Genomic DNA, 72089 nt, shown 5'->3' with positions numbered 1-72089 from the left:
GATTTTTAGTGCATGGACTATTTTCACTGAGTGAAGCAATTAATTTTTTATCCTCTGGTTCTCAGCTCTGAAATGGATAATTTGGTTTGTTGCTGAACTCCATTCCAAACAGGTGAGATAGTATTGTATTACATTTTCAAAGACCTGCAATAGAAAGGCCATAAAATAGCACTTCTACCACCAGAGTCCTCACTGAAAATATTTATTACTTCAACTGTCAGTAAAAGTCAGGACCTTTTGGGGGGATCTGACAATTTGAAAGTACGGCTCTGAGAAAATATGTCTGATGATTTTCTTGTTCTTGTGAGTTGTCAAACTAGCGGGTGGTGTTGTTAGTTGCTCTCTTGGTCAGTAATTTTTTTTCTATCCCTCCTCTAATCTTAAGTATCAGCTTTTAGAAAAAAGAGATGAACAAAATATGGAGGATTCCTAAGGTTTTGGAATAGATTAATTTCCTCTTCTCAATTTTCCATTTTCAAAATAAATCTGACCTTGTTTTTTTATTTTTATTTTTTTTTTAAAGATTTTATTTATTTATTTGACAGACAGAGATCCCAAGTAGGCAGAGAGGCAGGCAGAGAGAAAAGGGGAAGCAGGCTCCTTGCAGAGCAGAGTGCCCGATGAGGGACTTGATGCAGGGCTCGATCCCAGGACCCTGAGATCACGACCTGAGCTGAAGGCAGAGGCTTAGCCCACTGAGTCACTCAAGCACCCCTGTTTTTTTTTTTTAAAGTCATCCTTTCTTTTCCTCAGTTCTAAAGGGAGCTTCAGAAAACACAGATAATAGAATCAGTAGCTGAATTCAGTAATTCATTTGGTGCAGTGCCATTTTTTTTTTATATTGAGGAATCAGGCTTATTTTTGAGAATAATTGGAAAGTATTCTAGGCCAGTAAGAAGATTATAAATAAGGACTATACTGATCAATTTAAGTGTTCTAACTTCCTTCCACAGTATACTAACTGAAGTCTTGTTGAGTGCTGAAAAGCCTCACAACTTACTCTTTGCCCTGATAAATTTGCTGTGGTCCAGAGGTTGGCCATCAGAAATTTGATTGTCTTAGCACACCAAGAATAGTTGTTTCCTTTTTGAGGGAGTAGAAGGAAGGTGGGGAGAAAGCTAAGTTAATTAAAGAAAGATTAGTTAAAGAAAGTTTAAAGAAAGATTAATCAAGTTAGCAAAATGGATTTATAAAACAGAATGTCTATTTATTCTGAGAAATAAAACCATCAAAAAGACTGGATTGCTTATTTCCCCAGATCTAGGTGGTCTCTCCCTGTAGTATAAGAGAAATTCTAAGACTGAATTTTTTGCTGAATGAGTATGGAATCAGAGCAAGAGGAGTGTCACAGAAAACTTTCTTTCCTGGATAATATTTGGGTAGGCACTATCATATCCAGCTCTCTGGGCTTTACCAATTCTGTAGTTTCAGCTAATTCTTCTGTTCACCTAGTCTCTTTAGAGTACCGAACAGTCCATTAAGTTTCCAAACAAGAGAAAATTCAGTTAATTATGTTTCCATTTAAGTTAATTAAAACCGCATTCCTGCCTTGCCTCTTTGGGTCATCTTGATTGGAGTCTTTGGTATCTCCAAACTTTTCTGAATTGCCCATTTATACATAATCCCTTATTTATTTTCCAAGGTGGTTATTTACATACTAGTGGATTTTACTGAATTATGTTTCAAAGGACTATCTTGTTTTCTTATTTTCCATTTTTTCTAGTGCTTGTGGATCACCTCATAGTCACCACTAATAGTAAAAATGAAAAGTATATGGTGTTTCCCCAAATCTATAATATTTGTACACTTTATCTGTCAAATTTTAAGAGTTTGGCTTATTTTTAGGAACAGGATGATACCTTCAACATTGCTTCTTATTGAAAACCTACCTGAATATATTATTAGTTGGTCATCACAAATTGACAACACACTGTAGACAATGCATGCTATTAACTTTTGAAAGCTACAATGTAACTTTCATATAATATGATATGAGGAAATCTCAATATATTATTATTTGTCAAGAAAAAGATTTTTGTGTAGGACATATCTCTCTTTGACTCTGTTTCATAAAATATAGTTATTTAAATATCCAAGAAATTTACATCCAAGTGATTCATTCTATGGAAGTCTTCCTTATATGAATAATTTCCAGCATGTACTCTGAAGACAGGATACCAAGGTACCTCAGTGCATTATCATAATGATAATTTTATGATTATTAACTATCAATAATCAACATCCATGATCAATTTTTATGTACATTAAATTTCTTTCAATTAAGCCTAGTATGCCACTGGAAAGCCTCTCTTCATTAGTTGGTGTGTATTTCAGGAAAGGTAAGTAAGTTTTGGAATTACCCTAAGGAATTAGATTCTCAGTCTGTCCATTTGAAGAGAACTTAGAGTACTTCAGTCCTTGATTATTACTCTGTATAGTATGAATGAATCATCTTTACTTTATCTATTCCGTAGTCACTCAGTCTTTGCCTAAACATATTCAGTGATGAGAAACTCACTCCCTCATAAAGTTACCCATTTTACATATTTGTCAAAAGTTTACTTTTATTTGGCTAAAAATATACTGCTTTTGAATTTCATCTGTTGGTTCTAATTCTGTAGTCTAGAGCAATATAAAAATAAAATCCAAAAAAGTGTTTCTATCCTAGAAATTAAGAATGCAAAATTTTGAGAAAATGAATATTTAATTTCAAAACCCAATATTTTCAATTTTGTTTTTTGATTAATTGAAACCACTAATGTCTTCAAAACACTAAAGCATGTAGATATATTTAAAAAAACAGTAACAAATATATGGGATAGCAATCATATGGAAAATATGCATACATGGTAAATGATCTACATAAGAAGAAGAATGAACATGGGGCTCCATCAGGGTAGTTGGAGAGACTGAAACCAGGTAAGACTATCATGTAATATTCTATAGTAATTAGAAGTATTATATATCACTGATATCTAATTAATATATTTTATGGGTTCATCCATAAAATTTATTCTGCTCTGGAACAAAGAAATTACATATCCAGTGAGTCTCAACATGTGACAGAATTTGAACTACAATCCAGGATTGAAAAGCTTCATATAAAAGGGAACTTAGGTAAAAGGGACATGCTTTATAAAAGAGATTATACAATTTATTTTAAAAAGTGCAAGACAACATGGGCTCCTGGGTGGTTCAATGGGTTAAGCCTCTGCCTTCAGCTTAGGTCATGATCTCAGGGTCCTGGAATTGAGCCCCACATCAGGCTTTCTGCTCGGCAGGGAACCTGCTTCCTCCTCCTCTCTCTCTCTGCCTGCCTCTCTGCCTACTTGTGATTGCTCTTTGCCAAATAAATAAATAAATTCTTTTGAAAAAGTGCAGAGAACAATAATTTATCCAACTCAGTGAGAAAGCATAATGTAGGTTGTAGCAGCAAGTGAGAGTGTTAGGTAAAGAGTGTTGGGGTCAATGTCATTAAAGCCCCCAAATAAAATTTCATATTTTTTGTTCAAGGTTACTGAGAACTTTGTATGCAAGAGAAGTTAACAGCTTAAAACATGTTACTATAAGATATTTTATTAAGCCTCTTGAAAGCCTCAAAGAAAACACTTATAGAAACAACACAAAAGAAAAAGAGAAAGAAATAAAAATCTATCACTTAAAAACAAACACAAAGGAAGACAGCAAGGATGAAAAAGAGGAACAAAGAATTACAGAGCAAACAGGAAACAGTAAAAAATAGGTGGTAATAGTAAGTTCTTCCCTATTAATAACGTAAATGTAGATAGAATGAACTCCCCAATAAAAAGATAGAGTAGCTGAATGAATAAACAACAAGATCCAACTGTACAAGAAACTTGTCATAGTTTCGACTATAGTGTCTACAAGAAACTTATCATAGTTTCAAGGACACACATAAGATGAAAGTAAGGGAATGGAATAAGATAGTCCATGCAAATTGTAACCATATAAAAACAGGAGTTGTTATATTTATATGAGAGTAGACTTTAAGGCAAAACCTTTCTCTAGAAGGGTGCCTGAGTGGCTCAGTCATTAAGCCCCTGCCTTTCGCTCAGGTCATGATCCTGTGGTCCTGGGATTGAGCCCTGCCCTGCTCTGTGGGGAGCATGCTTCTCCCTCTCCCATTCCCCCTGCTTGTGTTCCCTCTCTTGCTGTCCCTCTCTCTGTCAAATAAATAAATAAAATCTTCAAATTTTTTCCAGAGATAAGGAAAGTCATTACATAATAATGAAAGGCTCAATTCAACAAAAGATACAACAACTATAAATATACATGCACCCAACATTACTGTACATAAATATACAAAGCAAATATTGGCAGATCTGAAAGGAGAACTTGACAGCAATACAATAATAGTCGGAGATTCCAGTACCTCACTTTCAATAATAGATAGTACATTCAGACAAAAAATCAAGAAACAGTAGACATCAACAACACTATGGACTATATGAATCTAATAGTCATATGCAGAATGTTCTACCAAACACCAAAAGAAAACACATTCTTTTCAATTGCACACAGAGCAGTCTCTGGGACAGATCACATGTTAGGTAGCAAAACAAGTCTTAACACATTTAAGGAAATCAAAATCATATCTTTTCCATCCACAATGGAATGAAACTAGAAATCAATAGCAGCAGGAAAAGGGGGGCCTGGGTGGCTCAGTGGGTTAAGCCTCTGCCTTCGGCTTGGGCCATGATCTCAGGGTCCTGGGATTGAGACCCACATCAGGCTCTCTGCTCAGCGAGGAGCCTGCTTCCCCCTCTCTTTCTCTGCCTGCCTCTCTGCCTACTTGTGATTTCTCTCTCTGTGTCAAATAAATAAATAAAATCTTAAAAAATAACTGCAGGAAAATAGGAATATTCACACAGAGGTAGGAACTAAGGAACACACTATTGAATAGCTGTCAGGTTAAGAAGAAAATCAAAAGATAATTTAAAAAATGTCTTAAGACAAAGGAAAATGAAAACACAGCTTACCAAAACTTTTGGAATGCAGCAAAAGCAGTATTAAGAGAGTATTTTATTTTATTATATTTTGTATTTTGGGGGCATAAGACAGTATTTTAGAGTGATAAATGCCTATATTAAAAAGAGACAAAAAATCCCAATTTAACTTTCTACTTAAGGAATTACAGGAAGAAGAACAAACTAAAATTAACAGAAGAAAGGGAGCAATAAAGATCAGAAGAGAAATGAAATAAACAGAAAAACAATAGAAAAAAGTCAACAAAACTGAGAGTTGTTTTTTTTTAAGATTTTATTTTATTTATTTGAGAGAGAGTGAGAGAGAGAATGAAAGGAGAGAGGTCAGCGGGAGAAGCAGACTCCCTGCTGAGCAGGGAGCCCAATGTGCGACTCGATCTTGGATCTCCAGGATCATGACCTGAGCTGAAGGCAGTTGTCCAACCAACTGAGCCACCCAGGTACCCTGAGAGTTGTTTTTTTTTTTTTTTTAAAGATAAAATTAACAAACTCCTAGCTACGTAAGAAAAAAAGAGAAGACTCAAATAATGAAAGGGAAGACATTACAAAGGTTGCCACCAAAATAAAAAGGATTACAAGAGGCCATTATGAACAATTGTGTGCCAACAAATTGGATATTCTAAAAGAAATAGAGTAGTAGGCATTTGTCTCCTAGAAATATACAACCTACAAAGACTGGATTAAGAAAAAATAGAAAGCCGGTGCAGACCTCTAACAAATAAGGAGATTGAAGAAGTAATCAAAAACCTCTCAAACAAGAGAAGGTCTGGGACCAGATGTCTTCATGGCTAACTTCTGCCTAAAGAATTAATAACAAAGAGAAATTAATAATAATACTTCTTAAACTTGTCCAAAAATAGAACTAGAGGGAATACTTTCAAACTCACTTGATAGGGACTGGCATAACCCTAATATCAAAGCCAGGCAAACCCATCACAAGACGACTATAGATCAATATCCAATGAACATGAATGCAAAAGTCTTCAATAAAATATTAGCAAACCAAATGCGAGAGCACATGAAAAATATTATACGCTATGACCAAGTAGGATTTATCTCTGGGATGCAAATATGGTTTAATATATGCAAATCAATCAATGTGATACACAATATTAACAAAGTAAAATATTAAAATCATATGATCATCTCAATAGATGCATAAAATATTTAACCAAATTCAACATCCATTCATGATAAAAATGCTCATTAAAATAGGTAAAGAATGAGGTTAACCTCAACACAACAAATACCATTTATTCAAAGTCTGCAGGTAACATAATAATCAATGGGAAAAACCTGAAATCTTCTCCTCTAATTATATCCACTCTTGCCACTTATTCAACAAAATACTGGAAGTACTAACAATAGCCACAAGGAAAAAAAATAAGAAGAGGAGGAAGGAGAAGGAGAAGAAAGAGAAGGAGGTAGAGAAAGAGGAAGAAGGAGAAGGAGGAGAAGGAGAAAAGAGAAGGAAAAGAAAAAAAAAAAGAAAAAGAAGAGGCATCCAAATCAGCAAGGAAGAAGATTAGCTCTTTGCAGATAACATGATTCTGTGTGTAGAAAACCCTAAACACCACACAAATACACACACACACACACACACACACACACACAAACACACACCCCTTACAATAAATAAATGAATTCAGTGAAGTTGCAGGATACAAAAGCAACATACAAAAAATCAGTTATATTTTTCTACATCAATAATGATCTAGTGAAAAGGAAATTGATAAAACAATCCCATTTATGGCAGTAATCAAAAAGAATAAAATACTTGGGAATAAATTTAACCAAGGAGGTAAAAAAAAATGTCCACTTAAAATAGAAGACATTGACAAAAACCTTGAAGAACACACAAATAAGTGGGAAGATATCCTGTGTTCATGGATTGAAAGAATTAATATTGTTAAAATGTGCACATAACTCAAGCTATATACATATTCAGTAAAATCTCTATCAAAATTCCAATGAAACTTTTTCACAGAAATAGAAAAATCAATTATAAAATTCCTATGGAATTACAAGACCCTGTGAATAGTCAAGGCAATCTTAGGAAAGAAAAACAAAGTTGTAGGCATTACATTTCTTGATTTGAAAATGTTGTACAAAACTATAGTAATCAGGACAATTGTACTGGCATAAAAACTGATTTACAGACTAATGTCAACAAAATAGCCCAGAAATAAACCCAAGTATATACAGTCAACTAATTTTTGGGCAAAGACATCAAAAATACAAAATGAGGGAAGGATTGTCTTTTTAATAAATGGTGTTGGGAAAACTGGATATCCACATGCAAAAGAATAAAATCAGGCCCTTACACTATATACAAAAATCAACTCAAAATGGATTAAAGACTTACACATAAAAACCTGAAACTGTAAAACTCCTAGAGGAAAACATAGAGACAGATATCCTTGACATTGGTTTTGTCAATAATTCTTTAGATATGACCCCAAAAGCTATGGCAACAAAACAAAAATAAACAAGTGGGACTACATCAAATTTTAAAGCTTTTGCATAACAAAGGAAACTGAAAAAGCAACCTATGGATGGGAGAAAATGTTTGCAAGTTTTATATTTAATAATGAGTTAATATCCAAAATATATGAATAATTCATACAATTCAATAGCAAAACAAAATAACCTGATTAAAAAATTGGCAATGAGCCTGAATAAACATTTTTCCAAAGAAAACACACAAATGGCAAACCAATATATGCAAATGTGTTGAACATCACTAATCATCATGGAAATGCAAATCAAAATAACAGTGGTGCTGGCCAGGTTATGGAAATTGAAACCTTTGTGTATTGTTGGTGAGTATGTAAATTGGTATAGCTATTATTGAAAAAAACTATGGAGGTTCCTCGAAAAATTCAAAATACAACTATCATGTGATCCAGCCACATATTTTGGGGTATATATTGAAAGAATATGAAATCATTGGTTTGAGATATCTGCACTTCCATGTTCATTGCAGCATTATTCACAATAACAAGATATAGAAACAGCCTAAGTGTTTGTTAGCAGATGAGTGGACAAACAAAATGTAATACATGCATACAATGATACATTATTTAGTCAAAAAAAGGAGAAACTGGAGAGCAGTATGCAACGTGAAATAAGCCAAATACAGAAAGAAAAATACTATATGATTTAACTTATATGTGGAATCTGAAAAAAAATCAAATTTATAGAGGCAGAGAACAGAATGTTGGTTACCAGGTGTGGGGAGGTGGGGAAAGACATAGATATTGTTCAAAGAGATCAAAGTTGCAGTTACATAGGATGAATACATTCTAAAGACCTAATGTATGGTATTATGACTACAGATTTTTAGAGATTTATTTATTTTAGAGAAAGGGAGAGAGTGAGTAGTGGGAGGAGCAGAGGGTGAGGGAGAGAATCTCAAGCAGATTCCCTGCTGAGATTGGAGCCCAATGTGGGTCTCCATCTCATGACCCTGAGACCATGATCTAAGCCAAAATCAAGAGCTGGACACTTAACTGAAGGAGCCACCCAGGTGCCCAATGACTTTAGTTAATAATAATGAAGTGTATAGTGAAAATTTGCTAAGAGAGTAGATTATAGGTGTGCACATCACACAAACAAAAAAAATGGTAACTTTGTGAGGAGATGGATATGCTAATTAGCTTGATTATGGTTATCATGTCCCTATATATGTGTATATCAAGTCATCATGTTGTGTATCTTAAGTATAAGATACAATCTTTATTTTAAAAAGAGGATTAGTTGAATTCTCCAGAGTCTCTACTCCTCTGTTTGGGCTATAATCCCTATTATTAGCAGAGCCTTGCCCTCTACTGTTCCTATGAACATTTAATTACTCACCCCAGAAGGGCTTCTTAGAGCTGGAGCAAAGGACAGATACCCAATTCTATTCAAAGGAAGAGATATCCTCTTTAAAAAAAATTTTTTTTTTAAATTTAAGTTTAAATTAACATATATTATTAGTTTCAGAGTTAGAGGTCAGTGATTTATCAGTCTTATATGCTATCCAATACTCATTACATCATGTGTCCTCCTGAATGTCTATCACCCAATTAGCCTATCCCCTCAACCATTTCCCCTCCAAGCAACCCTCAGATTGTTTCCTATGATTAAGAGTCTCTTACGGTTTGTCTCCCTCTCTGATTTCATCATGTTTTTTTCCTCTCTTTCCCATGATACTCTTTTTTGTTTCTTAAATTCCACATATCAGTGAGATCATATGATAATTGTGTTTCTCAGATTCACTTATTTTGCTTAGCATAATACGCTCTAGTTCCACTCGTACAATTGCAAATGGCAAGGTTTCATTCTTTTTTGATGGCTGAGTAGTATTCCATGGTGTGTGCATATGTGTGTGTGTGTGTGTGTGTGTTTACCACATCTTCTTTATCTATCCATCTGTTTTGGGACATCTGGGCTCTTACCTCAGTTTGGCTGTTTTGGACATTGCTGCTATAAATGTTGGGGTTTAGGTGCCTCTTCTGACCACTACATTTGTATCTTTGTGGTAGATACCTAGTAGTACAATTGGTGTGTTGTAAGGTAGCTCTATTTTCAACTTTTTGAGGAACCTCCATACTTTTTTTCCAGAGTGGCTGCACCAGCTTGCATCCCAATAGTGTAAGAGGGTTCCCCTTTCTCCACATCCTTGACAACATCTGTCCTTTCCTGACTTGTTAATTTTAGCCATTCTGACTGGTGTGTGGTGGTATCTCATTGGGGTTTTGATTTGTTTTCCTGATGCTGAGAGATGTTGAGCATTTTCTCATGTGTCTGTCGGCCATTTGTATGTCTTCTTTGGAGAAATGTCTGTTTATGTCTTCTGGCCTTTTCTTGATTGGATTATTTGTTCTTTGGGTGTTGAGCTTGGTAAGTTCTTTATAGAGTTTGGATGCTAGCCCTTCATCTGATAAGTCATTTGTTAAAATCTTCTCCCATTCCATAGGTTGCCTTTTAGTTTTGTTGATTGTTCCCTTTTCTGGGCAAAAGCTTTTTTATCTCAATGAAGGCAAATAATTCATTTTTTGCCTTTGTTGTCTTTGCCTTTGGAGACATGTCTAGCAAGGAGTTGTTACAGCCGAAGTCACAGAGGTTGCTGCCTATGTTCTCCTCAAGGATTTTGATGGATTCCTGTCTCACATTTAGTTCTTTCATCTGTTTTGAGTCTATTTTGTGTGTGGTATAAGGAAGTGGTCCAGTTTCATTCTTCTGCATGTGGCTGTCCAATTTTCCCAACACCATTTGTTGAAGAGAGTGTCTTCTTTCCATTTAAAAAAAAAAAGATATTATTTACTTATTTGACATAGATAGAGAGAGAGAGAGTACACAAGCAGGGGGAGCAGCAGGCCAAGGAAGAGGGAGAAGCAGACTTCATGCCGAGCAGAGAGCCCGATGTGGGGCTTGATCCCAGGACCCTGGGATCATGACCTGAGCAGAAGGCAGACACATAACCTACTGAGCCATCCAGGTGCCCCCAAACAGTCATTTCTTTCAACGGATATTCTTTACTGCTTTGTCAAAGATTAGTTGACCATAGAGCTGAAGGTCCATTTCTGAGTTCTCTATTCTGTTCCATTGATCTATGTGTCTGTTTTTTTGCCAGTACCATACTATCTTGATGATTACAGCTTTCTAATAGAGCTTGAAGTCCTGCATTACGATGCCACCAGTTTTGTTTTTCTTTTTCAATATTCCTTTGGCTATTTGGGATTTTTTTTTTATGGTTCTATACAAATTTTAGTATTATTTGTTCCAGTTCTGTTAAAAAAAAGTTGATGGTATTTTGATAGGGATTGACTTGAATGTATAGATTGCTCTAGGTAGCATGACATTTTCACAATATTTGTTCTTCTAATCCATGATCATAGAATATTTTTCCATTTCTTTGTGTCTTCCTCAATTTCTTTTTTTTTTTTTTAAATAATTTAAACTCAATTTCTTTCACGAGTGTTCTATAGTTTTCTAAATTCAGATCTCTTGCCTCTTTGGGTAGGTTTGTTCCCAGGTGTCTTATGATTTTTGGTGCAATTACAAATAGGATTGGCTCCTAATTTCTGTTACTTCTGTCTCATTGTTAGTGTATAGAAATAAAACTGATTTCTGAAAAATAAATCTTCTTAACCCTTTTAATGTTAACAGTGGTGTTGCAAGTATAGATGACCTACAAAGGCCAGATAGAAAAAATAAAGCTGGCTTCTGCATTGCACCGGAAAGTGGCAGTACTCACTCTAGTCAGGCATTGCCATGTGTGAATGTATATTCAGTGTTGCCAGGTATTCCAGCTTTTCAGGAAAGATCTTGATTTTAGTATGACTTGTCCAGATGACTCAAAGTTGACAACTTGTTTTGAAAACAAAACCAAAAAAACCAAACACTGTGGAAAGCCAAACAAAATTTGTCTGTGGCCTGGATTTAGCATGTGGGTAGCAAGTTTGTGACCCATGATATAAAGACACAAGGAAGCAATTTTCTAGATACACAAGAACAGGAAACCAAAGTATAGTTTTGCCACATGGGGATTGAAACTGGAAAGTTACAAATTAGGGATACTCTTTCTGTCTTTTATAGAATCAAATGATTTATTATCCACATATCATCTCTGTTCCTCAGTGTTGCATTGCAAACTTGATATTTTTCTCTTTACTAATAACTTATTCAATCTCATGTGACTTTGCTTTGTCATTATGTGTATTTTGGCCTTAAGTAGGCCATTCATGAACCTGAGATGTGTTTCCATTTATCTAAGTCTTTAATTTATTTCAGCAATGTTTTATAGTTTTCAGTTTGTAAGTCTTGCACCTCCTTGTTTGAATTTATTTCTAAGTATTTTATACTTTCTTCATGCTATTTAGATGGAATTCTTAATTCCCATTTTGGATTTTTCATTGCTACTATATAAAGATATGGCTGATTTTTGTGCATTGATCTTGTGTACTGCAACTTTGCTGAATTTATTTATTAGATCTAATAGGTTTTTGGTGGACTCTTAAGAATTTTCTATATATAAGATCATGTCATCTGTGAATAAAGATGATTTAACTTCTTCCTTTCCAATTTGGATGCCTTCTATTTCTTTTTCATGCCTAACTGCTCTGGCTAGAACTTCCAGTACCATGTTGAATAGATATAATGAAAATGGGCATCCTTGTCCTATTCCTGATCTTGGGGCAGAAAGCTTTCAGTCTTTCACTATTGAGTGTGGTGTTATATGTGGAGTTTTCATGTCAGGTTGAGGAAGTTCTCTTCTATTCCTAGTTTGTTGAGTGTTTTGTAATGAAAGTATGTTGTATTGCTCAAAGGGGTGATTAATGTTGCAAGAGAAGGGTTTGTCTTATAGGTGTTTTGTTCTAACACTCAATGATGGGGGTGTCACTTTTCACTTTCCTCCATTTTTTTTTAAATTCACAGGACCTGAAGTAACAGCACCTCCCCCTGACCCAGTTCTGCCAAGGGACAAACAAGATGAACCATAGGGGGAAGTATGGAGAAATAATGAAATCAGTGAATTATGGGGGAGGAGGAAAGAAAGGAGAAAAGGAGGGAGAACAAATAGGAGGTCTCCCTTCCCTGATGACTTTCAGAAGTGGAATGGATTTAGCATGATAGATAACTGTACTAGAAATATAAGTATTATTTTACACCATCATCTGGACTTTATATTTAAGCTTAATCATCTAAAAAAGCAAGGTTTTCTATGTGGTAATAGACTGCACTTTGACATCCCTTCCATGAATTAGTTACATAACTCAGAGTTTATAAATGATTCTGGAAAAGTGAGAAAAAATTGATAGTCACATGGTACATTGTGCTACCATTTGCCCTCCTACCTGATTTATTGATGACTTGGTCAGCCTTCCCATGAGAAGTTGCATCAGCCTACTGGAAATCCAAATATAGGACACTGACATTCATAAAAGATATCAAGAGTGAGAATATAAAATTGAGATTCATCAGTATATGTATAGCTGTTCTGCAAACTCAGTAACTTTGCAACCTCAGTAACTTACTATGTACAATCTGACACTGGTTCCTGTACATGGGAGGCAGAGAAAAATCAAAGAAAGAGGCAGATTGGTAGGTGTCAGGTTTAATAAGCAAGGAAACTTGCATATGACACTTGTTTTAGGCAGCTGCAAGATGAGTAGTTCTCTGCACCTGCCTGCCAGAATATTAAAGTTCATGTAGAAGTCTTAACTGGGTTTAGTCATGTATACCATCCAGATGGTGTCAAAATCACATTACTGTCTCAAGGGTATGTCCTTGGGAAGCTTCTAACATGGGAAAGGCAAACAGAGAGCACATTCCAACGACAGGGAAGAAGATGAGGACCCTCTGATTTCCTGGGACTGGCTCATATGTAAACCTGCAGTCATGTCCTCTCAATGACCTCCTATGACAATAACATAAATTCATAAGACTGGATGATATCCCCACGGAGGCAATTGAAAGAGAAAAAAGAAATCTAAGGATTAAATCCTGGGGCACTCCAATATTAAGGAGAAACCAGCAAAAACAAAACAAAACAGAAAAGGTGTGACTAGTGAGTTGGGATAAAAACCAAGAGTGTGGTGTTCTGGAAACCAAAGGAAGAAACTTAAAGAGTGAGTGATTAAATTTCTCATATGCTGGTGATAGTTTAAAGTGACAAGTAAGAGTTGATTTTAGGATTTGGCAACATAGAGTCATTGATAACTTTGACAAGAATAGTTTCACTGATAAGGGTATGAGTGAAAGTCCAGTCTGAATGGACTTTAATTTCCTAAAATCCTAAGGATGTCATAACAAACTGTATGCCTTCAAACAATAAAAATTCATCCTCTTATAGTTATGGAAGCTAGAAGTTTGAAATCCAAGTATTGGCCAACCTTAATCCTTCTGGAAGTTCTGAGGGCTAATGTTCCCTTCATTTCTCCCAGCTGTCAGTGATTACTGGCTGTGCTTGGTGTTCCTTGGCTTATAGGCATACCACTCCAATCTCTGTCTCTGTCTTCAAATGGTGTTGTCCTCTGTCTTCTGTCCTCTTACCATTGTTTATTTGCCTCTGTGTTTTTCTTTCACTCATCTAAGAATATAAGTCATGTTTTATTAGGGCCCACCCTAATCACCTCATCTAAACTTTATTATATCTGTAAATATCCTATTTCCAAGTAGGGTCACTATCACAGGTACCAAGGTTAGAACTTCAGTGTATCTTTTGTGGGGGGATAGAATTGAACTCATAACAAATTAATTCAAGAAAGTATAGGAAGATCAGAATCTGAAACACTGATTAGCCAATATTTTCAAAAGTAGGAGCAAATGGGACCAGGAGAGTCTTTGTTGTTGTTATTCACTTGTTTTTTAATTTTTGTTTTTAGGATGCTAAAACCATATTTAAAGTTGATGGAAAAGATCTGGTAAAGTGAAAAACCAGTGATACAGAAAAGAGAGGGAGAAGGAATGGGAGAGGTAAAGAATGAGGGAGAAAGAGAGGGTGAGAATTGCTAGATCAATATCTTTGAGTAAGTGAGAGAGAATGGGGTCCAGCGAATAAGTAGAGACGTTAATTTTAGCTAGGCATGTGAATAATTCATCTATAGTAATAGGATGGAAGCTGAGTATAATAACATTATTGCTGATATGTGGGTACATTTGGTATTAGAAACTTGTGAAAGGTCTCTCTTCTCATTTCCCAGTGATATTCTCTGAGGTATGACATTGTGAATTTACTAACAGTTTTTCGTGTTTCCCTAGAATTAGATTTTGTTTTATATTAGTTATCTATTGCTATATAACATTTTTTCCCACAATTTCTGTGGGTTAGGGTTCTCACAAGCCTTCATTCAAGATGTTGGGCCAGGCTTGCTTAGGAAAATGTGTACTTTGTAATATTTGGCAGGATTCCATCTTCGGTAGGTTATTGGACTGAGAGTCTCAGTTTCTCACAGGCTGTCAGCTGGGGCCTGCCTTCTGTTCCTTGCCATTTGCTGCATCAAAACCTATAAACCAAGGAAACAATAGTGAGAGTCTGCTGGCAAGACAAAAGTCACGGTCTTTTTTAACTTACTCATGGAAATGACATCCTATTATCTTTGCTCTATTCTATTGGTTGGAAGCACCCACAAGGGCACACATACCTGGGGGCCATCCTAAAAGTCTACATACCATGGTTGCTTTTCTTTCTTAATCCTCCCCCTCATGTTTGTCCTCCCTTTATGCCTGGTTTCTGGGCAATGGCCCAGTTTGTTACAAGCTCTAAGTTGTGTTGACTATCATATAGAGTAGTAATGGTATTTCTTTATTCAGTTGGTGGGCAGATAGGGCAAGGTGAAAAATGTTCTCAGAAACAACCTGATCAACCTAGCAATGTACTATTTAGATTTGCTAAAGTGCTACCAAAGTCTTCAATTGACCAAATGGGGCAATTTCCTTATGTGGTCTCTTCTACATTTTGTTTTTTTCTCAAATCCTATCAATTCTATAGAATTTCTACACAAAAGTGAAGAAACTTGTTTTAAAAATGGGATTTTTTTCCACAGGCTGACCTTGTGCCTTTTCACAAACTAAGTTAAATAGATAAGAAGGTTAATTTTCCTTTTGCAGATAAGGAGTTTGTCACAGCAGTTGCCAGGAGAAATAATGTGATTTGACTATAGAAAAACTCATTCTAATCAGTCAAACAGTATCTTTGAACACATCAGGGCTGAGCCTCAATGAGTTTTTAAGAATTCTGTTTCCTGCAACTACTTTTTGTCCTCCAGAGAAAAGAGTTTGCTTATCATTCATTTTCATTTTACATTATCTAAACATTAATGGTCTGTTTTTGCTTTCTTATCCTCATGCTGATAAGTAATTCAAATAGGAACTTATTTATTGCATGGTGGAGAAAAATATGAGAAAATGTCAGGAAGCTTGTATCTTTTACAGATACTACCCCATGAGGGAAATCTTGTCCTTAAACCTTAATGGTTCATTGATTATAAAAGTATTCTCTAGTTTCCTTCAGGTTAAGCATACTGAAAATGATCTATTTTTTACTTGAATGTTCTTGATGGAATTCATATTTTATCTCATTTCTTTAAACATAAAAGATTTTATTTACTTATATGAGAGAGAGGGAGAGAGAAAGAGCACAAGTGGAGGAGCGGGCAAAGGAAGAGGGAGAAACAGACTCCCTGCTGAGCAGGGAGCCGGATGCAGGGCTTGATCTCAGGACCCCAAAATCATGACCTGAGGTGAAGCCAGATGCTTAGTCAACTGAACCACTCAGGTACCTCCCCACCTCAATCTCCTTTTAAATAGGGTCTTCACAGTAGACACTTTCACAGAAATGTGAAATGTGCTTTTGCCACTCTCCCTTTTACCTCTTCCTGCAGCCATCCAGTGAACACAAAGATGGAAGTCTGCATCCCTGATCATATTCTAAAGCTGTTACAATAGTTCTTGATAGGTACATCTAGAATTCTTGTTACATGAGAAAAAAAAAAACTTATGTATTTAAGCATGTTACTTGAATTTTCAGGTACATAAAGCTTAGCACTATTGACTGATATACAAATCATTTCCTTTATGTGATTTACAAAGTGCTGGAAACTCCCTCAGTTGGAGACTACATGTATCTAAACTGATGGCCTAGCTTTGATTCTTACAGGAAAGATTTTGTAACATGTGAACGATCTGTACAAAAACAAATCCATATGGCAAGACAGGAAGGGGCTGATAGAGAGATCTGTCGCTTTGGGATCTAGGTGAACTGATGGGAGAGTCTTGAAGTTGTATGGCCCTATTTCTGGTCATAGGAAAACCTATGGAAGAAAGGAAGGCTGCCTTTGATTGATGCCTCACTCATTCCACATCAGAGCTAGTTCTTAGGCTACATTACCAAGATAAAGAAATACGATAAATAAATTAATTGCAGAGTTCTACTGATGGCTAAGCTTTTCTTCCTTTTTCTGAGAAAGGATTTCTAGGATAGATGTGTCTTAATCTATTGATTAAGAATTTCTCTTGGTAGGAGTGTAGGGGGTCTGTGTTGCCAGGTGGAGGGGTATTCTGGAACAGAGGGCCTTTCTGTGATGGCTACATTTCCACAGCAGTGGTCATGTCTTAATTTGCTTACACCTTGTACTGTCTTTAACAATGTGGGAGGAGAAAGGAGTTTTACTTCATTTCTTGTTGATCTGGAGGTCACCTTATGGATTTTTAAAGATGAAGACATTCTTGCTAACAAAAGTCTCCCTTTAACCTTCAGCCTCCTAGCCATTGCAGCCTACATTTTCAAAAAGAAGAAATTAAATTCTGCAGATTGATGGCTTCTAACCTCTCTTCGACCCTCAGCATTGCTTGGTAATCATTGTACTCATCACTAATCAACCTAATGCTATCTTATGTGGCTATTCCAGACTTTAATGACTATCTTCCATGACCCTATATCATGTCTTCTTCCTTGTCTCATAATTCCTAATTTCAAAATGTATTATAAAGCTGTTGTAATTAAAACAGTATGGTACTAATATAAAAACAGACATAAAACCCAAGGGAATAGAGAGCCCAGAAATAAACCCACACATTTACAATCAACTCATTTTTGACAAGAGTGCCAAGAACACACAATGGGAATAGAATGTCAACAAATGATGTTGGGAAAACTGAATAACTGAATATCTGCATGCAGAAAAAAAAAATAGGACACTTACCTCCTATTGTATACAAAAAAGTAAGTAAAATGAATTCAAGTTGAAAAAATAATACAGGAGACTATAAAAATCACAGGCAAAAGGCTTCTTAATGCTAGTCTGGGTAGTTTTTTTTTCTTTTTAATATGTGGCCCTAAAAGAACGTTTAGCAAAATAAAAACAAACACGATTATAGCAAACTAAGAAGCTCTGTACAGCAAAAGAAATAATCAACAGAACGAAAAGACCAGCTACAGAATGGGAGAAAATATTTGTAATCCTAATGTCTGATGAGTGGTTAATAATTAAAATGCATAAGGAACTCAACTCAATAGCAAAAAAAAAAAAAAAAAAAAAAACCCAAAAAATCAAAAAGCAAAACAAAACAAAACAAGTAACTCTGTTAAAAAAGTTTAAAAGGCTTTAGCAGCAGTGATGTAGTCAGATTTATGTTTCATTTTATTTTTTTTTTTAAGATTTTATTTATTTGACAGAGAGAGATCACAAATAGACAGAGAAGCAGGCAGCGAGAGAGAAAGGGAAGCAGGCTCCCCACTGAGCAGAGAGCCCGATGCGGAACTCGATCCCGGGACCCTGAGATCATGACCTGAGCCGAAGGCAGCGGCTTAACCCACTGAACCAACCAGGCGCCCCAGATTTATGTTTTAAATAGAATATGTGTGGATGGTGAAGAAACAAGCTCACGGAAAGGGGAAAACAGTAGAGAGGCTAGTGTTATAGTCCAGATTAGAAACAATGGTGACTTGAAATAGGGTAGAAGTATTGGGGTTGTTGAAAAGTGTTTGGATGCAGCATAGACTGCAGTGACAGACAATGGATCATATTTGCTGGTGATCTGTATGATTTGTGAGAGAAAGAGATGAGTCAAGTATATATTTGAGATATTCATATATATATTCAAACATATATTTTATAAAGTTTGTATCATATTTATAAAAATATTCAAAATGTTTTTATCTTTCATAACTCATTAGGGTATTTTATTAGGAAATATTTCAAACCTTTGGACAAAGATATAGATTTACATATTCTTTTTTCTCCAGATTTATTGAAATATAATTAACATATTATATAAGTTTAAGGTATACAATATTATGATTTGATACAAACATATAGTGAAATGTTTATAAAAATTTTTTATAAAAAATGTTTACTTAACATATCCTTCACCTCAATAATTACCACTTTTATTGTTCATATGGTAAGAACATTAAAATGTTACTCTCAGCAACTTTCAAATATATACTACAGTATTATTAACCTGTATAACTATATTAATAGAGTTGCCATGCTTTTCCTTAGATTCCCAGAACTTACTCATCATATAACTGAATGTTTGCACCATTTAACCAACCACTCCCCTAGGTCCCTAGGAACCACCATTCTATTGTCTGTTTCTATGAGTGTAATGTTTATAGATTCCACATGTGAGGTCAGATAGTATTTGTCTTTGTCTGACATATTTCACTCAGTGTAATGCCATCATTGTTCATCTATATTGTTATGAATGCAGGATTTCCTTATTTTTATGGTTGAATAATACTTCTGTGTGTGTGTGTGTGTGTGTGTGTGTGTGTGTGTGTCTACACACCATATATTCATGGTCCATTCATCCATCAACGGACACTTAAGTTGTTCTCATGTCTTGGCTATTGTGAAAAATGCTACAATGACTATGGGAGTGCAGATATTTCTTTGAAATAGTGACTTCCTTTGGGTGTATACCTAGAAGTGGGATTGGTGAATCATACGATAGTTTTATTTTTAATTTTTGAGGAATGTTCACACTGTTTTCCACAGTGACTGTACCGATTTACATTCCCACCAATGTATCATTTTCCTTTTTCCTCACATCCTGACCAACATTTGCTATCTTTTTTCTTTTTGATAATAACCATTGTAACAAGTGTGAGGAGATAGCTCATTCTACTCTGATTTGTATTTCTCTAATATTAGTGATGTTGTGCACCATTTCATGTACTTGCTGGCCATGTGTGTATCTTCTTCAAAGAAATGTGTATTCAAGACCTCTGCCAACTTTTTAAATTATATTGGGCATTTTATTTATTTATTTATTTATTTATTCACCTATCTATTTATTTACTGTTAAGTTGTAAGAGTTCCTTATATGTTTTGTATAGTAGCCCTTTGTTAGATATATGAATTGAAAATCTTTCTTTTCCTTTCTGTAGGCTCCCCTTTCATTTTGTTGATTATTTCTTTTGCTGTGCAGAAGCTTTTTAGTTTGGTGTAGTCCCACTTGTTGATTTTTGCTTTTAATTGTGCTTTCAGTATAATTGCCAAAAAACATTTCAAAGACTGATGTCAAAAAGATTTTCTTATTTTCTTCTAGGAACTTTATGGTTTCACGTCTTCTGTTTAAGTTCTCAGTCCATTTATAATTCATTTTTGTGGGTGGTGTAAGATAGGGGTCCAATTTCTTTCTTTTCTATATAGATATCTAATTTTCTCAACATTTTTTATTGACAAATTTATCTATTCTTTATTGATTATAATAAAGTAATCTTTATTGATTATTCTTGGCTCCCTTTTTAAATATTAGTTGACCATAAATACTTGGGCTTATTTCTGGGCTCTTCATTCTGTTCCTTTGGTTTATGTGACTGTTTTTATGCTAGTATTATACAATTTGGATTACTACAGCTTTGTGATATAATTTGAAATCAAGAAATGTGATGCCTCCAGCTTTGTTCTTTCTCAAGATTTCTTCAAGGACTTTTGTACTTCCATATGAATTTTAGTGTTTTTTTTCTGTTGCTGTGAAAAATGCCATTGGAATTATTAGAGATACTGGAATCTATAGATGGCTTTGGGTAGTAGGGACATTTTAACAATATTAACTCTTCTCGTCTGTGATTATGGAATATCTTTCAGTTTATTTGCATCTTCTTAATTTTTTTTCATCTGTGTCTTATAGTTTTTGGTGTATAGAACTTTCATTTCATTGGTAAATTTATTTCTAAGTATCTTACTATTTTGATGCTATTGTAAGTGGGATTATTTTATTTCATTTTCAGATAGTTGATTATTAGTATATAGAAAAACCACTGAATTTTGTATTTGTATTTGTCTTGATTTCATATCCTGATACTTTGTTGAATTTAATTGTTAGATATAAAAGTTTTTGGTGGAGCCTAGGATTTTCTGTATACAAGATCATGACATCAGCCAACAAAGACAATTTTACTTCTTCCTTTCTGAATTGGAAGCCTTCTATTTCTTTATTCTTTCCCGTTCCTTCCTTCCTTTTTTCCTTCCCTTCTTCCTTCCTTTTTTTTGCCTAATTTCTCTGGTGTGGACTTCTAGTACTATGCTGAATAAGACTGGTGAGAGTAGGCACCCCTGTCCTATTCCTGAAATTAGAGAGAAAGCTTTTAACCTTTCACCACTGAATGTAATAGATGTAGATTTGTCACATATAGCCTTTATTATATTGAGGTGTATTCCTTCTAAACTGAATTTCTTGAGAATTTTTATTATGACATTTTTATTACATTGATTTTTCTCAAATGAATTTTCTACATATTAAGATGATCATGTGATTTTGTCTTTCATTCTATTAATGTGGCATATCATATTTATTGATTGGTGTGTACTGAACTGTCTTTGAATCCCAGGGAAAAACTCCAGTTGATCGTGGACTATGATCCTTTCAAGTGCCATTGAATTCAGTTTGCTAGTACTTTGTTGAGGGCTTTTGCACTTATGATCACCAGAGACATTTACCTGCAGTCTTTTTTATAGTCTCATTATATGGCAATATTTTATGTTGCTGTGATATCTGTCTCCTTCTTTACTTATAATTTATAATTCTCTATTGGATTTTTTCAGTCATTGTATTCTTTGGCACCAAAATTTCCTTTTGGTGCTTTATCATGTTTTCTGTCTCTTTGTTGGACTTCTTATTTTGTTTTAATGTTGCAGTCCTGATTTTGTTAAATCGTTTATCTGTGTTCTCATAGATCTCTGAGGAAAATTAGAATAATTATTTTGAGTTCTTCTTTGGAAATTCATATGTCGCCATTTTTGTGGTGTTAGTTACTGGAAGTTTATTATGTTCCTTTGGTAGTATCATGTTTTTCTGATTAGTTGTGATTTCTGTAGCCTTGCATATGTATGCATTTGAAGGAGTGATTTATTCAAGTCTTTATGGGCTGACTTCAGTAAGGAAACACCTTCACTTGCTGGGGGGGGGCATGCTAGAGTGTGGTTTGACCCCAGGTCTACTAGTGCACAATACCAAGATCAGGGGTATGTGGTAGGAGGCTCTGGTTCCAGGGAGTGTGATGTTTCATTGACTGAGGCTGCTAAGGTCCATAGCTTGACTATTGCATGGTCCTTGGCAAGCACTGCAGGGATTCCACAATGGCTGCAATGCCTGTTGGGGTCCTCAGCAGTGCTTCCAGGTCTAGCATCTAGGGATCAGGACAGTCATTTGCACACACTTGGCTACAGGGTCAGCTGCAGATATCTGTGCAGTGGTATGGGCTGGTTGCAGACACACACACACACACACACACACACACACACACACACAGTGTAGCAAGGGCCAGGGACAGCTTAGCTATACTGTTAGCTCTGGGGCTCTGGATGCTGGCATATGCACAGCAATGGAGGCTAGTGGTAGGAGTTGGGACGGCATGGTGTATGTGCATGGTTAGAGGGGCTAATTGCCAGGAAGTCCAGCAGCACAGGCCAGTGACAGAACTCAGGGCCATTGCTAGGTCCACAAGCAGCTGCCAGACTCTAGCTGTCAGCATGCATTCCTGTGGCTGCAATCTGCAAACAGGCAGGCACACTGCTGTGGAGGCTGGTGAGGGAGGTCAGACTAGGGGTATCCAGCTGCAGAGCTGTGGGGTTAGCTGCAGGTGAGCCTATTTGTGTAGACTAGGGACTGGAGATAGAGCTGAATCTGGTCCCATGACTAGCTGTGTGGCGGGGGGGGCGGGGGGTTGGCTGTTAGCATGCACTTCTATAAGTGTAGGGTCTAGGCCAGTGGTGTGCAGGTACACGGCAGAAGGAATTAGCCCAAACCCAAACATAATCATGGGAGTCAGTTGTGGGAGTCTACTAACATCTTACACTCATGTAGCTGCAAAGGCCTTGGCTGGATTCTGGGCTCTGGAAGGAACAGGGCAGGAAGAAGCGGGGAGGGACTTAGGCAGCTGGTGTCTGGGAATTTGAATACGTGGGATGAAAAGTGGTGAAATTTGTAGGTGGTTCTTGACAACTGTGCTGGCCATTGGTTTCTTTCATGGAGAAAGTTACTTGGGCTTGCTGTAGAGCAGTTCACTGGGAACTTGCCCTTGCTCTTGCTGCCTATTGATATTGGTAGCCCCTTCTCATCTTCCTTGTTCCTAGCCATTTCTGTGTGTGTCAGCTTTGTAAGTCTCTGGGTGGGGTGAAACCAAAGCAGATCTTTTGTGTAGTGCCCCAAAAGATTGGGGAAGCTGGTCACTCACCCTGTTCTCCCTTTTTTGAGAAGGGAAACTCTTTCTACCCAGAGAGTTCCCTCTTAGTGGTGAGCATGGTTGGTCTAGAAGCTGGGGCAGCGATGCAGGCCAAATCACACTAGTCTTCATTCCCATTTTGTGTGATTGTGTTCAGGTTTTTTGTTTCACTGTTTTGTTGAACTGTACTCCTGAGTTTTCCTAGAGCTGTTCCTATCTGTGGATAGTTCTCTAATTGCTGATCTTTGTGGAGCAAGAGAGGCTGATGTCTGCTACTTCACTATTTGGTGATGTTACTCCTTCTATCCTGTTTAAAATATACCCAAGTTTAATATGGGCATAGTGAAGCCAACAGACTAGGATATGATTCCTATTTAAAATGCAGTTTATTGGGGCACCTGAATAGCTTAGTTGGTAAAGCATCTGCTTTTGCCTCAGGTCATGATCCCAGGGTCCTGTGATTACGTCCCACATGGCGGTGTGTGGGGGGGCTGCTCAGCAGGGAGTCTGTTTCTCTCTCTCCCTCTGCCTGCTACTCCCCCTGCTTGTGCTCTCTCTGTCAAATAAATAAAATAAAATAAAAATACAATTTATTCCTCACAGTTCCCAAGAGGGCAGTATGCCATGCTACACAGGGTCACAAGAGAGAACACTGGGATGGGTCATAGGCAAAGAGAGAGTGAGGAGAACTGTGGGAAAGACTTTATTATAGTTTTGCGGGGGGAGGAATGGGCAGAGCACTGTAAGTGGGCTGACCAAATTTCAGATTGGATGATTGGGGTAATTTCAGTGTGCTCAAGGATGTAGGAGCTACTCCTAGTTGTCTTGTATCTGACCCAAGATTGATTAGGGAAGGAAGTTAGTGTCTCACAAGTGCTAGTCCATGACGAAGCAGGCATTTGGTGGGGTCTGGGGTAGGGTATGGGACCTGGATTGGCTAGTTTGTTTATGAAAGCCATGCTTACTGGGTTGTTGTTATGTCTAGGAATCTGCTGGCCCTGGGAAAGGTAGTTCCTCTCTAGTCAGCAATATGCTATGATGACAAAATATCAGATCCATAAACTAATAAACATGGTTAGTACACATACCTACCATATTCTAACTTTTTTTATTATTACTTTATCTTTTATGCTATATACACTAAGATATGATTTAAATAAGAGTCAAAAAACATAAATAAAACTAATTTTATTAATAATTTAATAAATATAACTAATAATTGACAATTAACTAATGATTTAACTAATAAATAATACTAATAAATGTATCATTTAGGTACATATACACATGTAACAAAATTTTTAAATCTCATTAAGTTTTTAAGCTTTTAAATTTTTTTCTGATATATATCATTAAAGCTATGAATTTCATTCTAATTTTAGCCATAGAAGCACCTCCATATTTTTCCCATTTTGTTTTTAATGAAGTTCAGATATGATGAATATTTTAAATATTTTTATAATTTCTACTTGGGCACATGAATTACTTAGAAATTTTCTTTGTTTTTATGAGAGTAATGGATTAATTTGATTATTTTTTGTTGTTTAATAATTTAAGGAAATTGGTCTTCATTCCATAGCTCTTTTGGTATTTATCAAGACATTTTATATATTTGTTCTACATCTCAAGCTCTTCTTGTAAGTTCTGTTTCCCTTTTTGCTAAAGTATATCTGTTACATCTCTTTCTGCAAGGATTTATGAAGTACTAAACTAAGTCTTTGTTTTAAAATGTCTGTTTCACTTACTTTTAGTTTAGCGGGTATAATTCCACTGTCTTCTGGCCTCTGTTGCTTCCCAAAAGTATGTTGTCATTTTAGGTGTCATTCCTTTCTAGGTAATCTGTTCTCCCTCCTTATTTATGGTTTGGCTTTTCTCTTTTGATTTATTTCACATAATAATAGTAGTTACTGTTGTTGTAATTATTATCATAATTGGAATAATGCTTGATAGCTGGCACACTTCAATTTGAGGATTTGCGTTTTTTAAAAATAAGTTTTGGAAATTTCCACTCATTGCCATCTTGGATATCATTTCTTTCCCATTTTTTTTCCTATCTTTTTTCCTTCTGGAACTCTTAAAAAAAATATTATATGTTTTCATTTTATGTTCTATGTATTTTAAACTCCCTCAAATTTTTTATCTTTACACTTCTCAATGCTACATTTTGGTAGGCTGTTTTTCAAATGATTTTCCAGTTTTAAAATTTCTTTTATTATTATTATTATGTTCAGTTAGCCAACTTATAGTACATCATTAGTCCTTGATGTAGTGTTCAGTGGTCCATTAGTTACATGTAAAACACAGTGCTCATCACCACACATGCCCTCCTTAATACCCATCACTTGGTTACCCCATTCCCCCTACACCCCTCCCTCTGTAAGCCTCAGTTTGTTTCCTGGAGCCCAAAGTCTCTCATGGTTTATCTCCATCCTGATTTCTAAATTTCTCTTAGCTTTTTCTGATTTGTTACTTACCTGTCTTTTGGCTTTATTATTTTGATGACAATATATTTTTTAAAGATTTGTTTATTTTAGAGATAGAGTGCAAGTTGGGGGTAGGAGAGTCAGGGAGAGAGAGAGAGAGAATCCCAAGTAGACTCTGTGCCTACCTCAGAGCCGAGTGTGGGCCTTGATCCCACAACCCTGACATAATGACCTGAGCTAAAACCAAGAGTCAATTGCACCACCCAGGTGCTTCCAATGACAATATTTTTTTTATTAACATATAATGTATTGTTTGCTTCAGGGGTACAGGTCTATGAAACCTCAGTCTTACACAATTCACAGCACTCACCATAGCACATACAATCCCCAGTGTCCATAACCCAGGCACCCTATCCCTACCTCCCCACCCCCAGCAACCCTCAGTTTGTTTTGTGAGATTAAGAGTCTTTTATGATTTGTCTCCCTCCCGATCCCATCTTGTTTCATTTGTTCCATCCTTTCTCCTCATAATCCCTGCCCTGTCTCTTAAATCCCTCGTATCAGAGAGATCATGATAATTGTCTTTCTCTGATTGATTTATTTCACTTAGCATGATACCACGTCATCACAAATGGCAAGATTTCATTTCTTTTGATGGCTGCATACTATTCCACTGTATATCTATATACCACTTATTTATCCATTAAACTTTTCATGGACATCTAGGTTCTTTCCATAGTTTGGCTATTATAGACATTCCTGCTATAAACGTTCAGGTGCATGTGCCCCTTCAGATCATTACATTTGTATCTTTAGGGTAAAGAGTAGTGTGATTGCTGGGTTGTAGGGAAGCTCTATTTTCAACTTTTGAGAAGAATAGGTATTAATCCTTATTGAAATGTCTGATATAATTCCCTTAGGAAGCCATCTGGCCCTGGAGCTTTGTTTGTTAGGAGATTTTAGTTTACTGATTCAGTTTCTTTACTGGTTATGGGTCTGCTCAGATTTTCTATTTCTTTCTGTTTCAGTTTTGGTCATTTGTATGTTTCTAGGAATTTATCCATTTCTTTCAGATTGCCCATTTTGTTGACATATAACTTTTCATAATATTCTCTTATTGTTTCTTTCTGTGGTGTTGGTTGTGATCTCTCCTCTTTCACTCATAATTTTATTAATTTGGGTCCTTACTCTTTTCTTTTTTTTTCTTTAAAGATTTTATTTATTCATTTGAGAGAGAGACAGAGCACAAGCAGGGAGACAGGCAGAGGAGAAGGAGAAGCAGACTCCCCGCTGAGCAGAGAGCCTGATGTGGGGCTCAATCCCAGGACCTTGGGACCATGACCTGAGCCGAAGGCAGATGCTTAACCCACTGAGCCACCCAGGTACTCCTCTCTTTTCTTTTTGACAAGTCTCTCCAGGGGTTTATCAATCTTATTAATTCTTTCAAAGAACCAGCTCCTAGTTTTGTTGATTTATTCTATTGTGGTTTTTTAATTTTTTTTTTTTCGTTTCTTTTTCATTGATTTCTGCTGTGATCTTTATGATTTCTCTTCTCCTGCTGGGTTTAGGCTTTCTTCGCTGTTCTTTCTCCAGCTTCTTTAGGTGTAGGGTAAGGCTGTGTATTTGAGACCTTTCTTTTTTCTTGAGAAAGGCTTGTATCGCTATATATTTTCCTCTCAGGACTGCCTTTGCTGTGTCCCAAAGATATTGAACAGTTGTGTTTTCATTATCATTTGTTTCCATGAATTTCTTAAATTCTTCTTTAATTTCCTGGTTGACCCATTCATTCTTTAGTAGAATGCTCTTTAGCCTCCATGGATTTGAGTTCTTTCCAACTTTCCTTTTGTGATTGGGTTCTAGGTTCAGAGCATTGTGGTCTGACAATATTCAGGGAATGATCCCAATCTTTTGGTACTGATTGAGACCTGATTTGTGACCCAGGATGTGATCTATTCTGGAGAATGTTCCATGTGCACTGGAGAAGAATGTGTGTTCTGTTGCTTTGGGATGGAATGTTCTGAATATATCTGTGATGTCCATCTGGTCCAGTGTGTCATTTAAAGCCTTTATTACCTTGTTGATCTTTTGCTTGGATGATCTGTCCATTTCAGTGTGTGTGTGTGTGTGTTAAAGTCCCCTATTATTATTGTATTATTGTCTATGTTTTCCTTTGATTTTGTTATTAATTGGTTTATTTAGTTGACTGCTCCCATGTTAGGTGGATAGATATTTAAAATTGTTAGATCTTCTTGTTGGACAGACTCTTTGAGTATGATATAGTGTCCTTCCTTTCTCTTATTATAGACTGTGGCTGAAAATCTAATTTATCTCATATAAGGATTGCCACCCCAGCTTTCTTTTGATGTATATTAACATGGTAAATTGTTTTCCACCCCTCACTTTATTTTACTTTTTTTTTAAGATTTTATTTATTTATCAGAGAGAGAGAGAGGGAGAGCAAGCCCAGGCAGACAGAATGGCAGGCAGAGGCAGGGGGAGAAGCAGGCTCCCTGCTGAGCAAGGAGCCCGATGTGGGACTTGATCCCAAGATGCTGGGATCATGACCTGAGCCGAAGGCAGCTGCTTAACCAACTGAGCCACCCAGGCGTCCCTCACCCCCTCACTTTAAATCTGGATACATCTTTGAGTCTACAATGAGTTCCTTGTAGACAGCATATTGACGGGTTTTGCTTTTTTATCCATTCTGATACCCTGTGTCTTTTGATTGGGGCATTTAGCCCATTTACATTCAGGGTAACTATTGAAAGGTATGAATTTAGTGCCATTGTATTGCCTGTAAGGGGACTGTTACTGTATATTGTCTCTGTTCCTTTCTGATCTACTACTTTTAGGGTCTCTCTTTGCTTAGAGGACCCCTTTCAATAGTTCCTGTAGGGCCGGTTTGGTGTTTATAAATTCTTTTAATTTTTGTTTGTCCTGGAATCTTTTTATCTTTCCTTCTATTTTCAATGGTAGCCTAGCTGGATATAGTATTCTTGGCTACATGTTTTTCTCATTTAGTGCTCTGAGTATATCATACCTGTTCTTTCTGGCCTGCCAGGTCTCTGTGGATAAGTCTGCTGCCAATCTAATATTTTTACTAGTGTAGATTACAGACCTCTTGTCCCAAGCTGCTTTCAGGATGTTTTCTTTGTCACTAAGACTTGTCAGTTTTACTATTAGATGACAGGGTGTGGACCTATTTTTATTGATTTTGAGGGGGATTCTCTATGCCTCCTGGATTTTGATGCTTGTTCCCTTTGCCATATTAGGGAAATTCTCTACAATAATTTTCTCCAATATACCTTCTGTCCCCCTCTCTCTTTCTTTTTCTTCTTGGGTCCCAATTATTCTAATATTGTTTCACCTTATGGTATCCTTTATCTCTTGAATTCTCCCCTCATGGCCCAGTTGTTTGTCTCTTTTTTGCTCAGCTTCTTTATTCTCCATCATTTGGTCTTTTATATCACTAATTCTCTTTTCTGCCTCATTTATCCTAGCAGTAAGAGTCTCCATTTTTTATTGTACTTCATTAATAACTTTTTTGATTTCATCTTGGTTAGATTTTATTTCCTTTATATCTCCAGAAAGGGCTTTTGTTTATCCAGACAGTGTTTCTCTAACACCTTCCATGCTTTTTTCAAGCCCATCTAGCACCTTGATAATCGTCATTCTGAACTCTAGATCTGACATATTACCAGTGTCTCTATTGATTAGATTCCTAGCCTTTGGTACTGCCTCTTGTTTTTTTTGTTTGTTTGTTTTTGTTTTTGTTTTGTTTTTTTTTGCTGAGTTTTCCCACCTCGTAATTTTATCCAGATAAGAATATATGAACAAGAGACCAAACTGCTAAAAAAGAGTGGCAAAGACACCCAGAAAAATGTATGCTAACCAAATCAGAAAAGACCCAAAATCAGGGAGAGATATAAGGGAGTAAAAAGAAGTTTAAAATATATATATATATATATATATATATATATTAGCCTGGTGAATAGAAGAGAGCCACCCACTTGATTTTGGTTGTATTTTGGTTTCTTAGAAGAAACTACTTCTCAAAATTTTAAAGAAAGAAAAACATATATATACAAAAATAAGGGTAAACATGATGAAGGGATGGAATACGACTGTAAAGATGAAAATTTTTTAAAAATTCTAAAAAAAGATATTGATAAGTTGGTTGGAAAAAGAAAGAAAAAGAAAGTGGAGAGAATTTGCTCAGGCTGAAGACTGAAAAAAGCCCTGTGCTGGATTTAAGGTATATTTTGATCTATTAGAAGAAATTGTATCCCAAAATTTTTTAGAAGAAAAAACCCTATATGTGTACAAAAAATAAAGTTAGATACAATGAAGAATAAAATAGGACTATAATAATGAAGGTTTAAAAAGATTTTTTTAGAAATATAAACTAGTTAAAAAATGTTAAAAGAGGAAAGAGGAAAAGTTAAAAATAGAATAAGAAAAAAATAAAATTAAAAAAATTAACTTGCAAGACTAAAGAATCATGGGGATAAAGCCATGAATTCCATGCTTTGCTTTTCCCCTCCTCCGGAATTCCGCTGTTCTCCTTGATCAGTGATCTTGGTCTTGGCTAGATGTTCTTGCTGATCTTCTGTGGGAGGGGTCTGTTGCAATGATTCTCAAATGTCTTTGCCCAAGGTGGAATTGCACCACCCTTGTCAGGGACCAGGCTAAGTAATCTGCTCGGGTTCACTCTCAGGAGTTTTTATTCCCTGAACACTTTCCATAGAGCTCTGGAGGATGGGAATGAAAATGGTAGCCTCCCAATCTCCAGTCCAGAGGAGCTGAGAGCTCAGGGTTGCATTCCTCAGTGTGCCCTCAGAGTAAAGCGCTCAATCACTTCTGTCTCCCTGGTCTCCGACTGCTCTCCGAGCTCACCCAGCCTGTGACTGAGTGTTTCTATCTCTGGCACACAGCCCCATTTGTTGTTTCCAAACCCAGAAGATCTTGCTGCTCTGCTCTTTTGGTGGATGAAGATTGGTCTCCCCAGGTATGCCACTTGTTGGGGTCCCTGCTGAAAGAGCAGTGGCCTGCCTGTGCTGCAGATCAGTTTAAGGAAACCCCTAGCTGAGAGCTCACTGCTCGGCTTTCCATCTGTAACCAGCTTCCCAGTTCTGCTACCTGCAAGCTCTGCTACACTCAGACACCCCCGATCCTTCTGTGACCCCACGGGACCTGAGACCACACTGTCCCCTCAGGGGATCCACTCCCACTTAGCCTCTGGAGCAATGCCCCTCAGTGGAGCAGACTTTTAAAAGTTCAAATTTTGTGCTCCATTGCTCCACCACTTGCTGGGAGCCGGCCCCTCCCCATGCAGTCTATCTTCCCATGGCTTCAGATTCACTGCTCCGCATGTCCTACCTTTCAGAAAGTGGTCAATCTTCTGTTTCTAGAATTGCTGCTCTTCTTCTTTTTGATCTCCTGTTGGGTTTGTAGGTGTTCAGAATGGTTTGATAACTATCTAGCTGAACTCCTATGACCTGATGTTATCTCAATCTGCTACTCCTCTGCCATCTTGACCTATTTCCCAATTCTTAATTTTGGTGACTTCATTGCTATCATCTTAGTTAATTGACATTATTGACCCTTAGATCTGAAAAAAATTTTTTTTATTCTATAAGACCGATCTCTTGTATTTATCTGACTACATTTTGGAACTCTGTCAGTCTGTTTTATCTGTTCCTTTCCTTTTTAAAAATAAATTTTCAAAAAAAATATTAAACATATTTTGAAAATGTGTAAAAAATAATACAATGAACAACAGGATATTTAATATTGAGCTTAAGCCATAAAACATTACCAAAACACTGAAAGTACCTTTTGTTCTCTCTTTGGTGGCCTCTCCTCCATTTTCTCTCAGAGGGAGCTACTGTTATAAATAGGATGTTTATCATTCCCATGTATTTCCTTATTGTTGGGTCAGCGAACTCCAGGAGTACAGGAGGAACAATAGAAATGACTGCCGGGTCCTGCCATCTTCCAGCCTCCTCCCCCTCTTTCATTCACCCTTGACTCTCCCGCCAAAAGGGTGTATGCCTAGGTCACGTCTCCATAGGTAACCCAATACCTATGCAGGAAACAGATAAAAGACCCCCACCAACTCCCTCCCAGTGCAACTTACCCCACTCTGCTTTCCAGAGTCACGGAACCTCACCCGAGGGTGCCCACCTCCTCCTGGCACAACTTTCTTGGCTCCCCTTGTCCTGAGCCATGAAACTTCACCTGAGAGTGCCTTTAATAAACCTTGCCTTGCACCCACTTCACCTGGTGTCGTGTTTATCTCACTTATAAAACCTTACACTTATATTTTATTACATATATATGAATATATGAGTAATATATTGTACTTTTTGTTCTTTTAAGCTATACATAAATTATATGTACATATGCTACAAATTATTTTGCTTAATACTATATTTTTGAGTTTCATTTTTACTGACATTTGTAATTCTATTAATTTTCACTGCTATATAGTGTTTTATGAACATCACAATTTATTTAGAATTGACTGCAATGCCCTTAGTCCCTTGTTGCTTTTGACATATCATGGTATGTTACTGTTTGCATGTGTCTAGTTAACTGGATTTACAGATAATATAATTTAGCTTTAAATGAATTCAACTTTACAAAATGGAAAAGCATCTTAACATTCTTAGAAAAAATTATTGGATTTAAGACAATGCTAATGTAAATTTAAATGAACAAGCAAAACATGGCAGAGTTTACAATTCTACTCATGGTACAAGATATTTGTCCATCGTACAAAGTAATAATAATATGTAATAATATATATAAACACTATTAAGCATATAAAAACAATGACAATGTAATCAAATGTGAAAAGAAGTCAGCTAAAAATGTTCCATATTTTCAAGAAGAACATTTCAAATATGACTTACATCTGCTGTTATAAACAATGAACTTGGGTTAGGTGCTTGTTTCACCTTGAGATAGTAATATAATAATATAAAGTCATAATGATTACCAAGCCATTTAAAAGCTAAATATTTAGAACATGAAAAATGGTAATAATAATTGTGTCAATTATCAAAATAATTTGTATTATTAAGTTATTTCACTTTTAAAAATTTCTATTCTTATCAAAATTTTTTGGCTAACTGAGAGCCTATTATTATCAAATTTTAATATACATAATGTTTAGTAGAATAGAACAGCAATAATGTTTTGAAATAAATATGCATGTTTATGGAAGACACATGCTTATATTTTTCTGGTAAGAGCAGTAATAAAAATTATGGTGATTCTTGTTCTAAAGGACAAGATTTTTTTTTAATTTTTTAAAAAATTACTTATTTATTTATTTTTAATAAACATATAACGTATTTTTATCCCCAGGGGTATAGGTCTGTGAATTGCCAGGTTTACACATTTCATAGCTCTCATCATAGCACATAACCCTCCCCAGTGTCCATATCCCCACCACCCTCTCCTGTCCCCCCTCCCCCCAGCAACCCTCAGTCACTTTTTGAGATTGATTCTTTTATGGTTTGTCTCCCTCCCAATCCCATCTTCTTTCATTTTTTTTCCTACCCCCCAACCTCCCCACATTGCATTTCCACTTCCTCATATCAGGGAGATCCTATGATAGTTGTTTTTCTCCAATTGTCTTATTTCTCTAAGCATAATACCCTCTAGTTCCATCCACGTCATCACAAATGGCAAGATTTCATTTCTTTTGATGGCTGCATAGTATTCCATTGTGTGTATATACCACATCTTCTTTATCCATTCATCTGTTGATGGACATCTAGGTTCTTTCCATAGTTTGGCTATTGTGGACAATGCTGCTATAAACATTCAGGTGCACATGCCCCTTCGGAGCACCACGTTTGTATCTTAGGATACAAATATGACTTGTTAATATTAACAAAGTGTTTTAATTTTTAATCCCTGACCTTATATCTTTATCTAGAATAACTCCCTAACTACTGCTCTCTTCCCTCCACCCTAGTCCCTGAATGTTTTAGATTGATCTTAATAATAGCTGTTCTCTAAATATACTCTGATATGATTTTAGAATATTGGTGGGGTTTGGTGAGGTGAGGTCTGGAGCCAACACCCAAGAAAGAATTCTTGAGATGTCTTTAGAGAAAAATGGTGGATTTATTGAAGCATGGGGACAGGACCCATGGGCAGAAAGAGCTGCTGCACTGGGATTGTGAGGGGGTGGCTGATTATATACTTGGGAGTTGTGGGGGTAAAGATAAAGGAGGTTTCAAAAGGATTTTCATATGTTAAAGAAGATTCACTAGATACTGGAGGCCTTGCTATTGTCAAGTTAAGGTTGCTTTTCCTTCTACCAAGGCATTAACTTTAAGATAGCTAGAAGTTTCCTGAAGTAAGGTCAAGCATATTCTACTGGGAGTGTGTGTGTGTGTCTGGGGAGGTTGCAGGGTGTCACCTTGTGCTTTGTCCTTAGCTGACTTATGCTCCCTTATCATACTTTATTCCTTTATGGATTTCTTTTTAATCTAACTTTTCATGTTCTTCCATGTAAATACTTATTTCTTTCAAGAATCCAATCAAATTCTACTTTTTTTTTAAGGCTTTGACTTACTTAGAGTTAAGTGCTATATTATTTAATATTAGTGTTTTCACATTGCAAGCACTTAATGAAGGGCATATAATATCTTTGTTCCCTTTTTGCTCCTACTACTCATTTGAAATTTATATATTTGTATTTTATTTCTTTTTACTCATTACCATTAAACGTTTTACATGCATACTTCAATTAACATGATGTAATATTAACCAGTACTTCTACTATTTTGAACAATACAAGATCCTTAGGCTGATTTAACTTAGACCACTTGTCTCATTTCTTTCATGTTACATCCAATATTTTAGTTCCACATTGTTTTTATATCCTCTCAAGTTTGTCATTATGATTTTTGCTGTTGTCTAAGCAAACATTATTTCTTCAGATTTATCTACATTTACTACTTTTTTTTTACTCATTGTTCACTCTTTTTGTTGTTTGAATGCATCATTTTTGCCCTAGTTTTTTGATATTGGATTATCTTTATATAAAATTACAGATTAATATCTATTTTTGCTAACACATAAGGCTATTCCTTGTTTTCAGAAGTCTACTATCAGTCCAAGGAACAAAACTGAATTTAATATAACTTTTCTTATTAGTTGCTTTTAAGATCTTTGCCTTTGAGTTTCTTTAGCTTCATTATGATTCTTCCTGTTTTAGTTCTAAACTCTGATCGAAACTTCACATTTATCTTGAATCTAAAGATAAACTTCTTAGCAAATTCTGGAAAGTTCTACTTTATCCAACACTCCACTTGTTTTGTAGAAAGAGAGATTTAAAGTTGTATAATCTACTTGATTACCAGAAACTGAACTGCTCCATATAACTTTCATAGCAAATTTTGTTTAAACATTTCTCTCTGCTAGACTGTGAGTTAAGTGGGGGAAGATGTTTATACCTTTTTGTATTCTTAGCATCTGTCATACTACTATGGGGATAGTAAGGTTCAATTATTGTTAATTTAAGTACCATTTATTGGGGAAATTTAAAGAAAATAGTGCTTTTTCTGAATTATCTGAATGTTTATAACAAAGCAGGCTTGCTTTTGTTTTCTATTACATGGGCCATTTCACTAATCATACATTATATTTTGGCTATAAAGACTTTGATTGAATTCCTTTTCTCCCTTATTTTCATCCAAATATAACAAAGTTGTTACATGATATAACTAGAATTGATAGTTCCATCTCTACTTAATGACATATTTCAGCCTCATAGAGCAACTGAAACTTGTTATAAAACTTTATTGGCAAATAACATCTTCATTTATTTCTGGGAACAAAAAGAACACAAAATTTATCTTTAAAATAAACAAAAGAAGATAGATTTTAAAAGCATTTTCTCATACCATTTGAAAGTTATTATCATGCACTAGCCTGTTTAAAGCTGTGGTGTTCTATGCATATACAGAGATATTTTTGACAACTAGAAAAAATTTACATTAGTATTTTTTTGAAATAATAGTTCTCCCTGCCAATGTGTTCAGAAGTCTATTACATCAAATGCCATTTGTTGAACTAATATCTAATGACCCCTCTTTATGATTCCATTAGTTACTACTCAATGGAAATTATTCATTGAAATGAAAATAAGGAAATAAAATTCATGCATGGCAGCTACTGATTCAGTACTGCATCAAAGCGTTAGCACATTTACAAAATCAATAAAGCTCTTCTAAATGGTTATATTTTCCAGAGCTCTAATAGCAAATTAAATGATACACATCACTCTTTCATCATGCCAGCTAAGGATACATTATTTTCCAGGTGTTTTTCTCTATTTCATCAAAATATGATATTCAATTTGAACTTCCATATGTATGAACAATTAAAAGTTTGACACTTGAGTAGGCCTAGTTTTTGTACCACAAGGTTTCTCAATTTTCTTTGGAGGAAGAGAAGAGAGTATGTGTGTGAGAACAAACTTAGTTTGTGAATTAACAATATGTAATTAGACGTCTACCCTTGGCAGCAGAGCCAATATACAAGAGAGCTTGCAACTATAACTTTGGTCAAAATAAACACCTGCAATCTGATTACAGAAACGCAAGAATGGCAGTGGCATAGCTGTATAAAATTTATATAATGGCAATAAAATACTAGGTCATTCCAGTAGGTGTTTACTAAGTTCTTTCTATATGTCCAACATATTGTTAGCAGCATGAGAGGACATGAAGTGTTTTTTTCTTCCAAAAAGATTAAAATATTATTCGAAGGAGAAAAAAATGTTAAAGCATGCCATATATGTATTAACAACATATATGTGTGGTATAACCCAGAAAGTTCAGTGGATGACAATATCAAGGTGAGATGCTGCAGTTGGGAAAGGCTTCTTAGAAGAAGTACTAATGTTAGGATGGAGTGAGATATCAGGAGTAGGAAAGAGCTTAGTGCATTGAGTGTACAATGTGTGGAACAGTTTGGTTTAAGCAGAAACCAGTATGAAATTGAAGATAAATGATTCCTACTTAAGGGTCAGTTGGAGCAGATTGTAAATGACTTAAAATGATAAAATAGTCAGAATATGGCTAGACAGTCAATAGCAAGCCATTGAGAGTTTCTTTGAGGTTTACTATGTTAATGTCAGGATTCTTAAGAAAAGAAGACACACACACACATGCAATTTTTCCTTCTCACTCCTTCCTCCTTCACATAAGGAAGCTTAGGGAAGAAAGAAGTTGGAGCCAGGGCACTGGTAAGAGGGGGCAGGACCAGATAAGGCAAACCTGACAATGAAGATCTTGGGGAACTAGTGATTTGCATTAGATAGGGAAGGGAAGAATATTGTAATGCCTACTTACTGCCCATCCAGGGAAGATAATTTAAAAATTTTAGTATGCATCCAGAGAATCACACTGCTTTCTTTATCTCAAAGAAAAGATCATTTATCCTGTGGAATTTTGCCTCTCAGCTCCTTTATAGATAATTTACTTGAGTTACTCTCTTCCTTATGGTGGTAAAAACACGTAACGTGAGATCTTCATTTTTACATGGACAATGCAGTATTATTAACTATATTCACTATACTGTACAGATCTCTAGAACTTGTTCATCTTGTGCAACTGAAATGTTATACCTATTGAATAACAATTCTCCATCAACTCCTTCCCCCAGCTCCTGGCAAACACCATTCTGTTTTCTGTTTCTATGACTTTGACTATTTTAGATACCTCAGATAAGTGGAAGTAAACAGTGTTTGTCCTGTGAGTGATTTATTTCATTTAGCACAATTCCTTCCAGTTTCATCCATGTTGTCACTTACGGCAGAATTTCCCTCTTTTTTAATGCTGAATACTATTCCATTGTGTGTGTGTGTGTATGTGTGTGTGTATATATATATATGTGTGTGTGTGTATATATATACACATATGAATATGATATTTTCTTTATTTATTCATCTGTCAATGGATGTTTAAGTTGTTTTCATGTCTTGACTATTGTAAATTATGTTGCAATGAACATGGGAGCACAGATATCTCTTCCAGATATTGATTTCATTTTCTTCAGATATATACTTAGAAGTAGGATTGCTGGATCATATGGTAATTCTACTTTTGAAATTTTGAGGATCCTCCATACTATTTCCCATAGTGTCATTACCATCACATTACCATCAATAGTGTATAAGGTTTCCCTTTTCTTTACACCCTCACCAGCACTTGTTTTTATTGATGGTTAACATCTTAACAGGTGTGAGCTGATATCCCATTGTGCTTACGATTTGCACTTCCCTGATGATGAGTGATCCTGAGCACATTTTCATATACCTTTTGGCCATTTGTATTTTCCTTTTGGACAAATGTCTATTCAAGATCATTGCCTCTTATTGGGTATTTGTTTATTTGTTTGTGCTATTGAGTTGGGTTCCTTATGCATTTTGGATATTTGCCCTTTATCAAATATAAGGTTTGTAAATATTTTTCCCAAAGTATAGGTTGCATTTTCATTTTATTGATTGTTTCCTATCTGGGCAAGATGATAAATCTTCACATAAAATTTGTTTCTTTCACATCCTGGGAGACATTGAGCACAGCCTCTGACATTAGCATGTTAGGAGGCTTAGCCACTTTACCTCCACTTTATAGAAAGTTAATGAATTTAGAATGCAGATAGGTGATAAGTTAATTCTTAAGTACAGATGAGATAAATTATGAAATTGATCAAATGGTTCAGATAAATATTCCTTCAGAATTTGGCATTGTATGTTACAGTATATTGCTGTAGTTTAGTTTTGGGACTAGGTAACCAGTATAATACATCTTAGCAAGAATAATCCCTGCATAACCATAAACTGTATGATTTCCCATTAGATACATTGTAGCTATAAGATTGATTTCCATAGCCTAGTGTTAAAAGTTGAGGAAAGGGAATTAAGGATAGCTAGCAGCGTCTGAATAAAGGAAAGGGGTTTGGGGATTTTTGTGGTTGTTTGTTTGTTTGTTTGCAAAAAGCAATCTGGTATCAGAGTAGGAAGTTCTCCATAACACTTGTCACTTCAGCATAGGGTCTGAAAAAAATAGTTTCTGGTTATTTTCTCCTTCCCTTAATTTGCCTCTTCTTCTTAGTCTTTTTTATCTTGCTTCCTTCCTCCTTTTCTTTATTTTCTTGTACTGCTTCTTATTTACTTTGGTAGTAATTTGGATATTTGTCTTTTTTTTTATTAATTTTTTAAAATTAACATATAATGTATTATTTGCCCTGGGGGTATAGGTCTGTGACTTGTCAGGCTTACACACTTCACAGCTTATATATTTATCTTAACCCTCATGAAGGTAAAGTTGAATAAGCACAACTAAAATGAACCACAGGAGTCAAAGCATTGTTTTTAAGCAAAAGAGCACTGTTGTGATTTCCTTGTGGATGGTGTGTTTATGCCTGATCTTTAAAGTCCTGAGATATTCAGAGTGTTTAATATTCAGTGTAGAAAAATCAGATTGCTCAAATTTCTTTTTCTTTTTCTTTTTTCTTTTTTTTTTAAAGATTTTATTTATTTATTTGAGAGAGAGACAGTGAGAGAGAGCATGAGCGAGGAGAAGGTCAGAGAGCGAAGCAGACTCCCCACGGAGCTGGGAGCCCGATGTGGGACTCAATCCCGGGACCCCGGGGACCATGACCTGAGCCGAAGGCAGTCGTCCAACCAACTGAGCCACCCAGGCGTCCCTATTTTGCTTTTTCAAATGACTAAAATGTCTACTAGCTCCTCCCTTGTCTCTGCCTCTTCACTAAATCTTATACCCTCTTTGTTCTAACCAGGTAAGCCACAGATAGCAAGACACTAACTTAATTCTATCCTTCCAGGTTCTAAGAATACTTTGACTTTATAAAACACTTCAAAAAGATAAAAATTAGTGTCTGCAAAATAATATCAGAAGCTATGCTCTTAGAAAATATACTTTTATGAGGAAAGGAATAAAGTAGGTGGCAAACTTTCCAGGTATGGTCACCACAGTAAAATGTTACAACCAGATTTATGGAAATCCAGAAGTTAGTAGATAAATACTGCTGCTGAAATAAAAATTTATTTTTTATACATGAAAAGAATGGTGATGACAGTAATATTTCCCTCCAAAGCACTTTATGATACATTCTTTATCTGTATCAGAAACCAGTAAAGGAGATTATTATAAATGTTTAAAATTGCTTTTTCAAGTGGAAAGCAGAAAAAGCCCTTCTTATATCCTAAAACCTGAAGGGGAAACTCTCAGGGGTTTTTGTCAGACTTATGTGAAACTGAGTTAATATGAATGGGAAGTTTTTTCTCAAATCTCAGAAATCTTCAGTTTGCATATTTTAAAAAAGATCCAGAAAAAAAAATCCTATTTTTCAGATAGAAAAAGAAGTGGGCTATTGAGCCTTTTTCTAACATGGATGTTTTAAGGAAAGTATTTACTCACATGTGGGAAGATAAAGGTGGCAACTTACAGGGCCAGCTTGTCTTTCTCTGGTTTCACCTTGGCTCATCGCCATTAGAGACCCATCAGGAGTTAGCCTTCAAGTTACCTCTTAAAGTTTTGGAGCATTTAGATGGAGTGATTATTCTGCATGCCATGTATGGTACTTTAGGGAAATTTAGATGTTAAGTGGGTTTGATTTGCAATTTGTGAACTTCTCTCTTGAGTTCTTATCTTTGGGTCCCAAGGCACTGAACAAACTGCTTAGGGGAAACAAACACCTACACTACTACTAATCATATGTAACAATGTTGCCTAATTAAAAAAAAAAAACTGACTCTGAGCTATCAACTAGTGATTAGGTGTGCAAAGTTATTGTTCATCAGAAATTCTTTTTGAGAGCATGAAAAGTAATGCTGACACAGGACTGTTCTGGAGGCAAATATGACTCTATCATTCATTTATTTGTTTACTCAACACCGACCATGTGCCAGACGTGGTGTTAGAAATTGGGTATAAATCATTGAACCAGGAATTTTTATTGTCTGACCTCATGGTGCTTGTAGTTTATTGGCAAAGACAGGCCATAAATATGTGATTACGATAATATATGATGTGTGTAATACTAGGGAAATGACACAGTGTTACAGGAGCACACAGCCAGGGAGCTTAGCCTAGTATAGAGTACATAAGTATATCCATAAGGACGGAATTTTTAAGAGAATCTTAAAGAATAAAAAGATGCTGGCTAAAGAAGGTTCAGGTAGAGTATTTCAAGTAGCAAGACGAATAAGTATAAAAACCTCTAGGCAAGAGAGAGTGTGACATGTTTTAGTGACTTGTGGTGTATCAAATGGCAAGAGGTAGAAACTAGATAATGCAGGAAATTGCCAACCATGTAGGAAAGATTTGATTTTGTCCTACTACTGGCTGCTTTTGTGGTTGTCATCTCTCTGACAAGGGTATGTATGCTTAATGACTTTAGAGCCACTTTAATTATGAGGACTACACAGGGGCTGTCAGAGGTTGACCTACTCTAATCATCTTGGGTAATATTGGGCTAACTTCATTTTTTAAAATAATAAACTTCCTTTTTTTTTTTTTAGATTTTATTTATTTGAGAGAGAGACAGAGAGTACATGTGCCATGTGCAAAAGGGGAGGGGCAAAGGGAGAGGGAGAGAGAATTTCAAGCAGGCTTTGATGTGAGGCCAGAGCCTGACATAGGGTTTGAGTTCAGGACCTGAGATTATGACTTGAGCCAAGATCAAGAGTCAGCCATTCAACTGACTGAGCCACTCAGGTGCCCCTGGGCTGGAAATGTTTTTAGATGATTGATAGATAAAACCTAGATAGCCTCAGAAAGATTGTTGGTAAAAATATGGACATTAAAATAGATTCTGGTGAGGGCTCAGAAAGACAGGAGAGCAGTGGAGAAAGTGGTTTTCATCTGAGAAAATCTGTATCTGTCTATTTCATGATCATGATCATAATCATGAGTAGAATATTGCTAAGTATGAATGTTAAAGGTGCTTCTTGTCAGGTCTTAGATGGAGATGAGAAACATTATTGGAAACTGGAAGAAAGGCAATCCTTATTATAAAGTGACAGAATTCTTGGCTGAAGTGCTTTTTGTTGGATTGAAACTATCACTTGTAAGCGGTACACTTGGGTATCTAGTGGAGGAGATTTCCAAGCCAAGTGGTAACAGTACAGCCTGGGTTCTCCTAGCAGCTTACAAAAAATTTGAGAGGATATAGGTAAATTGAAGAGAGATTGTTAAGCAAAAAGGAAACAAAACTTGATGAGTTCGAAAATTCTTAGCCTATTCACATCACAAAAAAATGAACAAAACAAAACAAAACAAAACGTGCTTTCCAGAGAACTCCAGTTCAAAGACCAATGTAGCTGTTTATGCCACTGAGGGCCCAGAGTGTGCATTTGCAGAATAGGACCTTCCTACCTCAGTTCTAGATGGCAGGGCCACCTCCTTGGTATGGTAGGCCCAGAGGACAGAGAACCAACCCAATGAGGATTACTCTTGATCTAATGGAATTTAATGGAATTTAATTTAATTTAATCTTAATCTAATGGAATTTGCCTTGCTGTTTTCAGACTTGCTTGTGACCCATTACCCCCTTTTTCCTTCTGATTTTTCCATTTTGAAATGTGAATGTCTGGCCTATACCTATCTCACCACTGTATTTTGGAAGCAGATAACTTGTTGTCTGCCTTCACAGGTTCACAGATGGAGAGGCCTTTTGCCCTAGGATGAATCATACCCCAAGTATTACCCATGCATTATTTAGATAATACTAAATTTGGACTTAGATTGAATGGTGGAATGGGTTAAGTCTTAGGGGGGGATGTTGTCATTAGATCAATGTATTCTGAATGTGAGAAGGACATGAAATTTGAGGGGCCAGAGGGCAGACTGTTATGGGTTGAATTATGTCCACCAAATGTATATGTTGAAGTCCTAACACCCATGCCTAAATGCTGGCCTTATTTAGAAATAGGATCATTGCAGACATAGTTAATTAAGATTAGGTCAATACTGGAATAAGGTGGACCCCTAATCCAATACAAAGGTGCCCTTATAAAAGTGCCAGATGAGGAGATAGATGATGTAAAAACAGGGAAAACAAAAATGCAAATATAACAAAAATAAAAAATATAAAAACCAAGAGACACCTGAGACTACCAAAGGCTAAGAGAGAGACATGAACAGATTCTCCCTCATAGCCCTGAGAAGGAACCAACCCTGCCAACACTTTGATTTTGGACTTCTAGTCCTTAGAACTTTGAGACAATAAATTTGTCCTTATAAGCTACCCTGTTTGTGGTACATTGCTATATACCACCAGGAAATTAATACAGGTGGCATTTGGCCACAAATCCCAAGAATGTGATTTATACCTTGCCAATTGCATCTTTTCCAACTCCCGCATTCTTATAAGGTTCCCGAAGAAGAGCTATGTATACACAGTAGTACCCCTTAAAGGTATACCAGGGATGCATACCCCAATTTTGAGATATCTGCTAAAGATGGGCTGAAGTATTTAACTTAGCAAAAGGTTAAACAGAATTTTCACATATCCCTAAAGGCAGAAACCACATTGTTGCACGTTGGCATCTTTTGGCTAGCTGCATGGATAAAGGAATTAAAAGAGCTGACAGGACCTGATAAGGGTAGGCTTCATTTCTATTTATTGAGTCAGGTCCAAAGAAGATGAGACATGAAAGACTGTGAGCTAAGAATGGAGTCCTGGACTTTCAACCTATTATGATCAGTGCTAGTAAATGTAAGTATCAGCAAGACCCTTGGTCTCAGTGGCAGAGAGCTGGAAGGGAGGTATGTAAAGAAACACCTCATATGGACAAGATGGTGTTGCTGAGAGTTCCTTTTTTTCTATATTGCATTAATACTTTTAATCTGTTTGGATTAGTAGTCAATCCTATGTGAAAACAAAGATTTGATTCTTCCCTCAGAGAATGAAGCCAGGAGATAAACTTCTTTAGTCCTACTGAGTTGGCTCCCAGAGGACTCTAAAATGGAACAAACCAGGACTTAATTTTAAGGCCATGCCTTAAAAACCGAAACCCATCATTGATTCTTTTTCCCTACTCACATTTTGCCAAACTATATTGTCCAATTTACCTTACCATAGATTTTACAATGAGAACCACATGATAACATAGCTTTAAGCATGTACTGACAGCAATATGGAGAGGCCCATGATTTGTGTACATTTTGAATATGAGCCACCTTGAATTATTAAAATGCTACAGAAATTATGATGAAAAATAAAAATAAAATGTCTTCTCCCCAGAGAGAAATGAATATGCCAATGAAATTAAAATAGAAAATTCTTTCATCCCAATTTATGATTCTGTTCAGATTGAGCCAGGGAAGTCTTTTCATAGATATTTGAGTGTTTAGGTTATCCTTTTCAGCAGCCCTATACAGCCTTTCACAACTTTTATTGAAATGGTAGCTCCTTTAGTACCTCCAGAGCTAAATTCACTTAGCTCTAAGTTTCTCATTATGTTCTGCTCTTCCACAATTCCAAAGAGATGCTAGGAGAAAGTAACATCACAGCCAGGATGTGTGAAACCCGCAAATTGATTCTTCCCTTTCATGATTGTGTTGACTATTCAGGGTCCCTTGAATTTCTATATGAATTTTAAATTCAGCCTGTTTAATTGCTGAAAAAAAAAAGCAGCTGGGATTTTTAGAGGGATTTTTATAGGGATTATTTTGAAACTATACATCAAATTGGGGTGTATTGAAACCTTTACCATAAGTAACTTTTCCAATTCATGAATACAGAATATATTTCTACTTCTTTTCTTTTCTTTTTTTTAAGATTTTATTTATTTGCCAGAGATAGAGAGAGTACACACAAGCAGGCAGAGAGGCAGGCAGAGGCAGCGATGAGAGAAGCAGGCTCCCCGCCGAGCAAGGAGCCCGATGTGGGACTCGATCCCAGGACCTTGGAATCATGACCTGAGCCGAAGGCAGGGGCTCAACCAACTGAGCCACCCAGGCGTCCCTCTACTTATTTTCTATCAGTGATGTTTTATAGTTTTAGTGTGTAAGTCTAGCACTTAATTTTGTTAAATTTGTTAAGTTTACCTTTATTTCATTCTTTTTATACTATTTTGACTAAAATTACTTCTTACTTTCCTTTTTAGATTGTATATTTCTAGATTATAAAAATATCCATAGATTTTTTAAATATTGATACTGTATTTTGCAATCTTGCTCGACTCATTTATTAGCTAGCTCAAAATAGTTTTATTTGTATTCCATTGTGTCTGTACCCCTGGGGATAAAAATATATGTTTATAAAAAATAAAAAATTATATTTAAAAAATAAATAAATAAATAAAATACAAAAAAAATAGTTTTATTTGTATGTGTATGTAGAATTCCCTAAGATTTTCTATATACAAGATAATGTCGCCTGGTAATAAAGATATTGTTATTTCTTCCTTTAATATTTGGGTGCCTTTTATTTCTTTTTCTTGTCTTGTTGCCCTGACAAGAACCTCTAATACTCAATAGAAGTGGTGAAAGCAGACACCCTTGTCCTGTTCCTTATCTTAGGTAGAAAATGTTCAGTCTTTCACCCATTAAGTGTGTTACCAGTGAGTTTTTCATAGGTACACTTTATCAGGTTAAAGTTCACTCTATTCTTCATCTTCTTTTTTATTTTTTTTTTATTTTTTAAGATTTTATTTATTTATTTGACAGAGATTACAGGTAGGCAGAGAGGCAGGCAGAGAGAGAGGGGAAGCAGGCTCCCCACTGAGCAGAGAGCTCGATGTGGGGCTCGATCCCAGGACCCTGAGATCATGACCTGAGCCGAAGGCAGAGGCTTAACCCACTGAGCCACCCAGGTGCCCCTATTTCTTTTTTTTGTTATTACTGTTTTTAATCATGAAACGTGTCCAAATTTGTGAAATGCTTTTTCTGTATCTATTGAGATATTCTATAATCTATATATCTACTGAGATATTCTTGTGTTTTTTGATAGAACTCACATAAATAAAATTTACCATTTTAACCGATTTAAAGTATATAATCCAGTGGCTTTTACTATATTCACAATGCTGTACAACCATCACCACCATCTAAGTCTAGAACATTTTCAGCACTTCAAAAAGAAATCTTATACTTGCCATCTACCTCTTTTCCTCAATCCTTGAAAACCAATAACCTTCCTTCTTCCTTTCATGGATTTATCTAATGCGGGAAATTTCATGTAAGTGGAATCACAAAATGAGTGGTGTTTTGTGTATGACTTCTTTCACTTGGCATATTTTCAAGGTTCATTTATGTCTTAGAATGCCTCAGTATTTAATTCCTTTTTTAAGTTCTTAATTCCTTTTTGTGGCTGAATAACATTCAGTTGTATAGATATACCATATTCGTTTTTCCTTTCATCTGTTTCTGGACATTTGGGTCATTCTGCATTGCTACAAGTAATGTTGCTAGAAACATATATATGCAAGTTTTTGTGTGAACATGTTTCCAGTTCTCTTGGGTATAAACATAGGAGTAAAAGTGCCATGTTAGGTGGTAAACCTATTTTAAATTTTTGAGAAAATACCAAACTGTTTTTCATAGTTGCTTCACCTTTTTGCATTCCCACAGCAATTTATTAGGGTACCAATTTCATCACATCTTTGCTAACATTGATCATTTTCCATTTTTAAAAAAAATATAGGTGTTCTAATTACGCTTGGGTGGCTCAGTCAGTTTGGTGTCTGCCTTTGGCTCAGATCATGATCCCAGGGTCCTGGGATGGAGTTCTGCTTCATGCTCCCTGCTCAACTGGGGGCCTGCTTCTCCCTCTGCTTCCCATTCTTCCTGCTTGTGCTTGCTTTTTTTTCTCTCTCTCAAATAAATAAATAGTCTTTAAAATATTGTACTCATTCTAGTGGGTATGAAATCTCATGTAACTTTGTGTTACATTTCCATAATATCTAATGATGAGTGTCTTCACATGTGTTATGGGACATTTGTATACTTTCCTTGGAGAATTATCTATTTGAGCCATTCTTTGCTCATTTTAAAGATTGAGTCATTTATATTTCACTGTTGGGTTGTAAGAATTCTTTTTTTTAAAAGATTTTATTTATTTACTATTTGAGAGACAGATTGAGAGAATGAGTGGGAAGAGAGGCAGAGGGAAAAGCAGACTCCCTGCAGAGCAGGAGGCCTGATGTGGGACTCAATTCCAGGAACCTGGTATCATGACCTGAGCTGAAGACATGCTTAACCGACTGAGCCACCCAGGCGCCCAGGTTGTAAGAATTCTTATTAAACCCTTATCTCATACATGACTTGCCAATGTTTTCTCAGTTCTTCCAGTTATCCAGTTATTGTTATTTACTTTCTTGACAGTGTCCTCTGACATGTAAAAACTTAATTTTTTTAAAAAATTGTATTGATGGGGGTGCCTGGGTGGCTCAGTGGGTTAATCCTCTGCCTTCGGCTCGGGTCATGATCTCAGGGTCCTGGGATCGAGCCCCACATCAGGCTCTCTGCTTGTCAGGGGGCCTGCTTCCTCCTCTCTGCCTCCTCTCTGCCTGTGTCTCTGCCTACTTCTGATCTCTGTCAGGTAAATAAATAAAATCTTTAGAAAAAAAAAATTGTATGTATGTATGTATTTATTTATTTATTTAAATTGGTTTCTTTCTTTTTTCTTTTTCATGTTTTTATTTAAATTCCGGTTAGCTAACATATAGTGTAACATTAGTTCTGGGTATAGGATCTAGTGATTCTTCACTTACATACAACACCCAGTGCTCATCCCAGGTGACCCCCCTAATACCCATTACCCATTTAACCCATCCCTGTCCACTTCCCAACCATTAACCCTCAGTTTATTCTCTGTAGTTAAGAGTCTGTTTTCTGGTTTGCCTCTCTTTTTTTTTCCCCTTATGTTCATCTGTTTTGTTTCTTAAATTCCAAATATGAGTGAAATCATATGGTGTTTGTCTTTCTCTGACTTACTACTCTCTAGATGTATCCGTGTCATTGCAAATGGTGAGATTACTTTCTTTTTTATAGCTGTGTAATATCTATCTATATCTACCTATCTATATCTATCTATATCTATCTATATCTACCATTATCTATCTATCTATCATCTATCTATCTATATCTATATATACCACTTCTTTATACATTTATCAATTGATGGACATTTGGTTTCTTTACATAATTTAGCTATTGTTGATGATGCTTCTATAAACATCAGGGCGCATGTATTCCTTTGAATCAGTAGCTTTGTATCCTTTGGGTAAATACCTAGTACTGCATTTGCTGGATCCTAGGGTAGTTCTATTTGCAGCTTTTTGAGGAACCTCCATTATTGCTTTCCAGAGTGGCTGCAACTGTAAGAGAGTTCCCCTTTTCCGCATCCTTTCAAACACCTGTTATTTTCTGTGTTAATTTTAGGAATTCTGACAAGTGTGAAGTGTATCTCATTGTAGTGCAAAAACTTAATATTGATTAAATTAACTTACCTCTATTTTCTTTTGTTGCTTGTGCTTTTGGTGTTCTATTTAAAAAATTGACTATACAAGGTCATGGGTATTTATACCTAGGTTTACTTCTAAGAATTTTGTAGATTTTGTTCTCACATTAAATCCTTTATCCAGTTTGAGTTAATGTTTGTAAACAGTATGAGGCAGGGGTCCAGATTAATTATTTTACCTGTGGATTTTATATTTTTATCCCTATTTATTAAAAAGATTGTTTTTTCATTTAATATTTTAACATTCTTGTTGAAAAATCAATTGACCATTAATATGAGAGTTTAGTTCTGAACTAAACTCTTAATTCTGTTCCACTTATGTATCATCATCTTATATATGTCATTATAAATATATGTATATATGATATATATGGTATATACAAGATGATATATATAACATTTCTAGATCTAGATATAGTTGTGTATGTATGTATATCTTTTACTAGATCCATATTAGTTTGATCATATTGTCTTCATAATAAGTTTTGAAATTGGGAAGTGTGAGTCTTCCAACTTTCTTTTTCTTTCTCTTGATTGTTTTAGCTATTTGTGGTCCCTCACAATTCCATGTGAATTTAATTATCAGCTTTTCTATTTCTGCAGAAAGGACAGCTGGATTTTGGTAGAGATTGTATTGAATGTGTAGATCAATTTGGGACAATTGGTATCATAACATTATTAACCCTTTCAGTCAATGATTATGAAATATCTTTGCATTTATTTAATTCATCATTAATTTACTTCATAAACTTTGAAATTTTCAGTACAGAAATCTGTTCTTGGTTATATTTATTCAAGAGTATTTTATTTTTATTGATTCTAATGTACATAGAATTGTTTTCTTAGTTCATCTTTAGATTGTTCATTTCTAGTATATAGAAATAAAACTGAATTTTGTGTGGTAATCATATATCCTACAACCATGGTGAACTTGTTCATTATTTCTTTATTTGTAGAATATTTAGAGCTCTTTATAGTGATCGCACAATCAGCAAATAGAAGTAGTTTTCTTCATCCTTTCTAATCTGCATAACTTTTTTTCTTTTTCTTGTTTCATTGCTCTGGCAAGAACTTCCAATACAATTTTTAATAAAAATGGTGAGAGAAGACATCTTGCACTGTTCCTGATCTCACAGGGAATGCTGTCAGTCTTTCACTATCAAGTATGATATTAGTTATGGGATATTGATAGCTGTCCTTTATTAAGAAGGGGAAATTCCCATTTATGCTTGATGAGTGTCTTTATCATGAAAAGGTGTTGAATTATTTGTGAAATGTTTTTTTCTACATGTATTAAGATAATAATGAGTTTTTTGTTGTTTTATTAATATGGTATATTATATTACTGTTTTTTATATGTTGATCTATTATTGCATTCCTGGGACAAATTCTAATTAGTCATGATATATAATCCCTCTAATATGCTGCTGGGTTCAACGTTTTTGTTAATGATTTTTGCATGTATGATTATAAATAATTTTAATCTATATATTTCTTTTCAAGTGATATCTTTCTCTAGATTGGGTATCAGGGTAATACTGATCTCACAATCTAGGAAGTATTTCCTTTCCATTTGTTCTTTTTAAATTTTTGGTAGAATTTATCAGTGAAGCCACCTGTTCCTATGCTTTTCTTTGTTGGAAATTTTTAATTACTGACTCAATCCCTTCACCTGTTATAGGTCTGTTCAGTTATCAGTATATTCTTGAATCAGCTCTGGTAGTTTGTATATTTCTTGGAACTTATTTTATCTAGGTTACTGATTTATTATCATACAGCTGACCATTTTATTCTCATAATCCTTTCTATTTTTGTAGGATTGGTAGATGTTCCTGTTTTCATTCCTAATTCTAGTAATTTTTTCTCTTTTTCACTTCATCTAATGAAACTTTTGTCAATTTCATGGATCTTTTCAAGTAACCAAATTTTGGTTTTATAGGTATTTTTTCTTAAAACTCTTTTCAATCATTATTTCTCTAAATATTCTTTCTACCCTGTTCTATCTGTCTTCTGTTTCTGGGTCTCCTACTATGTGTATATTATTACATTCCATAGTGTTCTACTAGTATCTGATGCTCTGTTCATTTTTCTTATACTTTATAAGCTCAATTTACTATCTTCAGACTCTTGATTATTTTTTCTGCAAACTTAGATCTTCTGTTGAGCCCTATTATGAACTGACTTGTTCTAAATTCATATATTGAAGTCCTAATCTCTGTTACCTTAAAATGTGATTGTATTTGGAGATAGAATCTTTAGAGAGGTAATTAAGATTAAATGAGATCATAAGGCAGTATCCTGATCCAATATATCTGATGTTTTTATAAGAAGAGAGTGTATGAGGATGAATTGAAAAGACCAACTTTGCTTACACTTAATTTTGGGCTTCTAGGCTCCAGAATTGTGAAAAAATAAATTTCTATTGTTTAGCCCACCCAATCTGTGGCATTTTTGTAATGGCAACCCTAGCAAAGTAATAGAAATCCCTCTAGTAGATTTTTTGTTGTTGTAATTGTTCTTGATTCCAGACTTTCTGTGTCTTTAAAAAATATAATAATTTCTATGCCTTCATTGATATTTTCTATTTGGTCAAACATTATTCTCATACAATCCCTTTAAGTATTTAGGCATAATTTCCTTTAGCTCTTTGAATATGCATACTTCATTTAAAATCTTTGTCTAGGGGCACCTGGGTGGTTCAGTCAGTTGAGTGACTGACTCTGATTTTGGCTTAGGTCATGATCTTGGGGTTGTGAGATCAAGCCCTGTGTTGGGCTTCACACTGGGTGGGCAGTCTGCTTAACATTCTTTCTCTCTCACTTGGCCCCTTTCCCTGCTCTTTCTCTCTAAAATAAATAAGTAAACAAAATCTTTGTCTAGTAAGTCCAACTTTGGGGTTTCCTCAGAAATAGTTTCTGTTCACTGTTTTCCTAGCGATGCATGGACATACTTCTTGTTTCTCTGCATATCACATAATCATTTTTTGTTGTTGTTGAAAATTGTACATTTTAAAGAATATGGAAACTCTGGATCTAGATCTTCTCTGTCTTTGTTGTCATTGCTATTTGTTGTTATTTTGGCTGGTCTTTTACTCCTATTGTTGATTAGAAATTTTCTGAACTAATTCAAAAAGGTCTGTATTCTTTTTCAAGTGTGACTACTGAAATCCCTGCTTGATGAGCTTAATGGTCAATAATGATCAGAAAGATATTACCTTAAGTGTTTGCAATCAATAATTCTTCAAGTCTTTGTCAGGAGGCTTTGTGTATGGGTTGGGACACACTTTCAATGCTAAGGAAGGCAGTTGACAATTCCACCTTCGTCCTGCACTTCTGATTGTGCCTTAACTCAAGGTCTGCTGAATCTGAGAGCTTAGGGCCTTCTCAGGTCTTTCCTGAGCAAACACACAAATTTACATATATGCATCACTTACTCTATTCCAAGGAGTTTGCTTAAGCTTTTTTTTTTTTTTTTTTTAAGATTTGGTTTACATATTTGTGAGAGAGAGAGAGAGCGAGCAAAATACAGAGTGAGAGAGAAAGCATGAGCAGGGGGCGGGGCAGAAGGAGAAGCGGGCTCCCCGCTGAGCAGGGAGGCTGACACTGAGGAGGCTCAATCCCAGGACCCTGAGATCATGACATGAGCTGAACACAGACACTTTACTGAATGAGCCACCCAGGCACCCCTGCTTAAGCCTTTTCAACATGCTTATGAACAACTCATTCCCCATCTTTTCTTAAGATTTTCTGTTAGCTTATTGTTTTTTTAAAAATTTTCCTATTTTATATATATATTTTTTCATTTCTTTTCAGCGTAACAGTATTCATTGTTTTTGCACCACACCCAGTGCTCCATGCAAACCATGCCCTCTCTAATACCCACCACCTGGTTCCCCCAACCTCCCACCACCCGCCCCTTCAGAACCCTCAGATTGTTTTTCAGAGTCCATAGTCTCTCATGGTTCACCTCCCCTTCCAATTTACCCCAACTCCCTTCTCCTCTCCATCTCCCCTTGTCCTCCATGCTATTTGTTATGCTCCACAAATAAGTGAAACCATATGATAGTTGACTCTCTCTGCTTGACTTATTTCACTCAGCATAATCTCCTCCAGTCCCGTCCATGTTGCTACAAAAGTTGGGTATTCATCCTTTCTGATGGAGGCATAATATTCCATAGTGTATATGGACCACATCTTCCTTATCCATTAGTCTGTTGAAGGGAATCTTGGTTCTTTCTATAGTTTGGCAACTGTGGCCATTGCTGCTATAAACATTGGGGTACAGATGGCCCTTCTTTTCACTACATCTGTATCTTTGGGGTAAATACCCAGTAGTGCAATGGTAGGGTCATAGGGAAGCTCTATTTTTAATTACTTGAGGAGCCTCCACACTGTTCTCCAAAGTGGCCACACCGACTTGCATTCCCACAAACAGTGTAAGAGGGTTCCCCTTTCTCCACATCCTCTCCAACACATGTTGTTTCCTGTCTTGCTAATTTTGGCCATTCTAACTGGTGTAAGGTGGTATCTCAATGTGTTTAATTTGAATCTCCCTGATGGCTAGTGATGATGAACATTTTTTCATGTGTCTGACCGCCATTTGTATGTCTTCATTGGAGAAGTGTCTGTTCATATCCTCTGCCCATTTTTAAATATGATTGTCTGTTTTGTGTGTGTTGAGTTTGAGGAGTTCTTTATAGATCCTGGATATCAACCTTTTGTCTGTACTGTCATTTGCAAATATCTTCTCCCATTCCGTGGGTTGCCTCTTTGTTTTCTTGACTGTTTCCTTTGCTGCGCAGAAGCTTTTGATCTTGATGAAGTCCCAAAAGTTCATCTTCACATTTGTATCCTTTGCCTTTGGAGACATATCTTGAAAGAAGTTGCTGTGGCTGATATCGAAGCAGTTACTGCTTATGTTCTCCTCTAGGATTCTGTTAGCTTATTGTTTGCTCCGACTGTTATCACCACCTCAGGCAGTGCTGTAGGTTAAACAATCATCACTGCTTGTCTTTCTTTGATAGACATTCTCAGGAATAAGGCTGTTTCCACTAGGTGACCTCTGGGTCAGATCAAATAAAGAAAAGTCTTGTGAGAGAGATTTGTCAGGGAACTATGAGACAGGTCCAATCATATCAAGTAACTGGAAATCAGCCTTTGGAAGAGGTCGTACCCCATTCTGCCCCCTCCAGTGGCTATTAGACTGCTCATTTTCACTACGATTTTAGAGTATTAGTTTTTTTTTTTAAGATTTTATTTATTTGGCAGACAGAGATCACACGTAGGAGAGATGCAGGCAGAGAGAGAGAGGAGGAAGCAGGCTCCCTGCCGAAGCAGAGAGCCCGATGTGGGGCTCAATCCCAGGACCCCGGGATCATGACCTGAGCTGAAAGCAGAGGCTTAACCCACTGAGCCACCCAGGTGCCCCTAGAGTATTAGTTTTTAAGGCTACCTCAGGACTGAGAGGAGGGAAATAGGTCTTGGGCAGTGTAAAACCCCACAGGGCTTGCTGCTCTTACTGAGATTCAGCTGCTTCTCTTGAATAAACACTCCCTGGGCTTTTGCAAACCTTTTGTTAATTTCCCCAGCTTTTAAAAATGTTGGTTTGAAGCCTGATGATTCACAGACCTGTAGCCCTGGGGCAAATAATACATTATATGTTAATATAAAAATAAAAAGAATGTTGATTTGACTTTTTTTGCCCAATGTCCTTGTTATTTTTATAAGGAGAGAGTTTCTAGGGGTTCTTACTTTGCCAGTCCTGCTGACATCACTCCAGTTGATTTCTAATTTAATATGTTGTGGTCACAGAATTTATTCTTTATCCTTTCAGTCATTCTAAAATTACTGAGAAATAGTTTATGGCTTCTCATATGATCTATATAATTGAACATACTATGGATAGTTGAAACTATTTGGAATTTTGCATCAGTTCTAATGTTCTTTTATGCCATTGATTGTTAAAATTGTTAACAATGTTTAACAATGTTAAAATATTCTATATTGTTACTGATTTTATCTAATTATCATACCAATTTATGAAAAAAGTGTCAAATTTCTTATAATTTTGAATTCATCTACTTTTCTCTTTAGTTTCATATATTTTTGATTCACATATTTTATTTTATTTTATTTTTAAAGATTTTATTTATTTTATTTGACAGATCACAAGTATGCAGGGGCAGGCAGAGAGAGAGGAAGGGAAGCAGGCTCCCTGCTGAGTAGAGAGCTGATGCGGGGCTGGATCCTAGGACTCTGGGATCATGACCTGAGCTGAAGGCAGAGGCTTTAACCCACTGAGCCACCCAGGTGCCCCTGCTTCACATATTTCAAAACACTGTTTGTTATTAGGTGCATACATTTTTGTGTATTCTTGATCATTTGGCTCTTTTTCATGAGCTGTTCATTTTTATCTCTAGCAATGCTATTTCTCTTGAAGTGCATTTTTGTCCAATATTCACATAGAACAGTAGCTTTGTTTTGCTTAGTGTTCCTGGGCTGTAAGTTTTTCTACTCTTTTACTTTTGTCCTGTGTGTTTCTTTATATTTCAAGGATGTTTCTGTAAGCCCCATATAGTTAGTGTTTACTCTCTTAGTGAATCTCACTATCTGTTTGTAATTACAGTGGTTAATTCATTCACAGTTAATATAATCATCTTGCTTGAGTTTCAGTTTACTACCTTGATATTTATTTTTTATTTAACCTATCTACTCTTTATTTCTCTGTCCTTCTTTACCTTCCTTCTTAAGCATTTCTCAACAGTTTAAATAATGTTTTTTTTAATCTCCTCTATTAAATTCATTTCATTTTGTATCATTTTAGGGGTTGCTAGAAAGATTACAGTATCTATCTTTAATTTATTACAAGTATATTCAAATACTTTTATGCCATTTCATGAAAAATCTAAGTACATTACAACAGGATAATGCCATTTAGACTTTCCTTCTTTTGTGTCCTGAAAGTTTTACTAGTTTATCTTTTATATTTATGTTATTTTATAAACCTCCCATGCATAGTAACATTTTAATCTTTTTTTTTTAAAGATTTTATTTATTTATTTGACACAGAGAGAGAGATCACAAGTAGGCAGAGAGGCAGGCAGAGAGAGAGGGGGAAGCAGGCCCCCTGCTGAGCAGAGAGCCCCATGCGGGACTTGATCCCAGGACCCCAAGATCATGACCTGAGCCGAAGGTAGTGGCTTAACCCACTGAACCACCCAGGCGCCCCGTAACATTTTAATCTTAATGAGTTAATCATCTTTTTTTTATAAAGATTTTATTTATCTATTTATTTGACAGAGAGAAATCACAAGTAGATGGAGAGGCAGGCAGAGAGAGAGAGAGAGAGAGGGAAGCAGGCTCCCTGCTGAGCAGAGAGCCCGATGTGGGACTCAATCCCAGGACCCCGAGATCATGACCTGAGCTGAAGGCAGCGGCTTAACCCACTGAGCCACCCAGGCGCCCGAGTTAATCATCTTTTAAAGAAATGTAATACATGCATATAAAACAGAAAACAATAAACAGCTAAAAACATCTTTTGTAATAATCCTCATCTACTCTATTCTTTTTCATTCCTTCCTGCAGATCTGGATTTCCACCAGGTTTCCTTTCTACCTAGCCTAAAAAACTTCTTTTAGCATTTCTTTTATTGTATGTCTAGTAAAGATGAATTATCTTAGCGTTTGTCTATCTTAAAGTGTATTTACTTAGCTGTCATATGTGAAGGACGTTTTTGCTGAATATAGAATTCATGGTTGACAGCTTTTTTCCCTCAGGACTTTGCAAACATATTGCTCCATTTTGTTCTAAGCTTGGTCATTTGTATCAAGAAGTCAGCCAACATTCTGCATATCGTATCCCTTTATACAATGTGTCTTTTTCCTATTGATGGGAAAGAAGTTCTTTTTATCTTTGGTTTTAAGCAGTTTAGCTATGAAGTGCTTATGTGTCAGCTTTGTATTTATCCTTTATGAGCTTAGCTAATATTCTTAATTCTGTGGTTTGATATCATTTATTGTTTTTATTTTTAAAAGATTTGATTTATGTATTTATCAGGGTAGGGTTGGGTGGGGAAATCACAAGCTGGGGAAAAGGCAGACAGAGGGAGAAGCAGGCTCCCTGCTGTGCAAGAGCCCAATGCAGGAATCAATTCCAGGACCCTGGGATCATGACATGAGCCAAAGGCAGAGGCTTAACAGACTGAGCCACCCAGGCATCCACCATCTATTGTTTTAAAAAAATGTTTTGGCTGCTTCTCTTCATGTATGTGTTTTGCCTCATTCTCTCTACTTCCCTCGGAGCCTCTAATTACACATACGTTATGTCCTTAATATCCTGTAATAGCCTACATATCTCATTTGCTTGGTTTGTTTTTGTTTCACCTTTATCCAAATTCAATGATACTTTCCTCTGCCTGTGCCCAGCTTGCTGTTAGGGCCATCACATTTACTCTTCCTCTCTGATACTGTAGTTTTCACTATTAATAGTCTCATTGATTTTTATTATTTTCTTTTATTTTACGCTTACAGTTTCCATTTATCCAGCTCAAATCCCTCTCTGTTGTCTACCTTTCCCATTAGATCCTTTCATATAAAATTTATTTTAGAGGAACTTTTTGTTCATTTGAACTCCTTGGCCACCTTTTGATGTTTCTCTGAAGTATTTTGACTTTGTTTCAATCTTATTTAGATTCAGTTTACCACCAGTGGATTTAATTGCTTTTATAAAGGGGTGATGTTTTTCTTCTCGGAATTGCTGGAAATATGAGCAGTGGTATGAGTCTGGAGTTCCCTTAATGCTTCACAGCTTTGCTGACAGTCTTTTGGGTGTGTGTCAAGTTCCCTTTGCTTTGCAGTTTCCCCTCCCCCCACCTCCTGCCTTGCATTCACCACAATAAGGAATCTCAATCTGGCTGATTTGCTGCCAGCCTTCATAGAGCTACTGCAATCTAGCACACTATACTGCCTTTACTTGTCAGTAAAGGCAAGTGCATTAGAAGGGCTGATCTCAGCCCTCTGGCCTTGCCTCAGCTTTTAGCATATTTCTTTGTGTGATCAGTAAAGGCCAAGGCAAAGAGTTGGTGGCTGACTAGGGCATGATTACAAGTTTACTTAATGTTTGTTGCTTTTTGCAAGACATGTTGATCTATCATGTATGCCTATACTTTGTCAACCCCGGTTTTTATGTCTTGCTGGCTTCTTGTTACCAGTCTGTGTTTGATTACGTCTGCCTCCTCTGGCCTGCTTGGGATAGATGTAGCTCTAGGTTTCTTCTCTACTTGTGAGTACTTGGCACTTTCTGGAGATTATTTAATTTAGCTTTATTTTTGTTCTCAGATCTTCAGTGAATTTTGAGTATTATAGTTTTATGGCTCACTTGGATTGTTTACATTGTTAGGGTAGGAATAATGGCTTTTGGCAATTTTCTATATTGTAAGTGTAAATCCATTAAATTATATTTTAATAAAGGATTTGCTAAACTTATATTTAGAAAGATATTAAATTTATTATTTATTGCTTCTCTAACTTGTGAAATCTGTGGCATCTATAAGACTACAAATGGTATAAACCCAGGGATCATACTAGGTAGACCTACTTTTTGGTTCAACCCTGCATATTGTAATTTATTTCCCAGCTTGTGAATGAAGTGCAGTGTGCTAAGGAATTATTCATAATATTTGCATAGCTCCAAAATTGTGATTAAATGCAATGAAAAGTTTGTGTTAAACTTCCAGCTTTCTGATTTGGTGTCAGAGCTTTGCTGTTACTGTGAATTTTGAATGAGATTCAGCTCATAATTACTCCCAAGAATTAAGTCACAAATTAGAGCTTGAATCATGCCAGGGCTTGAATTAGATAGCCTTTAAAAGAGGAAAGCAATAAAGAAAATTACATTTTCTTTTTGCCTCAAAGGCACCTTATAGCTGTTAGAAGTGTGTCTATGAAACAAATCTGTTATTCTTTTCCTTTAATTTAACATTTGTAAATGGATACACACCTAATTTTCATTTAAGGACCATTTGATTGTTTTCACAACTTAGGAAATCATTAGCTCAGAGACAGTAATGTCCACTGCAAATATAGTACTCATTTCTGCCCCTCTGCTTATCTAGATCTTACCTTTCCCTCAAGATTCAGTGGACCCTAGCCCATAGGAATTTCTTCATCACTAATGTACTACTCAGTTAAACATATATCATCTCCTTCATGTGGGCATATTTTCATACTCCAGAAATATTTCTTTGTTGAAAGTGGAGACGTTAGGGCTGGCTGGCCCTCTTTGTACACATGTACACACATACACACATGCACACAACACAAATGTTTGCTTACTTCACATGCCAGAGTCACATATTTAGGATATAAGGGTTTATGGGAGGGGTGCCTGGGTGGCTCAGTGGGTTAAAGCCTCTGTTCAGGTCATGATCTCAGGGTCCTGGGATCCCAGAGTCCTGGGATCTGCTCAGCAGGGAGCCTGCTTTCCTCTTTCTCTCTCTGCCTGCCTCTCTGCCTACTTGTGATCTCTGTCAAATAAATAAACAAAATCTTAAAAAAAAAGAATTTATGGGAGTCCATGAACTTAGAATTCATTCATTATAGTTATAATAATAATAAAACAAAATTTGAAAACCCATCATTCACATTAGGCATATCTGTAATAGTAAAATATCAAGCTTATGTTAGAAATTTCATGTTTTCCTTATAAAAATCTCTAAACTATGACTGTTATAGTTTAAATACCATCAGATAGATTCTCAGTAAAAATATTTAAATTGGTTTGTCTCATTAACTTGAACACTGAAATGGGTTTCTATGTTGCATATTTTAGATTTTAAACAAACAAATGTAGATGAATAAAATGATCAAATATGGTTATAGCTTTTAATCATTTTCAGAATTAATATTTGCTTTCTCAAGTCCTTTATACATCTTTCCTTCTTATCTTGACATTATGATCCCCCATGGTTTGTGTTTTGTTTGGTTGCTATAGAAATAGATTATATTCAAAATCTTGTGTTTATTTTTGCATTTGGTTTGGTTGGGAAGGACAGAAAGCCTATCTTTTTGGATGTGTTAGGACATGATGTTAGGTTTGTTCATCACTCTAACATGCTCATGCCTGGACATTGGTTGTGTTTCCATAAATGAAAAGTGTTCATGGTGCCTGTTATCAATAATGGGACTTGGGTTGCTCTGGGCAGAGAAAAATAGGTAGGTGGTTGATTAAGAACTCAGACTGAATCTTTAAAAAAAAGAAAGAAAGAAAAAAGAAGAACTCAGACTGATACCAAGAGACCTTTCTTTTCCCTGAAGAGCAACAACTCATTTGCAGAAGCTGGTTTGGAGAGTAAAGGAAAGTCAAATTGTATCAAACTGGCCAATATGGCAGTAGGTCTTTGAATTGATTCTGGTACTCAGTTAGTAGTGGGTTGTTTTCAAAATTATCTAGTTATCTAGTTATAGATGAGCTCAGTCTCAAGATTCATTTGGCTCCTGATATCTACTACCTTTCTCTGGGGATGCTTTAGGTCAATACAGGCAGATTGTGTTCACTATTTCTTGAGGGCCTCTGTGTTTTCTGTAAGTGAGGAGTTACCAAGAGAAGAAACTTTGTTACCAAGAGAAGTAGCCTTATGTTTTGTAAAGACAGGTAATTTGACAAGGCTGATCACCTCTATCACAAAGATAAATAGAACTAATTAGAAAAAATATCAGTCTTACCAAACTTCTTGATTTTGTTATGATAGGAGAACCAATTTAAGACTAATAGAATACTGGGAGAAGCCTTTTGAAATCCTCTCTTGATGTAAAGTAGATCAATTAAAGTAGCATTGTTGAAGAAGATTCTTTTAGTACCCCATTGGGTTTCCTTTCATGTACTCTTATAAAAAGGTATTGAACCATCTAGTTATTTTCTAGAATTAACACATGGAGGGATTACATTGTGAGGCAATTCCTAGTTTTGATTTCTACTCTTTTTTCAGCTACTAATCAAGTGAGTGGTAACTTGGCTGAATTTTAAGTCATCAGTATTAGAAACTATGGCTTTGAGCATGCTTATTTTCTCCTACAAGATCCTAAAATAAAGTCACTTTGCTCACCTTATTGATTTCTGGAGCTAAAACTTTTAAGTTCTTGAAGTGGCAGGAAGCAGTGATTTTAGGTGCAGAGGCTCTAACCTTCCTAAGATGAATGCCTAAGGAAATAAAACCTTGTGAAAAGCTCTGCAGAACATAGGCAATTGCTATGGCTGCTAAAAATGACCAAGACAGGCCAAGAAATGTATCATTTATATGAAAGATATATACCATAGAATAAAAAGAAATCACGAATTTTATGAAAATAATAGTGTCTTGGGTTCCCACAGAATTAAGAATATGTAGACCATTTCATTTAAAAAAAATTTATTTAAAAAAAGTATTTTAATTTTTTGCGAGAGAGCAAGCACAAACAGGAGAGGAGCAAAGGGAGAAGCAGAATGGGAAGCATAGTCGGGGAGGAACAGAGGGAGAAGCAGAGTCTGATGCAGGACTCAATCCCAGGACCCTGGGATCAGGACATGAGCCAAAGGCAGAGACTTAACCAACTGAACAACCCACGTGCTCCAAACACTTTTTAATTCTTGCATCTGACTTAGTGGGCTTTGGACCTGACAAGCCCCAACCAATTTGGTGAAGATACTGTTGCACTAGTACCGTTGTAAAATAAGAACATGTAAAATAAAGGCCAGGGATGGTGGAACTTCCCTGAGGAGAAGTGCCCAGTGGATCTCAGTGAGTGTGCTACGCATTTGGAAGGGAACACATAGTTTACACAAGTATGAAAAGTTATTGGTTAGAGCAACTTTTCTTTCCGAATCTTGGGGAAAATGGGAAAATCTCACATGTAGCCTGGAATATACTGATAACATTGTTTCATTTTTCATTTGGTGGAGGAGGAGGCCAGCTATTTTCATTTCTTATTTAAAATAATAAAAAGAAGATAAAAGGAAAGTTTTATTCTAAAGGCTCAAATGAAATTTATAACAGGCAAAATAAATAAAAGAATTTTTTTCCCCCCAGTGGCTGAAGTATATCCCTAAAGACCCTTTAGCAAAGGTTTGCTAGGCAAATTAAAACAATTAAGAGAGCTTGCTAACAAGATGCAAAGCATAAGTTTTGTTCTTATAATCAAGAAGAAACCTCTCAAAGGTCTGGTTTATGGGCTGGGGCAGTCCCACAGAGATCCATAGGCATAGAGATTTTGTTCCTTAAACCAGGGACTGTGAAACTTTATCTGTGGAGTCCAGAGAGTAATTATTTTAGACTTTGCAGGACCTATAGTTTCTATCCCAGCTATGTAACTCTCTCATTGTGGCATGAAAGCAGCCATAGACCATATATAAACAAATGGACTCAGCTGTGTTCCAATAAAACTTTATTTACAAAACCAAGCTGTGGTGAGGTTTGGCCCTGACTGTAACTAAGTGACTTCTGCCTTAAACCAAAGGCCTGGAGATAATTTGCTGTAAACATGCAGGGATATGTTCAGTATATAACTCAGTCACACCTCCTCACGTGAGCGAGTACGCCGTTCCCTTAGCTCTCTGTTCCTCTGTCGCCCCACTCTTGATTCATAGCCTAAAGGCAATTTTAGAAAGCTGCATAGACAGTGCTGAGCTGTAATCAGCACTTGGCAGCACTTAAAACACAAGGTGCCACTTTTGAGTTTTCCCTGGGTGTGCCAAATTACACGAAGGGTAAAGGACAGGCTAGTTGTCTTTGTGGGAAAAGCAATACCGTTCCTTCATAAATGACACAGAGTAGCATTTCCCTCAATACCAGTTGAACTTCAATGGCTTTCATGAGCTGCTATTAAAAGAAAAACAAAAACAAAAATCCTTCGGATTCAGGAAGGCTTCTGAATGCCTGTGACCTCTCCTCATTTGCTTATGTTAGGCTCAGCTGACCTTGAATTGTCATGCAATGAGGGGATCATGAGATCAGATCTCAGCTTTAAAACTAGTGGTTGTGTGATTTGGTTACTTAGACTTTAACCTTTCTATATCCCAGTTGCCTTATCTGTGAAAGGGGTGAACGGTCATGGACATTTCATAGGATTACTATGAAGGTTAAATAATGTGAAATACATGAAACACAAAGACGTGTGTGTGTGTGTGTGTGTGTGTGTATGTGTATTAAGTATATGTATGATATATATATATATACATATATATACATATACAATATTAAAAAAAGACCTGTTTTATTCAATTCTTGTTTATCTTTGTAACCATGGCAATAACTCTGAGAAATAAACAACTAGAATATTTACAAAGTTACTATGTAATATTATATGTACTCATGAAGCAATGGGTCAAGACGAAACAGTGTTCAGTATATTTAAGTTAAATATGAAGGTTCATGACGTGCACCTGACTCCTGGTTTGGGGTCCATATCATGGCTGGCCACATGACAGTTGTGTGTCTAAATGAACAACTCTCTTTAAGAACTGTAAACTCTAAGACTCAAATGGACTTCCCTTGGCGAGAACATCTCCCACATGTCCCTGAACTTTACAGTTGGACAACAACAACAAAAAAGCAATTGTTTAATCCCCAAAAAGGGAGAACAAGAAGCTTGATTTTTACCTCTCTACCCTTTACTTATGGATATCTTTTCCTTGCTGTTACTTCAGTGTACACTTTGCTGTAATAAATCTTAGCCATGAGGGGCACCTGGGTGGCTCAGTCCATTCAGCATCTAACTCTTGGTTTTGGCTCAGGTCATGATCTCAGGGTCATGGGATCCAGCCCTTCATTGGGGTCTGTGCTCAGTGGAGAGTCTGCTTGAGATTCTCTCTCTCCCTCTGCCCTTTCCTCTGCTCACTGTCTCTCTCTTTTTTCTTTAAAATAAATAAATAAATAAAATCTGAAAAAAAAAATCTTAGCCTTGAGTATAACTGTATTTGAGTCGTGTGAGACTAAGTGGGTCATTGTGGAATCCCTGAGATGTGAGATTTGCTCTAATATTATCTATCTACCTACTCATACATATACATTTTTCTCTTTTAAGTCCTGAAAACCCAGAATGTGGTGATGTGGTAACCAGTTTGTTTGCAGAATATCAATAGATTAAAAATCCAGGGGAGAGGTGTTTAAACAACTAAATCTGCTTTGCCCAGTGCATTATAATGATAATAGTAATGTACTGGAGTTTGAAAATCTGTATTCTAGTACTGTGTAAGTGATAGAAACTGGGGTTAAAGAGACCAAAATAAAATGCAAAAGAGACATAGGTCATGTTCAGGTCCTGCTTCTCTATCAAAGCAATATTCAGAAAGTTAGAAAAAAGGGAAGTATGATCTCATGGCCAGAAACTGTGAAAACAAAAAGATAGCTTAAATGTGATATTGTATTCTGAAAATTAATAAATTTTGTGAAGGAAAGAAAAAGAAGAGGAAACAGGAATTGTTAGATTAAAACATGAGGGGAACTGATACAGTATTGTTAATGGTAGTAACATATATAATCAAGGATGTGTTCAATGAGTGTGTGGATTTTTCATGGGAGTTAAGGTCCAGAATAGATTCAGGATTATATAAAGTATCAAAGACAAAATTAAAAAAAAATGATTTCACCTATGTTTACAGATGCAAAGCAGAAAGGGCTAGGTCTTCTGCTTGGGGTAAATAGTATGATGTTAGCAGATAACAGAGAACGAATCTCTATGGTCAGGTCTCTTGTTCTCATCTTCATTAAGGCAAATGTTCTCCAACCATAAAATGTATGAATGACATTAGAGAAAGGGAGTGAGTGATTAGTAAGTGAGGAAACACTGATATAAAAGAATTTAGAGCTAAAATTAATGGCAGTGTTAGCTGTGCCAGGAATATACTTAGGGATATGTTGTAAACAGATTATATATTGCTATACAGAAAGCAACTGACAAGGTGTCCCACTTGCCCTTGGAAGAGGACCTTGGCTCATCTTCAAATAATGATTGTATCCGTCTCCTATCTCCAAGCCTATATGTACCCTTTCTAACTTCTGTTTCTTCTGTCTCAGATGTATATTTTCCTTTCTATTCTACAGATGATACGGTCTCAGTTTTTTCAACCAACTTGTTTTATTCACTTATTATCCATTCACTGATTCAGCCAATAGATACTTATATTTGCTAGGCACTGTTCTAGTAACTGAGGAAACATTAACAAACAAGACAGGCAAAGATCTGTCTCTTGTGGAACTTACATCTAATTGAAGGAAAAAGATAGTAAATAAGAAAGCGAATAAATATACAGTATGATACAGGTAAGCTTCATAAAGAAAATTTTAAAAGGAGGAGATATACAAGAAAGTGATTTGAGTTTGGTCTATTTTAGATATGCTTATCCAGAACGGCCTGTCTGAGGAAATGACATTTGAGCTGATACACAAGGAGCTAAACATGTGAAGAGCTAGGGGAAATCACAAATGTATAAGTCAGGGGTTGAAATGAGCTTAACAGTAATGGGACAGAAAGAGATCAATGTGTTCAAGTCTAATGAACACTTGGGAGAATGATAGAAGATGAGATTGAAAAGGTAAATAGCAATCTTGTCAGATAGAACTCTGTAGACCATGAAATATGAGTTCTATTACGTGCCTTAGGAAGACATCAGAGTTATAATACTTTATTTAAAAAAAATTTAAAAAGATGCTATTTGTTTGACAAAGAGAGAGAGAGAGAGCACACAAGCAGGGGGAATGACAGGCAGAGGGAGAGGGAGATGCAAGCTTGCTTGCTGAGCAAAGAGCCTGATGTGGGGCTTGATCCCAGGACCCTAGCATCATGACCTGACCATAAGGTAGATGCTTAACCAACTGAGCCACCCAGGCATCCAGAGTTACAATATTTTCACAAGAGAATTTTAGTTTGTATATAGGGAATAAATTATAAAAGAATGCAAAAGCAAAAAGATGTAGTACAGTTAAGAGGGTATTGCATTTACTTATGAGATGTAGGTAGAATGGACACAAGTGAGTAGCTATGTGGAATGTTTGGATTCCACATAAACTGTTTACTTTACAGTTGAAGTTGATAGGACTTCCTAATGGATTGTATGTCTTTTAGATTTTTGACTTGAGAAACTAGAGGGATGGAAATATATGAGATGGGAAAGATAGCATGAAAGTGGTATGGGGAAAGAGGAGGGGTGTGGAAGAATAAAATAAGCATAAAGTCTTAGACATCAACAATTTCTTTTTTTCTTTTTTTTTTTTTTTTTACTTTTTAAATTAAGATTTTATTTAAATTCCAGTCAGTTAACATACGATGTTATATTAGTTTCAGGCGTAGAATTTAGTGATTCAAGACTTACATAGAACCTCTGGTGCCCTCCTTAATCGCCACCACCAGTTTCACCCACCTGCCCCTCCCAACTCAGCTCTGGTAACCATCAGCTTGTTCTCTCTAGTTAGGAGACTTTGCCTTGAAATTCTTACTAATTTTTTTCACAAGTGTTCCTGCAGTTTTAGTTTTCACTGGGCCTGTAGCTCACAAATTTTGTAGCCTGTCCTGGCTGTGGATGGTACCATCCATGTAGTAACATAGGTGATCAACCTTGTTTCACCATACATTTGGTGGATTGGAATTGCACCGGCCAGCATGACAGTGTCATATGCCTTCAAACCGTTCCATTTGTCATTCCTGGAGTATGTCTTATACTTTAGGTCAGAGAGCTTAGGTTCTTCCTTGAAGGCCATCATGGACCAGTTTAGACCCTGCTTCAGCTGCACATCTAGGAAATCTAGGGAAATGTAGGTCTTAAGGGAAGATGTAAACCAGGAAAGCTGTTCTGTAAGAGTGGTTCAGCAGTTGCAAAGCCACAGTGGAGGGGAGAGAGTATAGTCAGGAGGGAAACCAATCTCAAAATCTGGGAGAGATCAGAATGCTTATTTGGTTGAAGGTTCAAGGCAAGTACCTGAATTGGCATCAAGATTGGTGGACAATTGAATAAGGAGATGGAACCAGGAGCAAAGGGTGGCCTAGTTTGCTGTGGTGACTTTGGAAACTGGTTATATGGAAGGGTTTCCTTTTATGTGAATCCTGGTGTAGCAATCCAAAGTGGAAACAGCTCATTAAAGGTCACACAAAAAGATGAACCGTAGAGGGTATGATGCTTATTTTGTTTGCCTTCAGATCTGTTATCCAGTCTTTATTACTGATTCTGTGGCCCGAAGGCTGACCTCTCTAGCACCTATCACCTGGGCTCCCTTGCTCTCTGACTTGCAAGGGACTCAGTCACTAGGAGGCTCCAGCAGGAGGTAGGAGGGCAGAAGGGAGACCAGTCTGACCCCTCCCTGCTCGGCCATTTTTTCTGGCTACAGTCATATCTTCTAACGACATTTCTTCCCAAGCCATTCTCCTTCCACAGCTCTTTGTCTTCCTGCTTCCAGCTGTCCCCTACATTACTCATCACACTTTAAGGTCTTGGCTGGTGCTGCTTTTCCTTTGTTGATAGTCTTATTGTTGCTGCTAGTCACAGCTTCCCTTAACCCTGCTCTGGCCTCTGGAAATAGCCTCTATGTTATAAAGTTTCTTTAAAAACCCATTTTTGGGACTTCTTTTCTTGCCAGGACCCTGACCAATACAGAAGTTTCTACCGCATCGCTGTCCATAGTTTGCTGCTGTCTTCATTCAGCACTGCTCAGGATAATCACAGACTATCTTGCTTTCCCCGCTTACATGACAGTATTTTCCAAAGTCAAGGCAATAGCAGTGTGGTTCTGTGGATGGAGTACAGCCATGGAGGCCCAAGGCTGGCCTCTGGTTCTAGGCTCTGAACTTGTGGTTGTGTGTCTTTGGGTCTTTTACTCAAATTCTTTTTAGCTTTACTTATCTCTTCTGTAAGAGGGGCATAATAATGCCACCCTATCTAGTGTAAGGCAGTGGTAAAGTGCAGATGAGATATTTGTAAAATTTATAAGTGAATTTTTAATTTATTTTTTTTCTTTTTTTTTAATATAATTTTTTATTTTTTATAAACATATATTTTTATCCCCAGGGGTACAGGTCTGTGAATCACCAGGTTTACACACTTCACAGCACTCACCAAAACACATACCCTCCCCAATGTCCATAATACCACCCCCTTCTCCCAAACCCCCTCCCCCCAGCAACCCTCAGTTTGTTTTGTGAGATTAAGAGTCACTTATGGTTTGTCTCCCTCCCAATCCCATCTTGTTTCATTTATTCTTCTTCTACCCACTTAAGCCTCCATGTTGCATCACCACTTCCTCATATCAGGGAGATCATATGATAGTTGTCTTTCTCCAATTGACTTACTTCGCTAAGCATGATACGCTCTAGTTCCATCCATGTTGTCGCAAATGGCAAGATTTCATTTCTTTTGATGGCTGCATAGTATTCCATTGTGTATATATACCACATCTTCTTGATGCATTCATCTGTTGATGGACATCTAGGTTCTTTCCATAGTTTGGCTATTGTGGACATTGCTGCTATAAACATTCGAGTACACGTGCCCCTTTGGATCACTACATTTGTATCTTTAGGGTAAATACCCAATAGTGCAATTTCTGGGTCATAGGGCAGTTCTATTTTCAACATTTTGAGGAACCTCCATGCTGTTTTCCAGAGAGGTTGCACCAGCTTGCATTCCCACCAACAGTGTAGGAGGGTTCCCCTTTCTCCGCATCCTCGCCAGCATCTGTCATTTCCTGACTTGTTGATTTTAGCCATTCTGACTGGTGTGAGGTGATATCTCATTGTGGTTTTGATTTGTATTTCCCTGATGCCGAGTGATATGGAGCACTTTTTCATGTGTCTGTTGGCCATCTGGATGTCTTCTTTGCAGAAATGTCTGTTCATGTCCTCTGCCCATTTCTTGATTGGATTATTTGTTCTTTGGGTGTTGAGTTTGCTAAGGTCTTTATAGATTCTGGACACTAGTCCTTTATCTGATATGTCGTTTGCAAATATCTTCTCCCATTCTGTCAGTTGTCTTTTGATTTTGTTAACTGTTTCCTTTGCTGTGCAAAAGCTTTTGATCTTGATGAAATCCCAATAGTTCATTTTTGCCCTTGCTTCCCTTGCCTTTTGCGTTGTTCCTAGGAAGATGTTGCTGCGGCTGAGGTCGAAGAGGTTGCTGCCTGTGTTCTCCTCAAGGATTTTGATGGATTCCTTTCGCACATTGAGGTCCTTCATCCATTTTGAGTCTATTTTCGTGTGTGGTGTAAGGAAATGTTCCAATTTCATTTTTCTGCATGTGGCTGTCCAATTTTCCCAGCACCATTTATTGAAGAGGCTGTCTTTTTTTCCATTGGACATTCTTTCCTGCTTTGTCGAAGATTAGTTGACCATAGAGTTGAGAGTCTATTTCTGGGCTCTCTATTCTGTTCCATTGATCTATGGGTCTGTTTTTGTGCCAGTACCATGCTGTCTTGATGATGACAGCTTTGTAATAGAGCTTGAAGTCCGGGATTGTGATGCCACCAATGTTGGCTTTCTTTTTCAATATCCCTTTAGCTATTCGAGGTCTTTTCTGGTTCCATATAAATTTTAGAATTATTTGTTCCATTTCTTTGAAAAAGATGGATGGTACTTTGATAGGAATTGCATTAAATGTGTAGATTGCTTTAGGTAGCATAGACATTTTCACAATATTTATTCTTCCAATCCAGGAGCATGGAACATTTTTCCATTTCTTTGTGTCTTCCTCAATTTCTTTCATGAGTACTTTATAGTTTTCTGAGTATAGATTCTGTGTCTCTTTGGTTAGGTTTATTCCTAGGTATCTTATGGTTTTGGGTGCAATTGTAAATGGGATTGACTCCTTAATTTCCCTTTCTTCTGTCTTGCTGTTGGTGTAGAGAAATGCAACTGATTTCTGTGCATTGATTTTATATCCTGACACTTTACTGAATTCCTGTATAAATTCTAGCAGTTTTGGAGTGGAGTCTTTTGGGTTTTCCACATATAGTATCATATCATCTGCGAAGAGTGATAATTTGACTTCTTCTTTGCCGATTTGGATGCCTTTAATTTCCTTTTGTTGTCTGATTGCTGAGGCTAGGACCTCTAGTACTATGTTGAATAGCAGTGGTGATAATGGACATCCCTGCCGTGTTCCTGACCTTAGCGGAAAAGCTTTCAGTTTTTCTCCATTGAGAATGATATTTGTGGTGGGTTTTTCATAGATGGCTTTGATGATATTGAGGTATGTGCCCTCTATCCCTACACTTTGAAGAGTTTTGATCAGGAAGGGATGTTTGTACTTTGTCAAATGCTTTTTCAGCATCTATTGAGAGTATCATATGGTTCTTGTTCTTTCTTTTATTGATGTGTTGTATCACATTGACTGATTTGCGGATGTTGAACCAACCTTGCAGCCCTGGAATAAATCCCACTTGGTCGTGGTGAATAATCTTTTTAATGTACTGTTGAATCCTATTGGCTAGTATTTTGTTGAGTATTTTCGCATCTGTGTTCATCAAGGATATTGGTCTATAGCTCTCTTTTTTGGTGGGATCCTTGTCTGGTTTTGGGATCAAGGTGATGCTGGCCTCATAAAATGAGTTTGGAAGTTTTCCTTCCATTTCTATTTTTTGGAACAGTTTCAGGAGAATAGGAATTAGTTCTTCTTTAAATGTTTGGTAGAATTCCCCCGGGAAGCCGTCTGGCCCTGGGCTTTTGTTTGTTTGGAGATTTTTAATGACTGTTTCAATCTCCTTACTGGTTATGGGTCTGTTCAGGCTTTCTATTTCTTCCTGGTTCAGTTGTGGTTGTTTATATGTTTCTAGGAATGCATCCATTTCTTCCAGATTGTCAAATTTATTGCCATAGAGTTGCTCATAGTATGTTCTTATAATAGTTTGTATTTCTTTGGTGTTAGTTGTGATCTCTCCTCTTTCATTCATGATTTTATTTATTTGGGTCCTTTCTCTTTTCTTTTTGATAAGTCTGGCCAGGGGTTTATCAATTTTATTAATTCTTTCAAAGAACCAGCTCCTACTTTCATTGATTTGTTCTATTGTTTTTTGGTTTCTATTTCATTGATTTCTGCTCTGATCTTTATGATTTCTCTTCTCCTGCTAGGCTTAGCGTTTCTTTCTTGTTCTTTCTCCAGCTCCTTTAGGTGTAGGGTTAGATTGTGTACCTGAGACCTTTCTTGTTTCTTGAGAAAGGCTTGTACCGCTATATATTTTCCTCTCAGGACTGCCTTTGTTGTGTCCCACAACAATTTCTTTTTTAATTTTATTAACATAAAATGTATTATTTGCTTCAGGGATACAGGTCTGTGAATCATTAGTCTTATGCAATTCACAGCACTCACCATAGCACATACTCATCTCAATGTCCATAATCCAGCTACTTTATCCCCACCACTCCCATCCCCTCCAGCAACCCTCAGTTTGTCTCCTGAGATTGAGTCTCTTATGGTTTGTCTCCCTCCCTGGTCCCAACTTGTTTCATTTTTCTGCCATTCTCCCCACAACCCCCTGCCCTGCCTCTCAGATTCCTCATATCAGAGAGATCATACGATAATTTTCTTTCTCTGTCTTATTTTGCTTAATATAATACCCTCTACTTCCATTCACATCATTGCAAATGGCAAGATTTCACTTTGATGGCTGCATAGTTTTCCGTTGTGTATATACACCACATCTTTATCCATTCATCTGTTGTAAATGCCCAATAGTGCAATTGCTGGGTCATAGGGTAGCTCTGTTTTCAACTTTTTGAGGAACCTCCATACTGTTTTCCAGAGTGGCTGCACCAGCTTGCATTCCCAACAGTGTAGAAAGGTTCCCCTTTCTCCGCATCCTTGCCAACATCTGTCGTTTCCTGACTTGTTAATTTTAGCCATTCTGACTGGTGTGAAGTGGTATCTCACTGTGGTTTTGATTTGTATTTCTCTGATGCCGAGTGATGTGGAACACTTTTTTATGTGTCTGTTAGCCATTAGACATTATCAATCTCTGTCTCTCTTTTGTACTTTCAGCTTCACTGATCTTTCCATCCATCATTAGCCACCGAGCATGTTAATCTTTCCCACCCTAACTCCCCTAACCTTCCCTTAACTCTGCTTCTGTCTGGGAGTGTTGCTCCCCTCTTCTTCTTTTCATCAATACATTTCTTGAAATAATAATCAACACTTATTATCACTACTTCTCACATCATTTCCTCATCTACCATTTGCAATCCAAAGTGTGATACAAAAATATAAAGAATTTGCTTTGTTCTCCTATTTCTTTACTGACATAATGATTACCATGGATCTGTACTATGTAGGCACAAGCTTAAGATGCTGATAAGGTCAAGCTCACAGCTGTGTTCCACTTAGTCCGCTTTTTCCTGTGCTGCTGCCATAGGTGACACTCCAGACTCTAGCCACAGTGGTCTTGGAGACATGTGTGACTGTCTCAAAGGATGATGAGTGTAAATGTACTGGCAGACCATTACAGACAGACTGCAGAAGAGTTATTCACATGATCAAAGTATGAACAAGTGACCATCAACAGGATTTGTTGACCATTTGAGTCCCTATCAACTCTTAGTTGTTAGTTGTTAGTAGTTCAGTTCTGCTAAACATTGTGGATTGATTTGTACTGCCTTTGGTCAAGAACATTCTATCCTTTTTCTTTCTTAATGTGATAGTCCCCCCTTCTGCCTAGGCAACAAAGTAATTCTGGTGAAAGACATTAAAATTGCATGTTGTTTGCAAACAACCAGAATGTATGTATCATCGAATGTAAGGATAAGTAGAGGTGTTCATCATGGTGCAAGAAATTTTGTCAAGTGGAATGCATGAGTAAAGTTGGGTTTTTGAAAAGAAACTATGCAGTTAATTCAGGTCACTCAAATCATACAAAAGTTGTGGAACTAATAAATTTCTGTATTAACATGTCCACTCTCAAATTTCTCTGATTCAAGTGGTTTTTATATCAGCTTCTTCCCTGACATCAAATTTGAATGTATCTATCTTTCTC

This window comes from Mustela putorius, unplaced genomic scaffold (genome assembly GCF_011764305.1).
Source record: "Mustela putorius furo isolate JIRA1106 unplaced genomic scaffold, ASM1176430v1.1 tig00003901_pilon_pilon_pilon, whole genome shotgun sequence".
In the NCBI taxonomy this organism is placed as follows: Eukaryota; Metazoa; Chordata; class Mammalia; order Carnivora; family Mustelidae; genus Mustela; species Mustela putorius.
The sequence above is the reverse complement of the archived record's forward strand: the minus strand, read 5'-3'. Positions refer to the sequence as shown.